Genomic DNA, 64,390 nt, shown 5'->3' with positions numbered 1-64,390 from the left:
TTCAAAATGAAATGGTTTCACTCCAAACAAAATCTCTTCACTCCAAACAACTCTTACACTTTCAGAAAGGCACCTTGGGTGTTTGGAAAGCCTATATAAACTCTAAACTCTAACAACATAAACACACAACTTTCATACAACTCTCATAAATTCTCTCACTGTTTTTCTGCACTTTTGCACTAAACTCTTAAATTTTCAATAGAGAATTTATTCTGAGTAATTGCTTCAAAAGTTTACACAAGTATATTGAGCATTATTACTAAGCATATAAAGAGAGTTGATTGGATTGCAAGTGATATAATATTTCATACTTGTAAAGGCAATCCAAAGTCATTGTTGTAATTCTTCATTCATTGCAAACAATCTTTCTTTCACAAGGGTGTGAATAGAAAGGGGATAGAGTGACTTGGAAAGTGTTTTTCCAAGGTATAAATATTAGTGAGTGTGTAAGGTACAGAGAGATTTCGGGGTGAGATATTGTAATTACAATTCTTAATATTTAGTGGGAAATCTCTTGTGTTGCAAGAGTACTGGACGTAGCCTTCGGTGGACAAGAAGGTGAACCAGTATAAAATACTTGTGTACTCTCCTTTCCCTTTCCTCTTTACTTTATACTTGTTTATTTTTCTGCAATATTATTCGCTGCACCTTAATTCTTACATTTTGCAGAAAAAGTTTCTAAAACTTTAAGTCAACTAATTCACCCCCCTCTTAGTTGCAATCCTGTTCTTACAAATAGGAACATAGGTTGGTCGAATATTGTCTTTGAGAACCTCATTACGAACAAAGTGGCAGTCCACTTCAATATGTTTGGTACATTCATGGAACACAAGATTTTTGGCGATGTGCAAGGCTATTTGACTATCACAATGAAGAGTCATGGGTTTTTCATGAAAGATACCGAGATTAGTTAGGATTCCTTTTCACCATATTAACTCACAAGTAGTATTTGTCATGGACCTATATTCAACCTCAGTAGAGGAACGAGATACAATGTGTTGTTTCTTTGTTTTCCATAAAATAGGAGAGTCCCCAAGTAGAACTAGCCAACCATTGACAGACTGTCGGGTTAAAGGCAACTTACCCAATCAGAGTCACACCAACCATGGAGCTGTAAATCACAGGAACTAGCTAGAAGTATTCCTTTTCCTAAATTCCCTTTCAAAAACCAAACTACTCGAAGTGTAGCTTCCCAATGTTTTGTTTTGGGTTGGTGCATAAATTGAGATAGAGTATGGATACTGTATGATAACTTAGGACGAGTGAAACATAAGTTTATTAGACGTCCAACCAAGTGTCAATACCTCTCGAGATTAGAGAATAGTTGATTCGCAGCACGATACAATCAATGATTTTGCTCTATTGGAGTGACAACATGTTTAGCACCAAGGAGATCAACTTTAGATATAATATCAAGAGCATATTTATGCTAACTGAGAAAGATCCTAGTAGAACTTCTAGTAACTTCAATACCCAAAAAATACTTCAACACACCAAGGTCTTTCATATGAAAACACGTGTTCATGTAAAACTTAAAACGTGTGATGGCATAATGAGTATTCCCAGCAATAATCAAGTCATCAATATATACTAGGACCACAAGTTGAACTCCTTGTTGTTGCAAAGTGAACAACGAATAGTCAAGAGATGATTGTTGAAATCCATAAGCTTTGAGGGTAGAAGAGAGCTTGGCAAACCATCAACATGGATCTTGTTTTAGCCCGTAAAGTGGTTTGTGAAGCTTGCACACCATATCTGGTTGTGATGCGGCAAAACCAGGGGGCATTTTTATAAAAACTTCTTCATGAAGATCTCTGTGTAGAAACGCATTGTGTAATATTCATTCTGATGTACCCAAATACTAGAGAACTCATTGAGACCATCCTATTGACAACATCATTGGCGACATAAGTAAGGGCGTCACTACTCGTTTAAAGCTAAATGATGCCTGTTTGAACATGGCCTTCATTTCTCAAATAGAACCTTCTAAGATTGATGATGCAATCGAGGATGAACACTAGATTCTTGCTATGCAAGAATAATTGAACCAATTTGAGAGAAATGAAGTTTGAGAACTTGTTCCTAACCAGATAATAGGCATGTTATATGAACTCGTTGGGTATTCCGTAATAAATTATATGAAAATGGAACTATTGTTAGAAATAAAGCTAGACTAGTAGCACAAGGATACAATCAGGAAGAAGGTATAGATATTGATGAGACCTTCTGATGTGACCCTACCTAGGGCATACAATGAAGAGGATCTAATTGGGCTTGGAGGGCCCATGACTCGGTCCAAGAGCAAGAAGGCTCATCAATCTCTCAATCAACTCATCAAAGGAGTACTTGAAGATGCAAGGCCCAACACGGAGATCAAGCCCATCAATTGCTCCATATTCATAGAAATTCCCCAAGTTGGCCACGGCCAAGGAGGGCTTGATTAAGGCATGCTTTAGCTGATTTAATAAAGTGAGGGATTAACACCCTCACTAGTATTTAAGAACTTGATAGTTACCTATTTTACTTTGGAACTTTTATTACTTTGTATCTAAAATAAATATGGCCGAAATTACCTTATTAAATGGCCATTAGGAACTTGTAATCCAGGTTTGAATTCCTTTCCTTATGGGAGGACTTGAAGATGGCATGCAACCAGCAAGGAATTAAAGGAAATCTTTCCTTATGAAGAGCATGAAGGGGGGCGTGTAATTCCAAGGGAAATCAGCCTCAAATCAAAGAATATCACCTCCTTAATTGAGCAACATCATTATGGAAACAATTCAAAAGGTTACCAAAGAGAGAGTGCACGTGTGGCTCAAAAGAAGGAAACAAATTGAAAGTTTCCATACTTGTTCCAATTTTCAAATCAAATCAGATTAGGAACAAGTATGCCAATTAGGAAAGAATTTTCAAATGCAAACTCCTCCTTTAAAGAAGACTACACGTGAGACATTGAAGATGAATCAAGGAGGGTGAACCTTGTGCTAAAAAAGGCTGGATACATCACACAAAACAAGCTGCCATATATGGAAAGAGCAATCTGAGTGCATCAAGGGTTTTTAACACATTTCACACGTTTTTTCTTTGTTTGAATCAAGGCTTGAATGCCAAATTAATATGCTTTCAATTAGAATCAATAGGGCAACCGAATTCCCTATATGTAATGGCAAGCAAAATGAAATGAGACAATTCAGGTTTTGTTGGAAATATTCCATAGCTAGTGAGTGCATTCCTCCTAGTGTTCTTGGTTCAACCAAGCTTGTTTTCTTATCAAGATACTCATCTTGTGGCGAAAATTCCTTAAGGCTTATCAAGAATCACTTCTTGTGGCGCCTCCATCCCTCTTGTCTTCTCCATCTTCTTGTTCCCAAACTCACGGCCAAACACTCACCAAAACCACCCAAAATCCCCTCATTTCCCACGGCCAAACACCCATAAAACACTCTCACATAACCCTAATCCTCACGGCCAAAATTCCCCAAACATATCCCAAACACATTCCACAACATCACAAGTACACCAATCATCAACCAAACAACCACCAAATCCATCAAACACAATCAAAACCCCACGGCCCAAAACACAACCAAACAACATTCAAAACATCCGCAACAAATTTAATTCCAAAAGTCCCAAAAAGTAATTACCATCAAGAATGATCCAAAACAAAAACGTAATCCCCCTATAGGATTACATCAACATCTATTTGGTGGAGTTCCCAAGCTTTTGCTGCTACGGTTAGGATAGTATGCATCGTGACAATTTTATCAACTGGTGCAAATATCTCAGTGTAATTGACCCCTTCCACTTGATGATTGCCAAGGACAACCAATCTGGTTTTAAAGCGTTCAATCGTCCCATCAAAGTGATACTTAATGTGATAGACCTATTTGCATCCGAGAGCTTTCTTGTCAGGTGGCAAGTGTTGCATGGTCCAGGTGGTATTCTGTTCTAGAGCTTGGATCTCGACCTTCATGGCTTCTCTCCATCGAATATCTTTCACTGCCTCATGAAAGTAAAATGGTTCTTTTTCTACAGTAATAGCTGCAAGAAAGTGTCTATGTGGCAGAGAAAATTTATCATAGCTTATATAATGTGTTATAGGATATGGTGTACCTGAAGAATGTGATAAAGTTGGTGAACAAGTGGGAGGACTCAATTTATGAATTGTGTTTGTAACATATCCTTGCAACTGAGTACATAGATGTTTGTCACGACAACCTCGTCCTAGTGGCACATTTGGCATGATAATAGTGCCTTCTATATTAGCTTCTTAAGTATGAGGCATTTTTGGTGAGTTTGGTGGAACATTTGGCATGACAATAGCATCTTCTACATTAGCTTCGTCAATATGAGGCATGTCTGGTGAGTTTGGTGTAAAAGATATATAATTATTATATTCTTGTGTTGTAAATTTTTTGGTTAATGAGTAATCATTTCCTTACTCCCATTTTATTTCTATGGTTGAATGGGAGAGATTAATTTTTGTCTTTTTATTTTTCGTTCTCCAAAATCTTTCTTCCCATAATCTTTCATTCAAGATATAGTTTTTGAGACACAAGCAGGTTCATAAACCTACTTTTGTTGCTAGAAAAAGATCTACCTACACACAATAGTGTTGAAGTCATTTACAACCCAAGTTTCTATTTTTTATTTTTTTTCATTTAGAATTTAGAGGCTTTGGATTTGACATTTATTGAAGGGTGGTAACTTTAAGGTTAAAAAGATTTTGTTGCATGATCCATTTTTAAGGTATGGATGAATTGTGGTTTTTCCTAGTCCAAGAAAATTGGAATGCTATCATTGATTTCTCTCATTAATGTTTAAAGAGTCAAAAGTTGTTTTTCCATCACAACAATTAAGTATTTATCTAACCGGTTGAGATTGACTACAAATAACAGTTGTAATGTTATATTTAATTAACAAAACATTAATATTTAAGTCTTCCTTAATCGTTTGGCCTATAATTTTTTTTATATTTTTCCTTCTTCCTCCAGGAATTGAATTGACATTCAATTGGTCTATTCTTCTTATGAGAGATTTGCATTACTTTTCTGGAAAGCACAATGTTTTGTTTGGTTGAGAAAATAAATTGAGAAGAAATAAATATATGAGAAAGATGTGTGATTTTTTATATTGTTTGCTATCAGTAAAGGAAAAAAGAAAGAGAAGAGGGAGTGAGAAGAGAGAAATGATATTATATTTTAAAAGAAATAGATATCTTTAAAATAAAAAGTATTTGTTGAAAATAAATGATTTTAAAATGTCATATTAGTCATTGTAAACAATTCAACCCTCTATACTCAACTTTATCTCCATGTTTGGTAAGAAGGAATTTCTCTGGGTCCTATATTCATTTTACCGGTCAACCTCTTCTCTCTTCTATCAAATTTCTCTTTCTTCATCTTCTTTCCATTCTTTCTCTCTAGAACTAAATGAAGACTTAAGGTACCATTTTATCATATTTTACTCAAAAGAGTTATTCAAACTTTCTTTCTAATCTTATTTTCTATAATATATTCATTCATCCAACACAATATTCTAACATCCTACATTGACTCTATTATCTTTTTTACTTTTAGTGTCTAATATTCACATATAACAACATTATATGTCTTATAATTGTGTGGTCCTTAAGTTTTAGTGAGACATTTATAATACTTAAAGCACTCCTCATCATTTGTATGATTATGATAGACCCAAAATACTTAAAACAAAGATTTGTGATATAATATAATCCACACCAAAATTTATTCACTTATTAATCTTATATCTTATATACTTTGTCTTATCTTACTGCAAATATTATACTCTCACATAAATATGTAATAAGAAAAAGAGAATAAAATATCTTCGTATAAAGAGATAAGTTATTTCCTACGGCTACTAAAATTGTGACATTGTCCTATTTAGCTATTTTATACAAAAATATTTCTAAAACTAAACAAAACAGTACACATGTCATATTTTCATATAAAAAACAAGTCAAAGAAAAAACAATAAAACAAGGGTTAGTTGAGAGAATAATATTTGGCTTGTATCACTTTCTGAATCAATCACAATAAACGCAATTCCCAATCACGAAACCCTAATTCCTCGAACTCCAACAATGGCAGGATCCATTGGAGTACTCCTTGTAGCACAAGTCATGCCCTACCTCGAACAACAACTCAACACTCGCTACCAACTCTTCCGAATCTGGGACTATCCTCAAACAACCCACCTTTTCGCCAACCACGCCGCCACAATCCGCGCGGTGGTGGGTGGCGCTAACGGCGGCGCCGACGCGGAGCTGATCGACGCTCTGCCGAAGCTGGAGATCGTTTCGACATTCAGCGTGGGAATGGATAAGATTGATTTGGAAAAGTGTAAGGAGAAAGGGATCAGAGTGTGTAATACTCCTGATGTGTTGACTGATGAGGTTGCTGATTTGAGTATTGGGTTGATTCTTGCGGTTTTGAGGAGGATTTGTGATTGTGATCGTTTTGTTAGGAGTGGGAATTGGAAACTGGGAGATTATAAATTAACCACTAAGGTATGTAATACTCAACATTCTGTTTTGCACAATTGTGTTGTTCCAATTGTAAATTTTTATATATAACCCAGTGTTTTAAATTGTGATGGTGGTCGTGATTGCGGTAACGTTTGCGGTTACTGTGATTGTGGTCATTGTCCATTGCAATGTGGATTGTGGCTGTTGCGGTGTGAATTGTTTTGTGATTAACAAAATATTTTTGAATTTGATGCGGTCTAATGCTGTTCAAATGTGACCCGATGCGCTAGAGTTGCGGCCCAATATGGCCGCATCATTGTGATTCGAAGTCACATCGCAATTATGGTGTGATGCGGATGTGGTGGTTATCGGAACCACAATATTACGGCCGCATTAGGTGATGTGGTCCACAATTTAAATCAAGAATCGGTGATTTCAATTGCAGTTGTGATCAAGGTTGTGTTTACCGCAATTGTGGTAAATTGAGGGAAAATGTGGTCAATGTCATCATAATTGCAGTGTCATTTTCAGTTGCGATGCCATTGCGGAGACATCTGAAACCACAATATTACGGTTACAATTGCAGTCGCAGAGTGTAATTTAATACATCGTTTATAACATATGTAAATATGTTTGACTTTGGTATGATAGATGTTAAAGTAGGGCTATGTTTCGTAAAACTACGTGTTAAGCTAGTTGAAGGCTTATATGCTTTTACTAGAAAACTGGGAGTCTAGGAGCTGATAAGTTAGCGGTGAGTTAGAATTGTTTGGTAAGATTAGTTGATAGGTGTAAAATGTCATAAGCCCCTATAGCTTGTGTCCCATAAGCTATCTCAAGTAGTTTATCAAATATGAACTTATAAGTTACTAATTGCTTAATGAAATAAGCCCACTTGTCAAACACCACAAGCTGGCTTATTTTCAGTCAAATAAGCTAGTTGGCTTGCTTATAAGCTACCTCGTGGTCTTGTCGAATGCGCTAGAATATTTCAATAATATGCTATATGTTGTAATCAATTATAATAGAATCTATTTTTGTTTGGGTAAATTTGTTTAAAAGTGATTTTAACCCAATATTTTTCGTTTGAATTGTGTAAAAGTATCACATTTTACATAGTAAATTACATAGAGTTATAAGGGAAATGGGAAGAGAGTTATGGGGGAAGCAAATAATCTACAACAACTGGTCGGTAAATACTCTGAAAAAGATAATCTAGCAACTAATCCTTTGAGCATTGCTAGATTAGGTTTTTCTCACACCTATATATCAATCAAGGTAGATTATTTCATTAACAGATTTTCAGAAACAAAAAAGAAAGTTGTTCATGATGACAATCTAGCTTAAGCACATATGCACTTAGTCTAGGGGCATGTTTGCAAGTTGTGTTTTGGAGGGGAAGGAATGAAGAGACCAGGCTTCAAAGTCATCTCACGAGTATATTTCCTGACTCCTAAACCTTTCCCTTCCCTCCATTACCTTCTAAGACTCAACTCGCAAACATACCCAAAGAATATATTTTCCAATTGTGATGGTGGAAATTATATGTAAAAGTTAGTTCCATATCATTATATTCCATACGCCAAAATGGAGAAAGAAGAAAGTTAGGGGTATTGGATGAAATGTAATGGAACTCATTCCACCAGCTTTCATTTCATTCCATTCCATCAAATTCAAACAATCTAAAAAATGGAATCTATTATCATTTTTTTCTAACTCTGCTCCCTTCTGTCAATCCAACCACTGTTTCAGCGTCTCTATATTTTGTAAGTACTCATCATATTAGTCCTTAATCAGTCAGATAGGTCCCTTGATTCAGGAGTATTTCTGATGGTGTTTATACTTATAGTTTCAGAGGTTTAACTTTAAATTTCTTAATATCAGGGACTGATAATATATCTGTCTTAGAAATGCTGGTTTTGTCATAATGCAAAAAAATTAATGATAGTAAAATGTGATTTTGGAAAAGATAAAAGAGACCAATTAGAGATTACATCACATTCTAGCCTCTCACCCATTTGCTCTGTTATTCTTTTTATTCATAAAGGTGATAGTCATTCACTTATGCAGGGTCCAAATCCATGGGTTCTTTTTAGTCTTGAGCAGTATATTTTGAAGACTGCCAAATGCATTTTTACTACTTAATAATCCTTATCATCCCTCTGCATATACAAGGAATCAATAATCCTTATCTTATTATCATCATCTCTGAAACTCTTGTTCTTCTTTTGTCAAGACAAAATCCCTCCTGTACTTATATTACTACAATTAATATGAACATAGCTATGTGCAACTATGATGCTTTTCTCTTCATCACCTCTCTTTGAAGAGATATAGATACTGTATACCTTACAATTTTATGACAATCACTCTATCAGAATGGTTCTGAAAAACAAAATATATAATTGAACACCAATGATCTATCATCATAAGGTGTATGATATGTTTTTTTTTATACTATCAAGGGTATCTCATCACCTTATGGGTAAGGAACTAATCCTTTTCGGAGTGTGTGATTGCCCCTCCCAACAACTGTCGCTCTCAGGAATCAAACTCATGACCTTTTGGTCAACCTGAGGATCTAGCGGGACCTTACACTACTAGACCAACGCCTTGTTGGTGTATGATTTGTTTAATGCTAGATGCATATTCTCTCTCTTAGTATCCCCTCCTTTATTTCAACAGAAAATTAAATTTTACATTGTTAATCTTTCTTCCAGTTCTCCGGGAAAACAGTTGGCATTATTGGGCTGGGAAGGATTGGCTCAGCAGTTGCAAAAAGAGCTGAAGGATTTAACTGTTCAATAAGTTACTACTCTAGAACTGAAAAACAAGATTCAAAATACAAGTACTACCCAAGTGTTGTTGAGCTAGCCTCCAACTGCCATATACTGGTTGTTGCTTGCCCGCTTACGGACGAAACACATCACATCATCAACCGGGAGGTCATCAACGCGCTCGGTCCAAAGGGTGTCCTGATCAACATTGGGCGTGGTAAGCATGTTGATGAACTGGAGTTGGTCTCTGCGCTGCTTGAAGGTCGATTGGGTGGTGCTGGTTTAGATGTGTTTGAAAACGAGCCTCATGTCCCAGAAGAGCTATTTGGGTTGGAAAATGTTGTCTTGTTGCCTCATGTTGGAAGCGGCACGGTAGAAACTCGAACCGCCATGGCTGACCTTGTCCTCGGAAACCTGGAGGCTCACTTCCTAGGGAAACCTTTGCTAACTCCTTGGATTTAGCTTATGCTGTCTTAGAACTATCAATGTAAGATTTATTTGCCTGTATTCAGTGACATTACCATTAATTAATAATTTTTTCAGATGTGGAAAATTGATGATTGTGTGACTTTGTTGATTTGTATATATTGGTTTCAATGTTGATGGTAAAGGCACTCTTCTGCCAAACTCTAGTAATTTTCTAATGGATTATTTTGTGATATATATATTATTTCATTATGTTATGCTCAAATTTTATTGCTTAGGCAGAGGGAGAAAGGTTTATGAGTTATTAATATTGTATCGTTCATCAAACCGGTCAGGGTACTGGTATATTGTTATAGTGGTTTAACCTGTGGTTTACTAATTAAACCGCATACCAAAATAAATAAAAAATCAATATTTTTTATTTTCATTAAAAAAATAATTTTAAATAAAAACAAGTCAGTATGACCGATACGGTTCAATTAAAAACCAAACAGTATGATTGGTTTTAGTCGGTTTTGATGGGTATGATTGAATGATCAGCATATTATTGTATCGTACTAGTATTGGAATCAGTTTACTGGTTCAAGTGGCCGATATGAAAGAGTTTTAACAAAACTGGTTTTATGTAACTGGTTTGCCAAATATAAAAATGTCTTTATTGTTTTTTTTAAATATATTATTTTTCCTCTATTACTTATATATAAAATAGCGTTTTGATAGTGGCGACATTTTATTAATTTTATATTAATATATTATTTTAATAACAGTTATAGAACTAAAATTTTGAAAATAAGATACTAAAATTAATTACGAGCAATAATAATAGATTAATTTTAGAAATAATAATGTAAGTTGAAAATATAAATTATTCATGAGAGATAATCGGATAAAATTAAAATTGGTACGCCAAAGTTCATTCAATATAATGAGGAATTTCATTTGTGTTTATATAGTAATTGTTTAATTAAATTGGTACGCTGAAGTTTTTTCAATACGTTTTTTTTTATCGATATTGATTGAATTAAACAATATCAAACACGAGATCCTATTGATTGAACTTAACAATATTCATAAACATTCTTAATAAAGTATTATTGTTAACAATGAACTAATAGTTTTCAAAAATTTAAAGGATAATATAAGATATTTCTGAAAACAATATTCGGACACATTCTAAAATCATGTATCATTACAATGTATATATCTCTAAGGGCTTTAACTTCTAAGGCTTTACAATGGCATCATTATGAAGAATGGAATCTTCTTTTCTAAAAAGAACCTTGTTCTATATTTTTATCTGATATTAAATAATATAAAAATATTAATTTATATTTTATAATTTATTTATTAAATATTATTTTGATTGGTCTAAGATATAAATTATGAAACCAATAAAAATAGAGGATCTTCATTCCATCCGGAAAGCCCAATTCCTTCATGAGTCAAAGGCAACAAAAAAAAAATATCATTCACAACAACACCAGCTTTTTTTTGAAGTCCATCTTAATTTATCTCTTACATAATATATGAACATATTTAACAAATCTTAAATTATCTCTTAAATAATCAATGAAATATTTGAATATCAAATAATATCTCTCATATTATAATAGTTTAAATTATCTGGAAACAAAACTCTTGTGACTTCATAATCACCTTATATTTTTAATATTTGTTAGTTTAATATCTGTATCATATCTTTCTTATCAAATTTACAATAATAGTTTTACCATAAGGGATAACTAAATCATATTCTTGATCTTATTATTCTTTACATTTTACTCACTCACCCACTCGTTACTCTATTACTCTCACCATGCTCTTTCTACCCATTCTTCTTTCAGTTTCTTGTTCGTGTTTCAATGCATCTACTTGGAAATTTCTATGTGCAAGAGTGTTTTAATATCTTAGAAAACCCATATTACATTAGTTTTTGATTAAAACCCATAATTATATCTTATGTTAGTTTAAATTATCTAAAAATATTCCCCATGATTTCTTAATCTCCTTATATTTTATTTTTTAATATGTGTTTCATCTAATTATGATTCAAATATTTTTTTTCTTATTCATATCTTATAAAACTCTTACAGTATATATAGAATTAAGTATCATATATTTTTCACAACAATAACATAGGGCATAACTAATCTATATTCTTAACTTCGATATTCTTTACACTATTTCTTACAAATCCCCTCATTACTCCATTACCCTCACCCTATTCATTCTTCTTTCAATTTCTTGGTCCTGTTTCAATTCATCCCCTTCAAAAATTCTGAATCTCAATGTGTAAGAAGTGTTTTAATAGCATTGCCCATGGTGCATGTACAATCCTCTTTACTATATTATTATTTGTGAGTGGTTACATAATAATGTATTATATCCCTCATAGTATATTTATTTACATATTCGGATTTCTTATCATTATTGCTATAATTCTTCTCCTTTTGCCATTGATTCTTGAATGTTATGAACAACAACATCAAGTTAGAGTACATGCACTTATAGATATAGAGCAACCTCCAATAATTAGAGTACACTTTGAAGGTGAATGGGCTCAAAGACAACCACATACATCAACACCACAACTTGAAGTTCCAATCTTACCAATAATATCTCACTTTAAAGTTGAAAATACATTGATAGGTGAATGTGTTATTTGCATGGAGGAGTTTAAGAATGGAGATAGTGTTCAACCTTTTGGAGTTTGTGTCCATGAATTTCATTCCTCTTGCATCCAACTTTGGTTGAACAATGGGAAAACTACATGTCCTATTTGCCACAAAAATTTGACAAGACAAGGAGGAAGATAGATTTTGAGGATAGGATGTTTTTTGTTGCACTTATGTAATCCAATACCGATTTTACCGAAAATTTATTTATTAAGTTCAGGAAAAACGATTTTTTCAGTTAATAATGGTTTGATATAAAATGTGTCTATTTGTGGATCAAATTCTAGATAATTATTATTTCGAACTATAACGCGGATCTTATTTTTTCAAATGTCATTTTTTTAGGAAGTTTCATTTTTTAGTTCATTTTTTGCTTTGTTTTCTAACTCAATTTGTTTAAACATCCATGTTATATCTATTACTATATTTGTGGGTTGTTATTATGACCAAACATTGGTGATAGTCTTCATTGTATGATTTTTAATAATGCTATTAATGTTTCACCTAATCATGTCATTGTTGGTTGCAATTTGGATTAATTGCCTATGTGGTTGTAGTTGCAGTTTTTCTAGTTTAATTATTGCTCAATTAATTTCTTGTTTTAACACCAATTAGCAAGTATAGCATTCAAATACATTGAGTGTTTTTTAACTAAATTACCCCATTGATTGTTTGAAAGTGAACACACAATAATGTACTCAAAGTTACACTAATAAAAACCCAACATATATCACTTGTAATGATTAGTGATTACCTTTCTAACATGAGTTTAGTGATCAAGTGGGTTCTCATGAGATTAATCTCCCACATAATGGCCTTCTTAGGCTGTTGCATAATGAAGCTAGAGTTGTTACTCTTGTAAGAATTATAGGTTGTTTCTAGGATTTAAAGACAACCTCTGGGTCACAAGATAGGCAAACTCACCTCTAGGTCATGGTTCAAAATTTCAATGTTTGTTGAGTACACTCAAATATGAAAAAAAGTTTCACATTGGATAGGATGTAATGAATAGTAGAGTTTATAAGTGATGACACATATAGAATCATAGACCAAGTTTTGGTTCAAGATATAATATCACACTTGTTAGTGGACTTTACTATTCTCATGGCCCTAGGGCAAAGAGACCCTCCTCGTCGATAGACCTCCTATGTTAGTCCTCGTAGTAGTAAGAGAATCGAAAATTAGGTTGGGAAATGGTGAATCAAAGGAGCTTAATTAAGTGTAGGTGTGATAGATTAGAGAAAGATTCTTAGATGTCTTCAATGAGTTGAAATTCCATATTAGATAAGATGAGATGAGTTGCAGTGTTTATATGCAATATGGCAAAACCTATTAAACACTACCATAAGATTTTGATTTAAGATGTGATATTTTACCTATATCTAATGACAGATAACAGTGTCTATGTTTTTAACAAAATAAATAATGGAACTACTAGCTAATTATTGGAATTAAGTTATGATATTTGTTTTAATCTGTAAACAAAGTGGGAGAAAAGATAGGTTTTATAGAATGTATTATGTTGGGTATGTACAAGACATTCATTATCTCATGTTTTGATGTTATAGCAATCACTGATTATGATTTCATGTTCGAATGATTTGCTTGAACTGTGCAGACAAATAGACATAATGCAAATCAATATCTTAACTCTCAAGGCTACTATGCAAAACAAATAAATGATGATTGAGTATTTGAGTGAATAATCACTCTTATCTCTACAAATCTCAAAAAATAATTCATCCAACTAAAAGTTTTCACATTATTTGTTAGAATAACATCATAGTAAATAAGAATAGGAAGAACACCTGAAAGTCATTGGTTGATCTTCAACCCTTTTCTTTAAGGAATCTTCCTCTTTGTTGATTCCATGCTATACTTGTCCTTTGATTTTGCAACTATTTACTGTTAATAAATATAGACATTTAAATTAAAAACCCCTAAACCATATATGCTTACATTTTACTAACTGAATTTTCATCCAAAATAATATCCAAGTTAGTCAAGTATTAAATTGTTAATGCAACACAGCGATTGGTCCAGTAGTAATGTAAGGTCAAAACCAAAATAATAAAAAATTCAATTTATGAGAGAAACAATTACTACACATCACGAAAAGAAGAGTTAATTCGTGAGAGGATTGGTAGTACAAAAAATTATTAATTCCTTCTATGGTACTTCTACAACAAAGGAAAATTCAATTGATCTTTAAAGGAATAAATCTGCAAAATCTAAATGGCTTACAAACTTAAGAGAAAATACCCATAATAATAATACACTTCAAAACATGAACATTACACATTTTTCCACAATTTTTTTTGCAATAGTACTAAATTATAACCACAATTTAAAACATTATACAGAACTATCACAAAGTTACAGTCATTAAAAACAAGCACAAAAATTTCACCATTTTCATACAAGCACAAAGATTTCACAGTTTTCATACAAAACCTTCAACTAAATTAGGTTTCTTCTCTTTATCATCGTCATCATCTTCAACAACGTCATCATCTTTGATCCCTAACCCTTTCAACTCATCAACACATGATTCTCCTCCTTCTCCTAACTTCACTCCTCTTCCTTCACCCACAACCACCACCTCATCCTCAACCTCCCCTCCGCCACCGCCACCGCCACCGACAACCTTGACTTCGTCACCGCCACTTTCACATCCTTTCTCTACGCCGCATGGTCCCGGCGGTGGTTTAATTTCCGGTTCGATTCCGATAAGAACGTCAGATGCGTCCTCTCCGGGCGACGGATTGTTGAGACAATCGGAATCGTCGTCGGAGAAGATGTGTTTGACGGCGGTTGCTGCTTTAAGAAAGGCTTGGTGGATTGATTCCGGTGGAAGAGCGCAATCTTCGAGACCTGCGTCTTCTAGACGGGGTGGAAGAATGCGATGTAGTAGGTCAGAACGTTGTTCTGTTGATTCCATCAGATTTTGATTTTGAAATTGATTTTGAAATTGTGAACCCTAATTCCTAAATTGCATTATCCACTTATGATTAGAAAAGAATGATTCTATTATGAGAGAGGTGAGAAATAGATTGAGGCGGTGATGTACGACACGTCACCTTTATATGTGGGCTTCAGCAAGTTGGGCCTTTCTTTCTACTGCATTACCAATTTTTTATTCAGGAATTAATTTTTTTCTGGATCTATTCTTCCAATAATTATCATTCACGAGAATCTCAGAATCTAACAAGACTTTACATTACTAAATCAACACTTTATTAATCTTCTCAACATAGTTTGAATTATTGTACCAATTTAATTCCTCACCTATCTTATAATAAATATAAATTATATTAAGTAACTACCATAGTATCACTAAAGTGATATATTATTATGACAATGACAAACTATAACAGTCAATATAGATTTAGCTGCACATATCATTTTTTTCTAAATAGATTTGGCGCACCACTTTTTTATTTAAAGCAACATTTTAATTTGACACTGATGTGTAATAATAATTTGTTTATTTAAAAGTAGTTTTTTTACTTTTTTTCTAGTCAATTGATAAAAAAGTAGTTTGTTATTTTTTTTTAAGGAAAATGATAATTTTTAATAAGGAAGTCTGTAGTTTTTGAAGTTATTTTCTGTGAAGTTAATTTAACTAGTATCATAGCTATAAGAGATCTTAATCAGTCATATATCAATTTACCTTTCAAGATTTTAAAATTTAACATTGATTTTTATGCGATATATTAATATTATTTCAACTAGTCAAAATAATAAATAATAATGACTTAATAAGGTAGTTATTATCTAATAATTAATTATCTAAATAATAAATAAATAATCAAAAGAAAAATGATATATTCTCATACTAATCATCCTACTCACAAAAAAGTGACATGCGTCACAAGATAATATTTCATTCAAATGATTGATTTACAAGTGACGTATATCATTTTTTTATAAATAAGAAATTTAGTAAAAGGATATAATGTTACTCTAATAAAAAACACAATTAGACAAATAATGAATAAATAAATAAAATATTACACCCATCTCTATAATATAACAAATTTTACTGTTAGTTTAGTTCCACTTCAATACAAGTAACTTCCCTTTACATTTACAATAAGCTAGGAATAGACTCTTAATTAATTTGATCTTTCCAAAATTCATTACTTATAAAATGTTACATACAATTTGAACAATTCAAATAAAATAAATTTGTTCATAAAATTAAAATTAAAAAAATATTAAACATTTGATTCTTATGATGGATACTACTTAAGAGTAACAATCACTCATGACAAAGACATTAACCTTAACCTAAACATGTGTTAGGAGGATTATTTAAAAGTATTTCTTTGCCTACCAAATTAGAATTTTGTTGTTTCTCCCAAATTAGAATTGAATCAATAGAATGTCTTAATTATCCTTTTACTTTATTTTATCATCTCAAATAATTGAAAAACACCATTTTAATTTCTATTTTGTTTTTTATTCTCTTTCATTTCATCACCATTAAATCCCCTTATATAATAACTTCAATTTATAGTTAATATTCTTTTTAGACGTGATGCATAATTTATTCTCACAAACATCCTATTATAAGATTAGAACTAATATTATGAATTTATCTATCTCATTATCAAATTGGAAGAATTTCCGCATGAGATTTAATCAATTAAACCATTTTGTTTTGTCACTAAGATCAAATGATATCGTATACTATTAATAATTATTTATAAATATATTATAGTTGTCTCATCTCCATATCAACACCTATTAAGTTTGTTTGAATTTTCATAGTGCTCAATTGTGTCGACTTTTTATCGGTAGGCGAAATGTAAATATTTTATTGTAAGTGAAACTCAAATCTAACTTTTTTTTTTTTTTTTTTTATGCATTTAATATATCACGCTAAATGTTTTTGCACTATTGATAGATCCTGGTTTATCATTCATATAAATTATAAATTTAGTTGATAAATATAAATGATGATTTGATTTTGACATTGTATATGATTATGTTATTAACTTCTAGAAAAATGAAACCACAAACACAAACAACACCATTATTACAAATCTCAATCTTTCTATTTCTATTTCTCAAATTTCCCTTTAATTCATTACTCTGAATCAATTTTCGTTTATCCCAATCGTAAGATCCCATACATCGCAGTGTGATGAATGATTTGAATTGATCAATTTGAAGAAATAGCATGGCGAATCAGGTTACTGTGAGAGACCTTGTTGAAGAAGCTAAGAAACGCATTATCATCCTCATCGTATGCGTTGTTGGTCTCTCATATCTCATGTCTTGTAAGTGTTTCACTTCATTTCTCTAAAAAAAATTCATTTTTTGTTTTGTTTTTAATCTTGTATAGTTATTTGACTCTATAATTGTCTGTTGTTGAATTGAAATTGTGAAGCATTCAGATTCATTTTGATGTGTGTTGTTGCTTTATGGATTAGTTATCTGTTTTAAGTTTAAAACCACTGTTACTAGGTTCATAGGAAAAGAAAGTTGTAATGATGATGATTTTCGTACTACCAAGAGTATCTGTCATCTTTTAGGTAAGGAACTAATCCCTTTTGATTTGTGTAATTACCTCTCCCAACAAGTGCCCCTCCTAGTAATTGAACCATTGACATTTTTGGTCGTTTTGGGATCTAGTGGGGCCTTACACCACTAGACCAATGTGAATAATTGTATAGTTTGCATATCAGATGTTGATGTTTTTTACACGCAGCGTGATTGTTATTAATGTGTGGCTATCTGTGCATCGAGTGGTAAGATAAAATGATGTAGCATTTATCATGTGAACTTACTATTGTGGTGGAGGTTTGTTGGACTCTGTCTTGTGGTTCAATAGTGGTTTGGAATATTATTTCCATATGTCTTCGGCTGTGTGTTAGAAATGTCCCACAGGATGGAGTTAGTAGTTGACGCCCTTCATGTTAGTTTCAATTCATATAAGCAGCCAGCTTTTTATGTCTGAGTGAGTTATTCTATCTATCAAAGATCCTTCTTTGTCTATGGCTAGGGTCAGTCCCATATGATCTGCTTTGACTTTCTCGAATAGTGTCGGCCTTAACCAACGACTCTCATGCAAGCCACACAATGTTCCTAGGGAGGACCTGATCCTTTCCTCGATCTTCCTATTTAGTTCCTCCTGTTCAAGCTGTTAATCTCACAATGGCCCTCCAACATTTCTTCCTATCGTGTCTGTCACTACAGTTGCACATCCCCAGATAAAAGATCACTGCCATTGTGATTTGGTCGTCACAACTCACTAGGGACACAAACATAAAGTACTATTCCATATCCTAAAAGTCATTGATCCTTAGCATCTCAGGTAAAAAAGGGTTGCCCAGTGCGCGAGGCTCCCACCTAGCGAGGTCTGAGGTGGGTAGATGTACACAACCTTACCATCACAAACAAAAGATTGTTTCCATGATTTGAACCCATGACTTCTAGGTTACAAGGCAAGCAACCTTATCATTGCGCTGAGGCTCGTTGTCTTCTTAGCTTCTCGGGTGCCCCATCTTAATTCAGCTTATATAAATTTTATAGCAAACTGGTAAGGAAAGTAAGTAAAATGCGGTTGAATCTGTCCAGGATTTGGCATTTTTTAATTGTTTTTTTAAGTAACCCCCTTGCAGATTCATTTTAATTCAAAAGCTTTTCCATTTTTCTCAAGTATGAATAGAGGCAAAGGCAAAACAACTAAAGTTCCTAAATGTTACAAAACTGTTTGATCTTTAATGGAACCAAACCAGCACTCCATTTTGGTTTAGTTTCATCACTTTGATAAGCTTGGTTTGGTTCCTTGAACACACTCTTACATTTGTGTTCATTTGGAAATGAGAAATTTTATTGATATAGACTCATGTCACCAAGCTAGTGTCAGATTCCTGAACATCTACAAAACTATGTACAGAAAGAGGTTGACAATTGTTAATTTATAGCTTCATTTCATTTTTAGGTCATGTTTTCTGGTTTAATTTCTTTTGCATTCATTTCAGTGACAAGCTCATCGGTTTGGGTCAACTTACCAGCTGCAGCTTCCTTAATTATCACTCTCCGCTATGTATCACTAGATTTTAAAATGAAGAGAAAAGCTGCTACATATAACAATAAGGCAAGCTCCACCAATGTTCAGTCTTCGAAGAAGCTTCCTGAAAACCCTAAAGTTGTTGCAAAGTTTGAATGGAGAGAAAAAGTGAATTCTCCTGTTGTTGAGGATGCAATTGATCACTTCACCAGACATCTAGTTTCTGAATGGGTGACAGACCTGTGGTACTCTCGCTTAACTCCTGACAAAGAGGGCCCCGAAGAGTTGGTTCAACTGATAAATGGTGTTGTTGGCGAAATTTCAGGACGCATGAGAAATATAAATTTGATTGATTTTTTGATAAGGTTCTTTGTTTCATTTTCTGTCTATGATTTGTCCTTATTTTGGACTTTTAAATGATAGATTGGGGAATTAATTTTTTTGGTTCAGGGATCTTATTAATCTCATCTGCACACATTTGGAGCTTTTTCGTGCTGCTCGCTCAAAGATTGAAAAACAACATAAAGGTTCATTAACAATTGAATGTCGAGATACAGAACTAAAACTTGTCTTGGCTGCTGAAAACAAATTGCATCCTGCTTTATTCTCTGCTGAAGCTGAGCATAAGGTTTTTCACTATTGTTTTCTATGCATGCTTTGAATAATTAAGGATTTTGTCTTCCATGGGCCGTGATTTTGTTATTTTAATTTTTAATTTTGGGTTGTAATGCTGTGTGTATTCTTAATTTGCAGGTTTTGCAACATCTGATGAGTGGTCTTATGTCTGTCACTTTCAAATCTGAAGATTTGCAGTGTTCTTTCCTTCGATATACTGTCAGGGAGCTTCTTGCATGTACTGTAATAAGGCCTATCCTAAACCTAGCCAATCCAAGGTAGCTGCTTTCTTCCATTTTGCTATATTTTTTTATGTGAGTTGTTCTCAAATTCCCTGTTTTCTGCTGTCAGATTTATCAATGAAAGAATTGAATCTGTAGTAGTTAATAAGACCAAGGTTAATAGGGGGGCTGCTGCAGCTCCAGAGGCATCCAACACTAAAGTAGATGAGTTGCAGATTCCACCCGACCATTTTTCCGAGTGTTTAGATCCTTCTACTGGTGTTGAACTTGTGCAGCTAAGAAATGGTCAATCAAAAAATGCAAAAAAGTCATCTGCAGGAAATAATGCCAATGACAATTTTACTAAAGATCCATTACTTGCAATTGATGCCCGATCTTCCCGTTCATGGACATCATTGCCTGCAAACTCCCATGCTAATGATGATCAAGATATTCAACGGCATCACTCAGGAGGAGAATGGGGAGATATCTTAGATGTCATCTCTCGCAGAAAGACCCAAGCCCTTGCTCCAGAACATTTTGAGAACATGTGGACAAAGGGGAAAAATTACAAGACAAAGGATGGTGGCAAACACTCAAATGAGCAAGTCCCACCGCATCCTGTCGTAGGAAAATCACTAATGGTAGATCATATGAAGGATACTGGACCCAAGGAAAAAGATAGAACTTCCAAGCTTAATCCCTCTATTGGAAGCCTCATCAATTCTGGACCCAGCAATCAGTTTACCGTTAAAAATGCAGCCTTCCGTGCGGACAAGGATGGATCGAGTTCTCCAGTTACCTTATATAAAGATGATGAGCAGAACGACATGCATACACAGATGGGTGAATCAGAGAACAGTACTTCTTGTACTTCTGAAGATGATGAAGCTAATACTGTCACTGGTCTTGATTCCCCTGTAACTAAGGTTTGGGATGGAAGAGCTAATAGAAAACAGTCTGTTGCGTATGTTCATCACCCACTTGAAAATTTTGATAATCATGGTACAAATAAGAGGAATAAGGGCCGCCCTCGCTATCCGAGACTACCCAGAACCCAATCTGGCAGTAGAAGGTCTAGGCCAAGTGGTCATGACATACATAAATGGCAGGAAGTTGAGAGAACAAGGTTTTTATCTGGAGATGGTCAAGACATACTTAGTTCTTCAAGATCACATGTAAATTCTGAGGACTCTAGTGATGATGATGATACTGAAAGTTCGGGTAGAATTTATAGTGGAGCAACAGCCTCCTCTTCTGCATCATCTATTTTTTCTAAATCAGATTCTCATAGTTTGGCTGTTAATCCCCTGAAAAGTTCTTCAGTATTAGATTCTTTTTTCAGGTTGAAATGTGAGGTACTTATGATGGTCCTCTTAGTTCATTTAATAAATAAATAATTAGCTCATATACTAATATGTTGATATATTATAAAACGTTAATTTAATGCTGCAGGTCTTAGGTGCAAATATCGTGAAGAGTGGTTCAAGAACATTTGCTGTTTACTCCATATCTGTAACAGATGTAAACAATAACACCTGGTCAATTAAAAGAAGGTGTTGAGGCTTCTGTTATATCTTTGATCGATGTTCTCAATAATATTGTTGATAATCTCTTCATGTTTTTCTTCTTTCTTTAGCTTACCTTACTCTTTATATTTTAAGGTTTCGTCATTTTGAGGAGCTACATCGACGCCTGAAAGAGTTCCCTGAGTATAATCTTCATTTGCCTCCAAAGCATTTTCTGTCAACAGGTTTAGATATAGCAGTCATTCAAGAGCGATGTGGGTTGCTGGATAGATATTTGAAGGTTGACTTGACTCACTTTTTTGGGTTAAAGATACATTTCTTTTGTTCAATACCAGTAATGAGGCATTTTAACACGGTTTTGGAGAACTTGTGGCTTCTCCTTTTCTAACATCTGTTCACATTATTGCTCAAGGCATAATTCTATGCTACCTACTTGTTTCGTTGGATAATTGGTAGATTTGCATTATTAACGAAATGGTTTCATTTGCTAATTAATCATTTTATTTCTTAATAACTCCTTAGTGAAGGAAAAAATTATTTGGTTTTAGTACCGTGGTAGAACCAGAATCAAAATTTTGTTAACCGCAGGATATATATTGGAAATGAGTGCGCCTCTATTTTAAGATTTCATTTGTAGTTTAGCATTGTTTTTCTCTGCTAACAATATGCATTGACTCCTCCAATATTTAATTGACTTGCGGTTTATTGGTCCTCAGCAACTTATGCAGATGCCAGCAGTTTCAGAATCAATTGAAGTATGGGACTTTCTGAGTGTTGACTCCCAGGTCTGCTTTCTTGCCAAACAGTTTCCTCCTCTCTTTTGCAGAAGTTTTTTAAAATCATTTGGCTTATCTCTTATCATTTTATTGCAGACATACATATTCTCGAATTCATTTTCTATCATGGAAAGATTATCAGGTGACTCATTGTTGATGGAAAATATTGGACATGCATAAATTTTTTCTTTCCCTCCTTTTGACTTCTTTTGCATTTCTGTGTTTATTGGGAACTTCTCTAGTTGGCCTGGATGCTAAGCCATCTGAGAAGACTAAAATCAGTTCCAAATTTTCTGCACCTGCAACTGACAGTTTTGCCTCTCAAAGAGATAACTATAGCTCTGAAAGTAAAGAGGCTGTTTTGAGAATGAGAAATAATGTTGTAGCTGATGGATTAAGGTCTAAACTAAATGGTATGCCTCTTTCTCTACCAAAAACGAATGCAGAGGAACCTAGAAAGTCATTGGACAATTCTGTTTGTAATACAGATAAAACATGGAAGAGTGCACCTGCTCCCAGTAACTTGGAGAAGACAGTGAAAGGAAGGGATAGTTTAGATGAGGTGTCTGGTTTATACCATGATACTTCTGATACTTTTCCAACAGAGGTGATGAAGACAAATCTAAATCTGTAGTTCTTGATTCATTTTTACTCAATATATGAACTATGTAACTTTTATTATTCCATTATGCCATTTAACAGAGAAATTTGATTATCAATAGGTTTCTTAGATTATTATATGCATGATGGCATCTTGGTTCTGATTACTATAGTTCTTCCATGCAGTGGGTGCCACCAAATTTGAGTATACCAATACTTGATCTGGTTGATGTTATCTTCAATCTTCAAGATGGTGGATGGATTAGGTAATTTGTAAGATACTTAGGTGGTATTATTTCATCTTAATCATAAATTGTCTGATTTTAAGTTCGACTGGTACTCAGATCTGCTTACAATGCATGCGTTCTGTACATTATAGGCGGCAGGCTTTTTGGGTTGCTAAACAAGTCTTACAATTAGGAATGGGCGATGCCTTTGATGATTGGTTAATAGAGAAAATCCAGCTTCTCCGTAAGGGGTCAGTGGTTGCTTCAGGGGTCGAGCGAGTTGAGCAAGTAATCTTCTCAATTTTGTTAAATTTGTGATCTTCTCAATTTTTTCTTTGATCAAATGATATTTATATTCCTTATATTATACAACGCTGATAATCTCTCCTGGAAATAATACAGTTATAATTAGAATGATGGAGCAGAATGATGTGTACAGCGATTAGATTAGTTATGATGTATACTGATCAGATATTGTGACTACGACTTTAATAGATACTCTGGCCTGATGGAATATTCCTAACCAAGCATCCAAATCGACAACCACCACCTTCTAGTCCATCTCAGAGCTCACCTCAAAGCCATCAATCTACAGTATCTTCCCCAAGGGTAGATGATGTACAGCAGCAGGAGGCAGATCGGCGTGCCAAGTTTGTCTATGAGCTAATGATTGGTGACTCTTGTTATACTGCTCTCTTTCATCTTCAAATTGAGACTATTAAATATCTTATACTTAATTCTAATGAAAACGAAGTTAGTTATACTTAACCCTCCAACCCCCTTCCATGTAGATCAAGCACCACCAGCAATTGTAGGTCTTGTTGGTAAGAAGGAGTATGAGCAGTGTGCTAGGGATCTATATTTTTTTCTTCAGGTAATTTCTATAGTTTTATCCAAAGAAGCTTTGTGTTCACCTATTAATTTTCTGGTGTTATTCCTAATTGTAACATTACCTCTTCATCAATTAATTTTTCCCATTATAAATCAAAATATTGATCTATTTTAAATATTGAGCCATGGATGATTACTTTTTTTGGGGTATAACAAAAGGTATTCACTTACCCTATAGGAACTAATCTCTTTTGGGATGCGTGACTGCCCATTCCAATAAGTGTCGCTCCTAGGAATCAATTCTTTGACTTTTTGGCTTATGTGGGGATCTAATATGGTCTTATATCACTAGACCAACGCTTTGTTGGTACGGTTGATTAAAATTTGCATCCTTCAAAATGCAAGAGTTTTATTGTGATGTAGCAATCTTATGTTTGGGTGACAAAAATGTATCATTGTTCCTTGAAATTTACCATTTTGTCTTGCAGTCATCTCTATGCTTGAAACAGCTAGCTTTTGACCTCCTTGAGCTGCTGCTATTGTCAGCATTTCCAGAACTAGATGATGTATTCAAACAAGTGCATGAAGAAAAGCACAAATTTGGTGAGTTTAGAACAAATTGAATAGTATAAATTTTTATCTGAGGCAAGGAGATTCAAAGGGGTGAATGTTATGTCTTCTAAATTGACATCTTTTGTGATTAAATTTTGCATCTTGATGGAACCATATTATACTTAGGTAGCTAGACATTTATATGATGGGAATGTTTTGTAAATGAACCTCCAAAAGATGTCAATAAAAATACCACTTGATTAAAAAAAATGAAAAATATATCACTTCTAACATATGAACTCAAATATCATCTTAGGTGTGACTTTGAAAAGTTTTACTTTGGAGACATTTGTTTTAAGTTATAAAATATTATCCCCAGGAATGAAGGATTGGGTATGATTTATTCCTATGTTTGTTACTAAGTTGTAAAAAAGAAGATTCTGGTGTAATAGACATTCTCAGGCAAATGTTTTACCCATGATAAGTGTTTTTTATTCCCATGAGCACCAACAAATATCAAATGCCTCCTCTGGCATCAAGAAAACATCGGTCTAGTAATGTAAGACCCTGCTAAATCCCCAGAATGACTGAAAGTTAAGGGTTCGATTTCTGGGAGCCGCTTTTATTGGCAGGGACCATCACACCCATAAAAGAATTATATTGTCATACATTAATTACTTAGATTATTTCTTTTTGAAATTGTAAATAAAAATAATAACTTAAATAGATATTATTCGGGTGATATTTTAGAGAATGCATTATATGTAACACCATTAACAATTACCTTAATAGATGTATTACCTCACAATTAAAAAGGAGAGATGAGGGAATTGTTAATTTAAAGACATAAATGGTATTTTATTGGATGAATAAAGGATAAGACAGAATTATAAAACAATTAGAAAAATCAATCCATTAAGCGGATTCAATTTTTTTTATATATATAACTAAAAGGATATTCCTATACTATAGGTAAGAAATTAATCAATTTCAAAGTGGATGGATACTCCTCCAAACAAGTTGACTTTTTGGTCTATATAAATATCGAGTGAAACTTACACCACTAGAATAAACACATTGTTGATAAATAGACTTAATTAGATGAATAAGAGAGAATAAGGATAGAAGGGATTCTTGATAGAAATTATAATTTGGAAGTTTTTGCATTCGACATTGACACAATGTTGATCTTCAAGAAAGTGGTAAAGTAATTAGGAAGTTGCTAAGATTCAAATAAAAAATAAAAGGAAATAACATTGAGTTTCATTATCAGAATTGTAGCTTAATATAAATTGTTGCACATTTTTCATGGAACTAACACAGTTGAATTAATGAAGCAGCATAAGCAGATCATGATGAAAATCAAATGCAAAAATGTAACCTTATGCACATAATTATTAGCCATACAGAGCAATATGAATTTTTTACAAGATCAGTATTCAGAACAAGAACATCATGTAAATCTAGCTACTTGCTACCTATGATGCATGTATACAAAAAAATGGCTATCATACCCAATATCCAGTATGAGTAGCCATTTGATACAAACGGGTAGTCACCTAATGCCAACTTGATTAGTAGGTCTAGAACCTCATATAACTTCGCTAAAACCTTATATAGAAAGAACATTAGAAAGATCAAATTTAGCTTACAGTTTAATTACTAGATGTTATATTTCTATACAAAATATTAGTCCTGTACTCATACCTTAAATGTTTGTTTGCGAGTTGAGTTTTAAAGGGGAATGAATAGAAAGGAAAGTCTTTCAAGTCATCTCAGTAGTGATATTTGATAATCCTCAAACTTTCACTTTCCGTCTAAAGTTCAACTCGCAAACAGACTCTAAGAAATTGTCAGGAACAACACTCACACTCTCATGCATCTGATACATGATTTGTATCAGATTATCAGCATTACATATCCTCTTCTGATTCACACATTGATAATGATTATTTATAAGCATAACTCATTGCAACAGAAAAACAAAAACTCTTGTATGCCTAAATTATAAGCAAAATATAAAATTGAAAAACTCATTGAACAAACAAGATGTCTTACAATCTTCATGTTAAATATAAATAAGCATATGGAGGCCATAAAACTCAACAATGTCTCATTCTGTCTACACCCAACAGAAAACTTTCTACCCTTATAATTCAGTACCCCCATCAAAAAAGATGTCAAAGCCTTATGCAGAGGCAGCTGCTCCCTTCTTCCTTGGTGCAGCTTCAGTACCTGATTAAAAACCATTAAAAGGATCATTTTAACATTAACATCGATACAAACATCAATAAAATTAAGAAGAAACAAAGTAAATAGCAGAAAGAGATGAAGGGAAAATGGGACACCAATTATGCGACTGAAAAATAAAAAACTCAAACATTAGTCAAATTAGTCTCTTTCAGGACAAACTTGAGATACCTATTAGGCTAGATCGGAAACTATTTTAACCAGCATATTAGATTACTATTCACCACATTATGATTTTTAACTTGTCATTGACAAAATTGCAAATCAAATTTCTCCAAAAAATGAAGGTGTGTTAACCAAAAACGATAAGAAGTTAATTAAATACCTTCTCTGAAGCCAGACTTGAACCTGCGAGGCACATGACGTAGGTACCTCATCCTACCAGTACCAGTGGTCTTTCTCCTGATTGCCTTCTCACTCCAGTTATCTGAAATAATTAAATGTACCAAAATAAATTAACTCCATAATTCTTACAACTACGTCAAACACTCCAATTGACACATCTCTCATTTTATTAGCATAAAGTGCATCAACATAATTCAGAATACAAAACATCTTTATATCTGCTCAAACTCGCATACCACATCGGTATATTGTACACAATTGTGAAAATTGCATTTTCTAAATCCAGAGTAGTCAAGTGCCAAATGGTAGTGTAACAGCAGCAAAAATGCTGCTCGAGATTTCCAATGATGTCATGTTCCATTGCCACATCCGTCATGGCAGCCATAATAGCTGACTCAGGGTAGAATAGCAAGAGGAAAAGCGGAAATTCTCCTCTTGGAACTAAACAAACTTTACAAAACGAGTATATTTTATACCTCAACCTAGTCAAAGTTTAAATCAAATAAAAGGTGTGTTGATATACAATCACATCAACATAACTACATGTTCAAGTCAATTGGGGTGTCTATGTTTAGGGTATAAACCAATTAAAAGGGCAGCTCAATACACGAGATCCACCCAGTGGGATATGAGGATGGCAGATGTATGTAACCTTCCGCAATCAAAGAGTCAGTTGAACCCATAATCTAATGGCCGCAATGAGGTAACCTTACCGTTGCACATAAGCTTACCCTCTTTAGCTGTACAACCCAGTTAAAAAAAATATTTTTCTATAATAACATTATTTTATGTTATATTACCCAACTGAGTAAGATAAAGACTCCATTGTTGTTGTTATATGTATAACTAGTCGGCTCATCTTGGTCACAACCAAGGTTTGGTTGTTGTTGTTGTGACCATTACTTGTATAACAACATTTTCACATATAAATCAACCACTCACAACAACAACAAAATTGATCATAAATTATACCAAAGAACATTATAATAAATAAATAGAACTCGGAAACAATATTAAAAAATAGAATTGTTTGGTACTGCTAAGGATATTTATCAACATGGTACTGTCTCTTCCAACAAGTATAACTCTTACGGATCAAACCCTTGACTTTTTGGTCATTCTAGAGATGTAATGAACCCTTATACCACTAAACCAACACATTGTTGGTATAAAAAAACAGAATTTGATTGCATGCTATAAAGTAGAAAAAGATGCATACACTTTCTGACACGTGCAGCAGGGTAAGCACAAGCAGAACAACGACTCTTCTGAAGATGAAAGCTGCGTCGACCACACCTCACACATAGTGTGTGTGTCTTGTTCCTTCTCTTACCGAAACTCCCTGTACCTTTTCCCTGTTTTCATTTCAATTCAATTCAATGAGTATATATAATATCAAAAATACTAACTTTATTGCTTGAATCAAAGAGGGGTTTTACCATTGAAGCTGAAACCCTAAGTGCAGCTGAGGAATTGAACAAGAAGAAGGGAATGACACAAAATTGGGATTTATATGTGAGGATTGAAACTCGATAGGGGATTAGGGTTTTCTCGCTATGCCCTATTTGGGCTTTCAGTGGGCCCGGAATATAATTTATGGTAAAAAGGAGGCCCAAAATTGATAATCAGAATATATGGAATTTAGCTAATTATAGAACTTATCTTATATCAAATTGTACTATTTAATAGAGTATAATATATATATAATGACAACATAAAGATTTATGCATAATCAGTGTGTTATTTAATCTTCACTTGAATATATATTTTTTTAAATCAATAATAATTGAAAATGATATAATAACAGTATAAAAAACTTTTATTCTTTTTTTCTATATTTAATATTAGTTGAAACTATCATAAGCCTATAAATTGAAGGTTATTATACAGAAATAAAATGATAAAGATTTATCTAAGAAGAACCTAAGTCTACCCATTTTATTTAATTGGCTCAAATGAAGGCATTTTGTTGACTCTAATAACTTTCACTTTTATAATATTTTTATAAATTTAAGGTTTCCTTAGTAAAGTACAGGGGTGAGTAGGACCCGGGTATCGCTCACCTGATATAGCGCGATCATGGTCAGACTCGAACATGGTTGAGTTTCATCGAATTTAGGACCGAGTTTGAGTTCAAAGATTAGACCCGACCAATATTTAGGGTCAAGTATGAACTAAATAGACTTGTCTCATGGTCACTTACATATCATATATTTGTATGTGTCTCAATTCAAATGTGTAAAAAATAATTTCACATTTTTTGTGGAAAATATCATTAATTTTCTATTTTTTTCATCATATATACATGATTAATATATATATATATATATATATATCATTACATGTGTCAAATTACATATTCATAATAATAAATAATATTGGTAATATTTTATCTAAAATGATATATTTAATCGGGTTTTGGGTCATGTTCGAGTTTAAAGGTTGACCGAGATGATATTTAAAATCAGATGAATAATGTTTATTTCTTAATTAAAATATAATTTAAATTATTATAACTTGTTTATTTAAAATGTTAAAATGTAAACTTACAATCAGTTTATGTGAAATAAATTATTAGAAAAAAGTCAGACTATTTACTACTTTAAAATGACTATTAGAATCTATACTATAAAGCCAAAACATAGTGTAACCACCACCATGGCATAATTTATATATTCTTATTTTGCCCTTCAAAATTTTAATTTAAAAAACTCATATAATCCTATATAACCACCTCAAATATATTAACTATAAGTTGTATATCTATACTACTTAATAAAGGAAAAACTTAACCTAACTTTCATGAAGTTATTTTGGGTTTTCATATTTCATATTTTATAACTTTTAATTTTATTGTATAAATTATACTTGTTAGGTATCACTCGTTACAATACACCTAGAATGAGGTTGAATAGGTGTCGCGGTTAGAATTACCGCTTTTCGCAAATCAACACTTAATGCTGAATCAACCCTACTTAATCGATTAAGGAAAGAAAGATAATCGATTATATGCACAATCTTAATCGATTAACAAAAAGAACAGTTTTAAACAGAAACAGTTTTAATCGATTAACAGAAACAGGATAATCGATTAACACAGCAATATTAATCGATTAAACAGAACCAGTAAGCAATTACAGAAACGATTAAATGCAGAACAGATAACCGATAACAGAACGAATACAGAGCTTACAAATTTGTATATCAGAATAGCTTGCAGTACAACAAATGAACAGAATGTATTAGTTGAATCAAATATACAAATTAATCGATTGAAAACAGAAGAGAGAGAGAGAGAGAGAACAAATCCTGCAACGCGAATTTTTATCCTGGTTCGTTTGATGTCCACTACAAACTACATCTAGGCCTCCCGGCTGACTTGGGAGATTTCCTTCACTATAATCGAATCAATGTAATTTACAAACACATTATCCAATTACAACACTTAGCAAATGACAAGAAATCAAAGAAACTATCCAATGGTTTGACTCCCTTCCTACCGATAAAGAAAACGTTTCTTTCGGCGTAGCCCCAGCCAAAGAATCTCTCGTTCTTTCCTTTTCTTACACTCTAAGCTATGAAGAAACACACAATCTCTACTGGTGATACGACACCAAGAGATTCCCTTTACAACAATTTATTCAAGAATTACAAGAGTAAAATTAAGCTATTCCTAAGCTCAAATACAACAAGAAGGCTTTACTCTAATGCACATCTAACACAAACTCATGTGAAATGACAAGTATTAGTTATGAAAACAGAAGTTACAGAATCATAAAACTTCATGAAAAACGCATCAAAATATGCATGAACATGTGAGGGAAAACATGAGAGATTATAACATGAAATGCACTCAATCCTAAAGCAAGGAATCTCTCATTTCTAAACTCACTAATGCACTTAACAAATAGATGCAACAATTAACACGTAGAATGCTCTAACTCTCTAATAAATGCAACATGCAACTTATGAGATTAATTCTGAAAACGCAGTTTATAAAGAATCAGTCCAGAACCCCAGATAATCGATTAAATACCTTCTTAATCGATTAACGGGACTAAAAATCATAACTGATTCTGTTTTTCAGTTTTTCAGTTTCAACAACTTAAAAATCAGTTAGGTTAATCGATTAACGTAAACCTTTAATCGATTAACTGCATTACAAAAACGTGTTCCAGTGGCAACCACTTTACACAGCAGTTGGGTTAATCGATTAAAGGTATGGTTAATCGATTAACACTAAATAAAATATGTATTTTCAAATAGAAAACATCAAATATGTTATGCACTTAGATAATACATGTTTGACACTTAGTTTTATGCCTAGAATGCATATATACATGTATTTATGTAATGCATGAACATATTATCAAATGAACATATCTCATGGATGAAATGATTTAAAAGATAAATGCATGTGAGACATGTATTAGGTGCCCTAAGCCTTCGACTCAACTTAAACTAGAATCTAGTCTAAGCCTAGTACCAAATAAAAGACTTAAGCACGTTGAATTGTTGGTTATCTTCAAGCACTTTTAGGCACACGTTGTCCTCATCAAAACCATGACGTTCAAGGAGAGCTTTCCAAAGTGTTCCTCTTGACATGCACACTTTCAATCTCCCCCTTTTTGATGATGACAAACTCTACATCAAGTTCATCAATTTTAAAGTAACAATTGCTTGATGAATAAGCTTGAAGATTGTGTTGGCAAGGTTGATGGAATGCGCACATTTATTATTTTATAACTTCTAATTTCATTTTTATAACTTCTAATTTCATCTTTATATATACTTATACTAATAAACATTTATCTCATATTTTATAAGTTCTAATTTTATTTTATAACTTCCAATTTTATCTTTACTAGCGTGTTGACAAGCACTACCGTACCTGTCAACCCGCTTTCCTATTGTTTGTAATGTGTATTCTACATATTAAGTTGTATTATATATTGTAATTTGCATTTGAATATATATTCGTTTGAGGTAATTGTTCAATCTTAAAGAAATGATGCATATACAATTGTGTTCATCAAGAATAGAGTCTTGATATCTTCACTTAATTTTGTTTTCTAGCGTGTTAACAGACACTACCGGGTCTGCCAACCCGATTTCATATCGTTTGTAATGTGTATTCTACATATAAAAGTGATTTTTTATCTAATTAATTAAAATCTATTGAGTAAATCTATTGCATTGGTCACAATGTATAGACATTAAATTAAAAAATAGGAATGCATGAAATATATTGCATTGGTCACAATGTATAGACATTAAATTAAAAAATAGGAATGCATGAAATATATTGCATTGGTCACAATGTATAGACATTAAATTAAAAAATAGGAATGCATGAAATATATTGCATTGGTCACAATGTATGCAACTGAGTAAAGAGTAGGTGAATATTTGAGATTTAAACATCCAGACTACACGTTACAAACAATATGAAAGCGGGTTCACAGACATAGTAGCACCTGTCAATACGCTAGAAAATAAAATTAAGTGAAGATATATAGACTCTATTCTTTATGAACACAATTGTATCTATATCATTTCTTTAAGATTGAACAATTACCTTAAACGAATATATATTCAACTGCAAATTACAATATATAATACAACTTAATATGTAGAATACACATTACAAACAATAGGAAAGCGGGTTGACAGGACTGTGCTGTCAACACGCCAGTAAGAATAAGACGGATCATGAATATTACATTGTTTGAATTTGAAAATAGTTTTTAGAAAAATTATGAATGGTGTAATAATTATATATAAATCTTTTTGGTACTATTAAAATAATGAATGAATAATTGATTTGTGAAATAAAATATAAAAAGGGTAATATTAGTTGTTCCCGCCATGAGATTCCATTGATAAGTGAAAGAAAGTAGAAGAAGAAGAAGAGTAAGAGAAAATGGATGCAAGTGAGGGAAATCCAAAATTCTCAGCATTCCCTTTCAAACCCTATTCCATTCAATTCGATTTCATGAATGCACTCTATCATTCTCTCAACCATGGCGGCGTTTCCATGTTGGAAAGCCCTACTGGTATTTTTTCATTTTCTTCATTCTATGTTCATCATTATTCTGCTCATTTTTACTTCTATTATAACTTATAAGAGCTAAACATTTATAATAACATTTAATATTTATGCACATGTCTTTCACACTGTCATTTAGGGGGTGAGCATGAGTCACGGAAATTAATTAAGACTTGTCCGTTAACGGATCCTAAATTTTGGTCGAGTCCTATTTTTTTACCCCGCATCTAAACCTGAAACTAAGTCGACCTTAAATCTCGACCGAGTCAGCCTTTGAACCAGAATCTACTATACCTGATGATTAAATATAATGCATAACCACTTTAGATAAAGTGTTTCCAATATTACTTATTGTGATGATATATATATATATATATATATATATATGGTGAAAAATTAGAAAATGAACAGTACTTTCGACCAAAGAGTTATCATTTCTCTCTATGCAATTGAATAGAGACGCATAAACATGATGAGTGAGTGACCATATGACATGTCAGACAGGTCATGCTTGTCCTTTACCCGGTCCTAAATATTGACCGAGTCTAATTTTTGAACCCGAACTCGGCTCTAGACCCGATGAAATCGACCATATTCGGTCCCGATCATAATTGTTCTAAACCGGGTGAGTTGTTAGGATGTGGTCCTGCTCACCCATAATGTTAGTGTATATCATTGATCTTTTATATGTTAATTATCACTGACTCTTAAAATAATATAAATTAATAGTGGATGATACAATGTGAGTGTGAAAAACTTTATAATGCTGGTATGTAAATCTTAAACTCTTTACAATAATGTGGCATTGCGAGATTGATGGATATTTGATTAGTGTAAAAATACCTTTATACAATAAACACTCGTTGTCCATAATAACTATTTCACATCTACTATGTACTAAACTACTGATCATCATGGTGTAAAAAGCTTTATATTTGTGAATCAAAAATAAACTTTTATTACTTTGATATGATTCTGTTGGAACAGGTACTGGGAAAACTATGAGTGTTATCTGTAGTGCTCTGCAGTGGGTGGTTGATCGACGACGTCAACAGGAAGCAGGGTTTGTTTGGGGTAAGGATCAGGTGAATGATGGCGGGCTTGGTTCTGATGATGAACCTGATTGGATGAGAAACTTCGATGTCAACAAAGATGACCAAGTCAAAGAGGAAAAAATAAAAAATAAGAAGGATAAGTTTGGGTACAATAGTAAGAAGAAGAACAACAAGAATAGTTGTAAAGAGTCTCTTACTGCAAAGGGGTGTGAGAGTTTGGAAAAGAAAATTGAGACAGTGGATGTTAGTGATAAGGAGTTTTTACTGGAAGAGTATGAGAGTGAAGATGAGGATGATCCGTGCTGCGTGTCGTCGAAGAGGAGGGCTACTAAGAGTATCCTTACGTCGTCAAGTGAAGATGATTCTGATGAGGAGGAGGTGGAGGAGAAGAAATTCAAGGTTTACTTCTGTAGTCGAACACATTCGCAGCTTTCACAGTTCATAAAGGAGTTAAGGAAGACAGTTTTTGCAAGTGAGATGGATGTTGTGAGTTTAGGCTCCAGGAAAAATCTTTGCATTAATGAAGGTTTGGAGTTTACTTAAGTTGAAAGATTCTTTTTTCGTCCTTTGAGTTCCTTCTGTTTCTCTGATGAAGCTGAAGTAGCTATTAACAAATGTCTATAGTTTAAACATGGTTTCATTGCATGTTTTGCAGAAGTAATAGCACTTGGAAACTCCACACGTGTAAATGAGCGATGCTTGGAACTTCAGCAGAAAAAGAAAAATAAAGCTTCAAAAATTAAGGTATCTGGAATTTGGATTTAAAGCTATGCCTCTGTTACTATTCTTTGAAAAATGTCATGTAGAGTGTTAATCATGAGAATACTATACCACCTTTTCTACATTCTAGTGGATAATATCTCTGATACAACTCCATGTGATTGACTCCTTATTTCTTACGAGACAGGTGAATTTGCATGTGTCTTCCTTATAAAGGAATATAAGTTTGTGCTGAAGTTCTTGTTAATAATTATATTGCTTGTTTTAATTTTTTGTGCTGGGAGGATATATACTAATGAACCTTCAGTAAATGGCGCTTCGGCAATTTTAAAACTGGTCTTTTTGCATGGCTGGCGAACTTTAAAAAATAGTGATGAAACCATAGGTATTACAAACTTCTATGCTTATTGTCTAATTGTGTTACTAAGTATCCCACTCACTTCTCACTCCTAGTGTTAGTAAAACACTTCTACAATTAAATGAATAAGATTGTCAAGAGTGTAGACATTAATGTCTCTTAAACAATGGTGGTTCTGACTTGCAGAACTTAAAAGTAGGTGCTGGGGTACACAGAAAAAAGGCCTCTTCCGGTTGCCCAATGCTCAGAAAACGTAGCTTACAACGAGAATTCAGGAATGAGGCATCTCAAAGGGGGCCCTTGGATATTGAAGATCTTGCTAGCCTTGGAAGAACTTTGGGAACCTGTCCATACTACGGCTCTAGAAGCATGGTTTTGAAAGCTGATCTTGTTGTCCTGCCATATCAATCTCTTCTGTCAAAATCATCTCGTGAAGCACTAGGTCTGAATTTGAAATCAAATATTGTTATAATAGACGAAGCACATAATTTAGCTGATTCACTCATCAGCATGTATGACTCCAAAATTACTTTATCACAGGTATGTTTGTCATTTCTATACCTTGATTGAAGTATTATTACTGTCTTATAAAATCTAGTATAGACTTGCAATTTGCATAGGCCATCTTGCTTACCATTTCCTTTTGGGAACTCCAATACCCAACCTCCCAAATCATCTTAGCTAAGGTTTCTCTTTTGTGGGATTAGTTTAAATTTTGAAACGCCTTTCATGTAAAGGGACATTAATGATTTGGAGACAGCACATGGGCAATTCGTTTAGCTTAAGTGGTAGACGTCACAAATTATCTTCTGATTTTGACACCCATATTTGGATATTTAATTTTCATTTTTTCATTTAGATAGTTGCTCTCTATTTCTACAGCTAGAAAATGCTCATTGCCATTTGGAGCGGTACTTCATGAGATTCCGGAATCTTTTGGGACCTGCTAATCGGAGATACATTCAAACTCTGATGGTCCTCACACAAGCTTTCCTCCGAGTGCTGCACAGTGAGAAAGATGGAAATCTCGTAGGTTCTTGCCATTATATTGAACAGGCTTCTGAAGAAACTAGAGCCTCTGACTTCACGATGGCCATCAATGATTTTATTTTCGAGCTAAATGTAGACAATATCAACTTATTCAAATTGTTAAAGTATATAAAGGAAAGTAATGTCATGCACAAGGTGAGTCTTGCTATCAAATATATACATTTTCTTCTAACAAAGTGTCATGTGATGTGGAATGAATTTTCTGTCATTTAATGTCAAAATATATCTAATTTTACAGGTTAATGGTTATGGAGAAAAGCTGTCTACCACGGAGAAGATGTCGGCACACAATAAAACAAGGGAAAATGGTGAGGAGGGAAGCTGTCAGTCCGCTTTCCAGGCATTAGCTAACATGTTGCAATCACTGACAAACAATGATAGTGATGGAAGGATAATCATTTCCAGGTCTAGACCAACGAGCTTAACGAAACACCAGGGATACATTAAATATGTTATGCTCAGTGGGGAGAAGCTTTTCTCCGAGGTTTGCCAGATACTGTTGCATTAATTACAAAGGACTTCACACCTTAAGTTTCCTTTCCTAACAGATAATGAATAAGAAAATAACACTGTAACTTTATGTAGATTGTAGATCAAGCACATGCTGTTCTATTAGTAGGGGGGACACTTCAACCTATAGAAGAAACAAGGGAGCGACTCTTTCCATGGCTACTGCCGAACCAGTTACATTTCTTCTCATGTGGTCATATTGTCCCTCCAGACAGCATTATGCCAATTGCAGTTTCCCGTGGTCCTTCTGGCCGCTCTTTTGATTTTAGCTACAGCTCCAGGAGCTCACCAGACATGGTGTGTATATCATTGTTCTCATCTATCATTCTTATGCATAGTTTCACTGAAGTATTACCTGTGGGAAATGACTGATTATGCTGCATCTTGTGCTTTACAGATGCGAGAGCTGGGCCTTTTGCTATGTAATTTGGTGAATGTGGTTCCGGAAGGAATTGTAGTCTTCTTCCCTTCTTTTGATTACGAAGGTAAAGTATATGAAAACTGGAAGTCTTCTGGCATCCTTGAAAGGATTACAAAGAAGAAGCGTGTCTTTAGAGAGCCTAGAAACAATATGGACGTTGAATCTGTTCTCAAGGAATATAAAGATGTCATTTGTACATTGTCGAGCACGAATCCAGGAGTAAATCAAGCGTCACATACTGGTGCAATTCTCCTTGCTGTTGTTGGTGCGAAGTTATCGGAAGGGATCAACTTAAGTGATGGGATGGGTCGATGCATAATCATGGTTGGACTACCATATGCTAGCCCATCTGACATTGAGTTGTTGGAGCGGATAAAGCATATTGAAGGTTTTCGAAATTCAAAGTCCACTGAAAATCCTAGATTGTCTACGTGTAATGACATATACCATGGAGATGTACGAGGTGGTTTTGACATCTTAAGAAGTTGCAGCAATAGAGGAAAAGAGTACTATGAGAATCTCTGCATGAAAGCTGTAAATCAATCAATAGGTGCGTACTGACCGTAACCCGTAAAGGGTATATAAAGATGTGACTCTGTTGTTTTCTCACACGATCTTTATAATTGCAAAGTTGGATAAGGTAATTTGCATCTATATCTCTTATTGTTTTCTCATTTTTTGATGAATTGGTGTTATTGTTTTAGGTAGAGCAATCCGTCACATTAATGACTATGCAGCAATCTTGTTGGTTGACACAAGGTATGCAAGTGATTCATCAAAAAGGTCATTTTCCCACCCAGTCACTAAGCTCCCACAATGGATAAAAGATTGTCTTGTTTCTTCTACCAATAACTATGGTGAAGTTCATAGATTGGTGCACCAATTTTTCAAATCCAAAAAGACTTGCTGATAAAAGTCATTGCAGCAGATGTTTGTTACAAAGATATGATTTCTGTTGTTATATTCAACTTTTAGAAAAAATGAAAAAATTGCTTTGGCCCATGCAGGTCTCGAACCTGCGACCTTCGCGTTATTAGCACGACGCTCTAACCAACTGAGCTAATGGGCCATTTGAGATTTTGTTTGGATACTTATTATAAAAAATGTAAATTGGGATCATTATGATAAAAGGAAAATCATCTCCTTCCATACCGAAAATACTATGGAAAATTATAAAGAAAATTGTCAAAATTCAGAAGCCAGGATAATAAATAAACATATTTGGAAATTGCATATTATGATTGTGATTGGGTAATCAATAAAAAAATATGAAGTTATTTATTGATGATTTAGCTAATTTGTTAATCAAGTCGTTTAAAACATTTTCATATTTCCTTTGATTTTTGGAACATTACTATCATTTGGGGTCAAATATTATTTAAATATTGTGTTTTAACATCATCTTTCAATATACATTTATTTCTATCTCAAATTTTTATATATATTAATGTTTAAGAAACAATTTCCATAATAAAAGACTGGTAAGATACAAAGTTGGACCGGACTAGTAAATCAAAACACTAGTTTGTGCGGTCATTTATCAGTTTCTTCAGCAGAGTGGATGTGATAATATAACAACAACCTGATCTTTATCTCATTAGTTAGAGTTGACTATATGTATTGAACAATGTTATAATGTTCTATCATAAATTATTTTATTGAAAAAAACTATGTGATTATAGATATATACATATATATATATATTTATATATATTTTCTGCCCCATGATGATGATCCTACTGCCCCAGATAAAAACTTTTGACAGTCTTTGCCAGCAATGTGAGTATGTGTATGTAGTAGAACAGGTTATTTTGATTTTGAGCATCACTTGTGGTTTATAGCCTCATAGCCATTTACTACCCCAATTTATGACCCATTAATGTATCATCATAAACACTGAACACCCTATTTAATGATGACAGAATTTATGTCCTTCAATATGCAGATTAATTTAGTTATTATCTGAGCATCACTTGTGACAGAATGCTATTCAAGGCCAAGTAATATGGTGTCAGATATTTAAAAACAAGTAATATATGACTGTTCCTTGACATAATTCATCAACAACTACACATATTTCATTTTAATGTCAATTTTGAAAACCAACGAGTTAGTCTAGTTGTATAAAGGTTATTAGATTCCTAGAATGACCAAAAGATCAATGATTCGATTCTTAGGAACGACATTTGTTAGGATAGGATCCACACACCCTGAAAGAAATTAGTTCATTACTCATAGGATGAGGGGATGCCCTTGATAGTACAAAAAAAATATCTAATGGGATTCCTCATGAATGAGATATGCAGTTTTAGCAATTCATGTCAGTTGCCATAGAGTTCAGTAGATCTCCTTACAAAGCAAATAGTTTTACAAGAAACTAAGAATTGCTGAGTATAGTTGCTTTATCCCAATGCATGAAACACATATCCGATTATGCATAAGGAGGGTAAATATACGCAACTTTAGTTTGTAAGTAGGTTGATTGTTTTTTCGGATTTGTACTTGTGACTTTCAGGTCACAACTCACAAGAAAGCACCCTTACCTCTGAGAAATTAAAATGCAAGTATTCAAGTAATGCAAGTGACACTTGTATACACATCACCCATATAAGTTTTTACCATCTGATTTTTTTGCGTATTTCAACTATGATTCAGACACATCATATGTGTAGGATATGTCATTCTTAGATGTGTGCATCAAGCATTAAGCATTACTGTTAAAACAGTGGCAACTGTCTGATAGTGACCTAAGTGCATGAAATGAAATGCTCTCATCTCTGGCAACTTAACTACAAAAGGGGGACCATGCATCTCTTCCTTACAAAAGCTCGATTCCTGAATGTGATACTTGTTGGGAGGGACAGTCACGCACTCCGAAAAAGATTAGTTCCTTACCCAAAAAGGTGAGGGGATACCCTTAGTAGTACCAAAAAACTTATCATTGTTTGGAATGATAGCATGTGTAATATTAATTATTTTGTGATCCCATGCTGAATTTTCTTTTGAAAGCATTGACTGAATCAGCATTGGAGGTGCATTAATAAGTGTAATGCCAAATGGACTAAAATTGTAGCCATGGCAAACAATTTCTTGTTTTGGTGAAAACAATACATTAACATTAGTTATAAACTAGGCACCAAAGTCCTCAAATCATTTCTTCAAGTATCATTAACCCATATCAGCATACAAAATCTATATAAGGTCTAGGACACCAAAAATGCTTTAGTACTCTCAGATATTTATTATGATAGGGTAGCCACCTTTGAGCTTTAAGGTTTGGGAGAGGGTTTGAAAGGGAAGCGGAACATGGGATGTCGTAGACTAAAGGAAGGGTAAGAGTAAATACAACTCCTCGTAGTATTGTTTCAAAAACCGAACCGGAAATTTAACTGATGAGACCTCCGAGTTATGGTTCAATTGGTTCAATCAACTATGTTATTTGTTTGAACAATGGATGAAATGAAAGTTACTTGAACCGAAAAAAATATGACCAATTCACGGTTCAATCAGCCGGTCCGATTCAGTTCTGTTATAAAAGTACTGCTTTGAGTACATTTCTTTTGTCTTTTGGTAATGTTAAGAAACTAGTTACCATCTGCAGGTGTTTCTTTTTGTGAATCTGAATCAAGACAAAATCAAATATTACACAAGAACTACATAAGATCAAACTATGCAAACTCTTGAAGACAAAGCTTCTTGCAGAAAGCCTAGGCCATCATTCATTGAAGAACCACAAATGATGCTAAGAGGAACCATTCACAAGACCAAAGTTTTCATTCACAAAAGGCTGAAAACTTTCAGGTCTTTCTTCTTTGGAGGGTACCAAAGACTTCCAAGATCTCTTTCCTTCAATCCATTCCATTGTAGAAGTGGCAATGCAAGAACTTATACAAATGGCCAATTATACAACGACTTTTACGATCACTTGCAGTCTGATCTGAGCATAGCAAAGACGTTCGGTAACAATGACATGTCCAAATCAAAAGAGCCAGCAGTGGAAGATGCGGCATGTAGTGGAAGCTTCATGAGTTTTCCCAAACAAAGTTCACAAAAGAACATTCACGATGACAAAGCGGAAGAGAAGAAGAACAAGGTCGGGCCATCGAAACTAGGAAACGGGGAGGATTTAAGTTCAAAAAACATGAAAAAGGAAACTCATGTTCTAGCACAAAAGATGAAGGACCTGGATATGATAGATGCTGAGGGTGATCTTGAGCATGTACTAGACATAGAAGAGGCACTCCACTACTATTCTTGCCTTAAAAGCCCGGTCTATTTAGATATTGTCGACAAGTTTTTTGTGGATATGCACTCAGAGTTCTCTGCTCCACAGCCCTCGGTCAAGATCAAACCCTCGACGAAAAGACTTCACTCAGTTCAGCATGGAGGTAGATAAGATAATCACAATGCAAAGACTGCCCTAGTGTAAATAAAATCTGTTTTATTTCACTATTTTGTGCCTCTTATTTTCCTTTGTCCAGTGTGCTGTATGATTGAGTTCATTTGGTTTGATTCCTACTATTTAGAGCTTTTTTCTTATTTTATTACTTTCTGGTTATTGCTTGAATCGAATCCATATTGTTCATTCATCGATAATGATCTCTTACAATACAAGAATCTCCAACTCTTGTCGGCCAAACTTTCCATCTTGCACTTTTAAATCTTCAGTTTTTTCCTCAAAAAGTGCTATAAATTTTTTAACTACTTCAGACTTATAGTTGGCAATTAAAATGTAATGCATACAAACATAAGAGGGGTTGGGAATTGTGAGAAAGTAATAGTATCCCTTCTTAGCAAAACCATCATGCGATCTTTGAACACTTGCGCCGAATCTGGCCCATAGGAAATGTCAAGACACGAAGATCTGATAGTTTCATCATTGCCAGGGCGAAATCTCTATGGAACAAAGTAGGATCATATGCATACGCTTTAATCCATTTTTTGGTCGCTTTCCCTTTCGTTAGCTGCTGATCAGCATAGAGGACTCCTCTACCTTGCAACAGGCTATGGTAGTATACCGTCCCAAAATCCAGTCGAGTTTGCTCAAAGTCCATATCCACTCCTGGCTCTTCAACCAGGGATGAAGGTGAGCCATGGGAACTGTGTCCTAATGCTGAAGAGGACAATGCATTAGTGTGATTGCATGTTGATCTTAGTAGCTTCAGAAATTCAGTATCTAGAGAAGGGTCAGGTTCATTAGTTCCAGTGAAGTTATAGAGACGGTCTTGGAAGAATTTGCAGTGGATTACCCCAATGCTGTGGGAACCTGAAAGGAGAAAAGGAACAGACTAAATCATCAATTCATAATGGAAAAATTGCAGAAGGACCAAATAGCAGAAACCAAAGACATATCAGAACACTTTGTACACCGAAAAAATAAACATATATTATGCACATTTTAACCTATTCTATATATGTTTCAGGTTAAATTCACAAAGGCAAACAAATAATTTAGGAACTGAAATTCACAATTTCTTGTGCCGAGTGTTGAACTTAGAGGGAAGAGTCGTCATGTATCAGCTGCCTCAGTAGCATCAAATTTGAACACAATATAAGACCAAAGGCTTTGTTTCACACGAGTATAAAGAGTAAGGTGAAAGAATAAGTAGAAATTAACCTAGGAGAGTGACCATCTCTCTTTCATTGAACCCCCTTGTTTTGAAGGATGCAATGGTTTCTGATAAATCACCGTACGGTGAAGGAAGCTCGAAGGTTGCAATGTCAGAGAACGAGTTGGAACCATCTCTCCTGCCTGTGTTTAACGGATAAAATGGACCACCAGCCTGAAATAACGGTTCTAAATCATGTTTTGAAGCAATCAATCACGTGCACCCGACAAGTCGCACAAAGGCGCAATCACAGAATTTTAGACTGGAGAAAATATATTACCAGAGCTACACAGTCTCTTGCTGCCAGTACAAGAATATCAGCACACGAAACAACCCCGGGGCATGCTTCTTCAAGCTTGGACTTGATGGTCTCAATTACATCAAAACCTTTGAGACTTTGATTTGGAGGTGACTCTTTCTCTGAATCAATGTAATCATCAGCATCTAACAAAACTGAAGCATCACATCCCTGAACCAAACCAATTAAAATCAACACAACTCAGTTAAAACCAATTATACTAACCGCGCAATTCATAGAAAAAAGTGAAATCAGAAATATGCAACAACTAGTGAACAACAAACTTGTTAAATTGTATTTGAGAAGAAGGTTTTAAAATTCAGTCGGTAACTGCAATTATGATCATAATATTACAGTTTTGATAGTCTTTGTAATTGTAGTAAGGACGATTCTACTCTCTTGCAATTATGTGCTATTTCACTATCTGCAACTGCAATTTAAGATCATGACCAAGTCTAACTCAAATTTCTCCTAGAAACTGTTGAAGAGAAATTAGCGGGGCCATTTGTTAAGCTTTTATCACAGAAATTATATTATTATTTTGATAAAAAAAATCACTTCTCACAATTCTGCACATTTGTTTGAGTTTTTATAGACTAACAGAAGCTGAAAAAAAAGTGAAATTCAGTTTTTCTTAAGAAGCTTTTATTTTTAGCTTCTCAAAAAATAAATTTGTAGAATCACTTGTTATTTAAGCCTAAATTAATAGGCCCTAGTTACATTTGAATCCAAACATGCCTGAGAACTAGAAAAAAACAAAAGCTTAAGCACAGAATAAGAAATGGAAACCATAAATCAAGAACATTTAGGAAACAAAAACTCATATGATATCAGTAAATGTTAACCCAAAAAGGGAATTCAACAACAAGCACATTGAGAAATCATTTGAAACTTGAACACCAATAACAATTCAACAAAACCCAGATCAAAGTTTTTACAAGACATCACAGAAGAGTGATCAAAACCACAGAAACAAGCACAGTTAAATCAAGAACAAAGGGCAACAACAACAAAAAAACTTTTTTTTAATACAATAACAGAAAAATCATAGAAAATGAACCTGTATGAAGCAATCATGAAAAGCAAGACGAATGATAGCAGGAACCAAACTAGGTCTAGAGCGATGAAGCTGACGAATCGCAGCGCGAACAATGTGCTCAGCACGAGGGCAAGAATCGCGGTAGAAATCGTATTCAAGTGAATTAGTCTCAAAAGTAAAAGAACGATAATGATGGTGATGATGATGACGATGATAAAAACGGTGACTTTTGTGAGAGAATAACAAAGGGTAGTTGTGAAATGAATCTTCTAAGGTAACAATAGAAGAAGATGAGTAAAATTGAGAAGAGATATTGGTATTGTTGTTGTTATTGTGAAAAATGTGAAGGTGATTATCAAAAGAGAGTAAGAGACACAACACAAAAAGGTGAAAGTGGTAACTGAAAATGGGTATGTGAATTTGATCCATTTTCAATGTCAAAGTTCTCATCTTTCACTCAAATCAATGGAAGAAGAAGAAGAAGAAGAAGAAAATGGCGGGAAAAGAAGTTTGTAACTGAAACTGTCATTGTGATTCTGAATTTTGTGATTTTGTTTTGTCAGCTATTAATTTGAGAGAACTAGTGAATTGTTAAATACAAATTCATATAATTTAAGTATTTATTGGGTGAATATTTTATTATTTTTTAATAAAGATTAATTATAAAGAAACTATAAAAAATAATACTATATCTTAAATCATTTAGGTTTCTAAATTCATTTATCATCATTATACTTTGATACAAGAGTCTTTTTATCAATAAAAAGATCAACAAGATTTTTTATATGTTATGCATTTTACTATATAGGGAAGATGATGACTTTTGCTTGCTACTCTATTGTATTTGATTGGTTTTAGTTTTTCTAACTCTTGTGAGTGTAAATTTTGGAATGGATGAATAAGATTTATAGAGGTGATACAAAAGGAGTCGAAAAGGTGAAAAAAAGTAAGTTAGATGAGAAAACTTCAAAGGTTATTAAGAAAGAAGGTAGAGTCACAAAAATGACTATCAAAATTGAAGCATAAATTGTGAATCGAGGCAAAAGTAGTCAATTATGAGAAGGATAAATACCGATAAAAAGAAGGATATAACTTTGAATTAAATTGAAATATTTTGGTTGAATGTAAGGAAACATGGAATGCTTGGTTGGAACTTTCTGTGAGGCATGTAGAACTACATGCTCAACATGCCTTTTTGTAGTCTAGGGTATGTTTTGGTTCTTCATGTTTAGCTTTATTTATTTTGCTTTCTAATTCTGAACCACAATTTAAACCCTAAATTTTCAAAATCCCAAGCAACAATAATGGAAAGTTAACATGGACAAACATTCAAAAGATAGAAGAGTAAATTAAAGTTTTTTTAATTAGATGACTAGATTGAAACCTAAATATAAGATAAACCCACAAAAGTTCTTGGGAGTGTTTACAAATGGTGTAAGATTTAGTTATCCATTTTGCATTAAATACATCCTCAATTTATTTGCTATTATTTGCATTGCCTTGTTTGAGTATATAAATAAATAATATAATGATGCATTTCAATATCCTATATAAAGATTCTCAACTTTCTTTGAAAACCCATTATGGAGAATTGTGATGGATCATCCATGATTATAATAATATATAGCAGCATACATAAAATTTCATAAATGGAAAACATTTGAACTTTCACCAAAATCTAATTCTCAAGCAGAGTCTCATTTAAATCAGTGACCAGCAGATGAGACCATAACATTATGCTGCTTCAAGCGTTCCTCGAAACGCGCTAAACGAGTTTGTAACTGCATGATTCCAGCAGCCTTCTGAGATAGAATGTCATTTAGTTTTGTTAAATAATCATCAAGCTGATTCCCTGGTTGATCTGCTTCAACCAAGAGGTTCATTTCCTGCACATGTAGAGCATGTAAAAATCTGAATCTATATATCTAGAGAAAAAGAAAAGAAGAAGAAAGTGAGTTTCATGTCTGTAGTTCTACCAACTAAACTAACTGTTGGGAAGGAAAGCAACTTTATGAGAAATCTGGTTTTCGGTGACCTGCAATTTTATGTGTTGCCATCTACACAACTAGAGACATCTGATCCAACTAGTTTCAAAGGTTTTATGCATGACACAGTTGCATACTTGATACGTCCCAAACATTTATAAGAACAAATGACATGAGAGAGGAATATTAGATCCAATTTAAATACCTCTCTGACAATATTCATGGTGTCCTCTACTTGTTTCCGGTGAGCATTTACGAGGTCTTCTTCTTCCTGAAATTATTATATATGCTTTTACAGTATGTTTTCTATGTATCAAGAAAAACATTCTCTTGGTAGTCACGGTGTCTTACCTGTAAGAGGGCATTTAAATCATCGTCTAAACGTGTGGTTACAGGTTCAACTTTTGGGGGCTCCTTCCATTTGATCTGACCATTGGGTTTCTTCAACTTGTCATCTGCCGCACCATATAGCTCTATCTTTCCATTTTTATTTAATGATGGTTTCGGATGTTCATAATACTCTTCAGGGGGACTAAATTCATCCCCGTCATTTTCTTCAACCCAAGTATCAGCAGTTCGATCCCCATAAGCAGATGCAGCAACCGAAGATAATGGTAGGGTAGTTGATTCTCTAAGGTTGAAATTTGAAGATGGAGCATCTTTCTTAGAATTGTTCCCTTTTGAAAGGCTTTTAACCCTGCATTTTCATTAAGTTTGTAACAGGCACAGCAAGACCATAAATTTTCAGTTTCCTACACTTTCGATGGTTGTGTACAGCATGGGTGGTTTAAAGGAGTGGGAATAATTAACAACAAAATAATTCATTGTTCTTTTCTGGTAGAAAACTCATTGTTACCTGTCAGCATATCTTAATGTATTGAGAGTATGTTCACATGAACCAGAGCTTGGTGATATGCATGATATCATAACAGTGCGGGAATTGCCCACAAATGAATCCCTCAAAACTTCGGTCAGTTTACTGCCTCTGAATGGGATGTGTCCCTGGTCATTATCGAGAGCTCTTATGCATTCCTTAAGGGCCAGCAAGCTCTTATTGATCTCAGCACCTTCTATTCTGCATCATATAATTCAGAATGCCCGGCCAAACAAATTAATTAAAAGAGCTAAGGGAAAATCTACAATATTGTTAATAGAGAAATATACGTCATTCATAATATCCCATTTCGACTCCTTGCAATATACCTTGTCTGTTTGTCATTGTCTGTGGTATCTGCTCCACGTTCACTTCCAGCAAGATCTATGAAGGAGAGCTTGCCAACGAGACGGGGAGGCTTGGATACATTGCCATCAGCTGGCCTCTTGACAGCAAGCTGAAGTATTGCATGTGACCGTGAAGATTCCTCATTGGCACCCGTGGTGCCAGTACTTCTTGTGGCATTACCTTGCTCAATTAGTTCCTTGATGGTCTCTACATCCGATACTCGGTACTCTTGCAAACCGACAATGCAAACTTGCTGCTTACCATCCTCCCTCATGCATAGTTTTCTGAAGAAGTACGACATTACAGCTCAAGAATAGAGAGCACATGTGCAAACAAGAAGGATGAAATGACTTACTTTCGTTCGTTAAGGAGATCAAAAAGCTTCCCACCATATATTTCAAAGAAACTCACAAACAACTGAAAACCCTGGTTCCTGTAAGTTTGATGCATCAGTCTCAAGATGTCCCTTGATGCTTTAAGAGGCAGTGGCTTCATTGTGTATGTTTTTCCACTTCCTACATAAGCAGAAAATGGGATTTAGAACTTCGCCAAGTATATAGCTTGAATAAACACACCAGTTATAATGCAAGTCAAGAAAGTCATTTTGGCATGAAATAAAGTAACATGTACAGAAGAATTAAGATTCACCTTCATAGAATTCAACCTTATTTCTTTGACATAAAAATGTGTGGACATGATGAAAAACATGTGGAAGTATCTTAGAACATTACCCACATTTTAAAATACAAACCATCAATGACTCAAGAAGAAGCCAATCTACGGCGGTAATTTAAACAAGTGAATAAAAAAATATAAGAATCAGATACTATCATGGACAACATGATTTTCTTTCAAGAATGAAAATAAAAACTGGAAAATTCAAGAGCGGCACATGATAAGTTCATTTTCAAATAGGCATAATCTGACTTGTCCTGATGCAAGTTATAATCAGATTTGAAAGGCCACTATAACCTGTTTGTCCATATGCAAAGCAAGTTGCCTTAGTGCGCTCAAAGATGATTGGAACTATAGGCTCCACTGTTTCACGATACACCTAAGAAAATGTAGAACAATATAAACAAAGGTTACAACAATGGGGCTATATATTGCTAATTCATTCTTTTCAATTGAATATTAACTGCAATGTAGCTACCTCATCATTCGTAACTTCTTCATTCAAGACAGCATCAAAAACAAATTCATGCTTCTCAACATACTGAGTTAGGTCAACCTGTAAGGCATTTAGATTTTAAAATCATCAAATATAGAACATTTATTAGAATATCAAACCAAAAAGTTGTCATACGCACTTGAAAGAAAATAGTGAGCAAATATTAATAACTGATAAGTTTTGGATATGTAGCAGATGTGCTAAAAATACTAGTCTTTATGACTTATTATCTTCATTTATGCTATTTCTAGAGTGCTTCTTCAATTATTAAAATATAAAGATATAAGGAATAATGGTGAAGACAATTACAGTATTACACTCTTACACTCCGAACATTTAAGAGCACTGCTTGTCCTTTTAAATTTTAGCCCTAAACAAATTATCTGTGCTGTTTTCAAGTCATGCATATCAGAACAAGAGAACGATTCTGAAATCAAATATCTTTGCAGCTTCATTCACAACTGCTTGATGTTACATTTCACATAGTTAGGGACAATTATACAAAATTTTAACCAGAAATTTCAATAATTACACTTACCTTAAGTTTAGTTTCATGCACTGTTAAATAATTGGAAACTGTATCTACAATATCTTGCTCACGCTTTGTTGCTTCCTTCTTATTAAGGGGTCTTTTGCGAACCTGCATTAAAAAGTAAGATGCCAAAGTCAGAACGAGTCAAAATTCAAGTGTTAACAAATTTCAATTCTCATTTCCAGATGCTACAATATTGAGAAAAAATTATATGCATACAATGCGGCAGATTATGCTAATGCGGTTTTTGAGCGAAGGGTTAAAGTTTACTGCAATCAGTCAGCAAAATATTTTTAAGTGGAAATTGAGTCCAAATGCTTGAATTAAAAATAAACACCAATAGTATACTGACTACTGAGATATAAGTAACAAGAACATACCACGACTTTAATCTTGGCTACAGCACTAGATTTCTCTTTGTCTGCAGAAATATTATCCGAGGTGTTTTCAGGTGCAAGCGCTCTGCCAGTTTGTTTGCTATAAATGTAAGGTTCAGAATCATCCAAGCTTCTACTGAGGGTGGCATCAAATACATTGGAGACTGGCATCTACCAGGATAGGTAAATTACAAACAAATATATAAGCTACATTTTGCATGTCCGTCAACTTAGAAAGTGAAAATGAAAGATCAAGCATTCCATTTCAAATACGCAAAGCAATAGATACGCATAACCGAATATGATTAAGAGTGTGTTTGAGAATATGTTCGCAGACCTGATTTTTGATTAACTAGGTTTTACATGCTTGATTTGGATTAAAAAGGAATATGAAGTAACTGATTTATGTTTGGATACCTTATAATGAAAAGTGATTTTGATAAAATGAATATTATTTGGATAGTACCAATCAAAATGACTTTTAGATGCATAATCAATTTTCTAAGGGGATTATAATGATAGTATTAGTTAAAAATAAAAACCGAGTCTTGATAATTGTAGAAGTGAAAAATCTTTTCTACTTCAAACCCAGTTACACCTAACTGACAAAAAACAAATTGCAAAACATGTTCCTAAAAGATTCAAAACTCAGTTTGGAGCCCTCCAAACAGTTTTCCAAACTCACAATAAATACTGTTTTTTTCTAGATATGTAGTAAAAGTGTAAGTAACCTCGGGAAGAAGCTCGGTATCAAATGAATGGAGATCCAAGAGGCCAGGGCTGAAATCACTGGGCGAATCTTCTTCACCGTATTTCTTCATCGGCGTAGATTGCTCCATGTAATACTCATTTCCTCCACTGAAGCTCCTCTGTACATTCTTATACATTCTACCTCCCCCACCATACAAGTTATAGTCCTGAAAATCCTCCCATCAAAACACAAAACACAACATACTCCAATCAAACTCAAAATCAGATTACTCACAATTCAAAAATCAATCCTCAATACAATATCCTTACCAGATCATCGCCACAATATTCAGATTACATATTATATATACAACAACCAAACCTTCATCTCACTAGGTAGGGTCGGATAGATGAATCAAACGACACCATAATGCTCTATCATAAATCATGTTCATTAACAAAACATTAAGAATTACATATCATAACATCCTATTCGTTTGCGAGGTTAAAGCTGGTTACAGGTTTACTCTCCTCAGACCCCACTAGAGACACTGCATCCCTACTATATATGTATACAATAATGTACATAAAAAATATAAACACAATCTCTATTATATACTATATACAGAGTGCACTGTCAGAATAAATATTTACGAAAATAGAGACTACATTTTATATATAGATATGTAAGTACCGGAAACAATCTTTTCACTTAGGAAAATAAAGTTGTTTACATCACTAGATAGGAGACACATGCACTATCGTCCTTTTATATATATATAAATAAATATAAACTACTTTTTTTAAATTGACTCTGCCACTACAATCGAGACCGCAATTATTTGTTTTGGTAGTCTCTGCAACTGCATCTTGACCACATCAATCAAACTTGTCTCAATATTTATCAAAAAAGTAACCGCAACCGTGACCACAATAATTTAACTACAATTATCAAATGAGACTACAAAGGACTAAAAAATAGAATAATAAATTGAAATTGAAAATGAAGTTTGAATATAATAAAGAAATAATTAACCTGAAGAGGAGGAATAGGATTGGAAGAAGAGTGAAACCAGTTGTTATTGGACGAAGCGTCGAAGAATTTATCAGAGTAGTTGTTGTTGTTGTTGTTATGGTGTAACCCCGCCGCAGAAGATCGCTGCCCTTGTTTCTTCATCTTTTTTTCTTCACTTCACTGTGCACAACCAAAATTGAATCCAAGCCTTTTTTTTAAACACAAGAGAATAATAACGATGCTTTTGCACGTGCCTATCACGAGAGAATAAAACGACGACGTAGATTGGAGAGGTTTTCTCGAAACGACGACGTTGGTGGAGAGGTTTTTTCAAAACGGCGACGTAGTGAGTGTTTTTTTTCTTCTGTTGTGTCTCGGTGGGGTCCACGTTCAATTTATCATTGCGCGCTACTTCAAATTCAAATGTTGTGAAACCTTCTTTATGGGTTTACATGGTTAATGAAAAAAATATTAATTGTTCTTTAAATGTTTAACTATGTTTTTAGTCATATGTGTTTTAGCAATGATGTAAAAACTGTACCGTACTGGTCGGTTCGACCAGAAAATTGGCAAATCGGATCCCTAACTGATATGGTATATATGTTGAATCGGCCAAATATCAAAATCGGTCAAAACTGGTGAACCGGCTGGTATTTGATTAAACCGGCTGGTATTTGATTAAACTGGCCGGTTTATACACACATTTTTTATAAAAAAAAACTTAAAAATTCATTAGAAGTAACTCATCTTTCCAACATTTCTTCAACACTTCAATGTACATGCTTCCAATGCATACTTAGATTAGACTTTTTGGTTCTTAACATTCGTGTGTAATCTCAATGACATTTGTGTAATCTTGGAGTATAGGATTTTGTGCAAAAATATAATCTCGATATGAGACAACTTTGACTCCTTAATGTTAAATGTTAAAACTCCAAAATTATTTGTTTTGTAGAGTGAGTTATGAACTTGTCTCATTTATTTATATTTTGTGATTGTTAAGTGATACTTTTGGATTGATATATGTTTTGTAATTTATACTTTGAATTTGTTAAAGACTTAAAGTTATTTGTTTATGTGAATTTTGAATAGATTATAAATATGAATTATAAATTTGAGTATCTACTTCTTTGAATTTTTTTGTTATAGGTTTATATATATATATATAAATAGGTATGTCCAATTTAACCAACATGCAGTTTAATTACTGAACTACCAATTGAACCACTGTACCACTATACTTATTTTTCAAACACCGTTTGATTTTACTTATTTTTGTTAACGATTAAGGTTAAATTTAAAATTCAAATACGTTATCTATATCTATACTTCTATACAACTTCTAAAGCAAAAACATAAAATAACTAACTATTCATGGTGTAATTTATAATTCCCTATTTTACCCTCACTATTTTCTATTTTCTACCAAAAAACTATATGCACAATGTTCCCTTCATTCACATTATTATTTAGTTTTCAAAAATTATCATATTTATTACTTTTTAATCACATTTTTTGAGAACCTTTTAAAACCTCCCGTTTGAATTAATTTTAAAAAAACTGCATGTTAGTTATTTTTTCAAAAACTACCACATTCAAAGAAATTGTTGCATATAAATTATTATATTTGATATTTATAGCATATAAATATAAATTATACATTATAAACAATAGGAAAATGGGTTGACAGGCACGAGAGTGCATGTTAACATACTAGTTATATATAAAGCCAAAACTTGAAATAACTTCCCTCATGGTGTAATTTTTATTTCCTATATTGCCCTTAATATTATTTAATTTTTACAAAAAACTTTATAAATCCTAAGAACTACCACCAATACATTAATTAACCACATATCTCACATTAAATCAAACATTATCGTAAACATAAAAAATATAATATAAAGTACACCGAACACAAAAATACATTTTAATTCAAAAAATGAAATATATAAAAATTGAATATGTAGTACCACACAATATTCGCCGGCAGATATGAAGTGCCTGTACACTAAGACTAGAACATTAGTCATCTAACTTGGGCTCAATCATTAAAAAAAGGATATTGTAAAAAATAATGTGAGGAATTAAAAACAACTTTCAACAACCTTAATGAAAAATTATATACATAAATTGTTACATTTTAACTCTAAACAAAATATTAACTTAGATATGTTTATCATAAGTTTATAATGTCTAGCCTTGCTATGAATGAATTACAAAAAATATGTAACTTAATGTGTGTGATCGGTGAAAAATACTTATTATTCCGAAATATAATATAATAATATTTATCCATCATTCATTTTTAATCATAATTTATTATTCCAAAATATAATATAAATAAATTGTATATAATGTATAAATACTTACCGTACAAATGTTACACTCAATATGTAATATCCTCTCCTAAAGGAGAAATAAAAATTAGGTACAATAATGAGATAAATATGTATGGAAGTGTAAAAGTTTTTATATTTTTACTGCATAATCCATCATTCATATTTACTCACTGCTGTCTCTTAAATAAAAATAGTATAATAAATGATAAACGATATATTAATTATGTATAACTTTTATACCAATATTGTATAAATATTATACTCTGTAATAATATTAGATACAATTATACTATGTGATAACACTTATCTCACCTTCCCACATGCTTCAAAAAATAAAAATCATGAACTCAAATTGATATTTACACAACCAAATTTTTTTTTGCTCCAATTTTAATTTCCACGAATATTACCCAAACCAATGTAGCCTAAGTGAAGGGAACCTTATAGAAATAATATTGTCTAAAAATTGAATCACCTCACTAGAATTTGGATAAGCCAATTTTCTCATTTTAATTAGCCCTATATTCTAAAATATTAATCAATAAACTCTTAGATCTACCTAGTAATATAAAACACATTATCCCATAAAAAATTAAAAGATAAAAAATTTAATTCCTGAAAATAACATTTATTATTATAACCTCTAAAATGAATTAGTTACCTACCATAACCGTAATTACGAGGATATGGAATAGTATAAAGAAATTGTAAAATATTAAATCCTAAAAATCAAACTCATAATGGATTGGGCTAGAAATATTAAAGCCCATTATTTTTTTTTCAGTTAATCACATTCCTTTATATAACTAGAACCCTAAAACCCTTTCTTCTCAATCTTCATCTTTATTCCCAAAGAAACCATTGAAAGATGGAAGAGAATAAGTACAAAAATGGTGATGCTCTTGATTATATAATGAATTTGAGTAGTGTTCCATCAAAGCTTCCTGAAAAACTTGAACTTCTCAGAACCCGTGTTCTCTGCAACAACGATGCTCCTCAACATGTATCTCTCTATATTCTACTTGTTTTTGTTTAATAATTGCTTTCTAATTTTCAGTACCCAGTTTCTCAAAGTTTATAACCTTTCAATTGTGAAAGCATGAGCATTTAAGTTCATATTAAGATTCACTCATTAGTTTTTGCCACTGGGTGTTTGTAATTTTAAGAAAAATATGAAGATTTTTTTTGTAGGTATGCATCTTTTGATTCGACTGGGTTCCTCTGTTTCTACCTATGGTCCTGCTTGTTATTTTTGATTTTTGAGTAAAATGAATTTCAAGATATTAATTGATTTTATAAAAAGTGATTTAGTAATATTCTATGGTGGTGTTTTTGGTTGAATATTTTTTACGCACATCGCAATTTTTTGTACTTGGCTAGACTTATTAAGAAAAATGAATTTTTTACCTCGACTATTTACAAAGCTGAAACAAACAGTTTCATGGGTGATTTCTTATTAAAAATCTCCTTTTTGTGAGCCAAAAAGCTGAAACAAAGAGGCTCTTAAATATTGGTGGGTTTTGTTTTGTGGCTGTGATATTTGGGTTTTATTCGTTACTCATTTTGCACATGTTTAATTTTGCAGACAGACACTATACAATATTCCGGTGCTTATGCAGCATTAGGAGTTGATAATAGTCTGCGATTGGATAATTTTTGTGAAAACTTTAAAGTTGAGGTGAATAAGCTCACTGAAGAGACCATAGAGTTCGATATGATTGGTATTGATCCAGCACTTGCCAATGCGTTTCGACGAATTCTTATAGCTGATGTGAGATATTTTAAGTTTCCTCCATGCTTTGTGTTCACGATATCTTGTGTTTGCTTTTTAATATTTTGGTTGCATTTATTTTCACCCCATTTAGCAAGTTTCGATGCTTTACTGAAATCACAAATACTTGTTTTTTATCTCAGTTTTCATTTTCGTAGTGGAATATTAGGTTCGTAAAAGTACGAAAATATCTTAAATTGATTGCAATTTGACAACGTTGTGAAAAGTCCCGGGAGAATGGAGGTATGTAGAGCCGTTTCTGCATACCTGCGGCCTAACATTACTCCGACTTTGTATATTATTTTATACTTGTTTTATTTTCATCTTTATGTGTTGCCCTCTGTATTTTAACTTTGAGTTGATATTAATGGTACTAGTGGATAATTAAAAGTTGATGTGGTTTTTACAAAATTAGGTTCCAACAATGGCTATTGAAAGAGTTTACATTGCAAACAATACCTCACTTATACAAGATGAAGTTCTTGCCCATAGATTGGGCCTAGTTCCAATCAATGCTGATCCCAGGCTTTTTGAATATCCAGGTCTAATATCTGCACCAATTTATAAATAAATTTTAGTTCTAGTTACTAGTACGTGGCTTTTCTTGCTTGATAAAAGGGAATTCTATATTTGTTGTTTGATGGACACCCTTTACACAACAAAGTTGAATGTTATTTGTGTCTTTTTTTATGAACAGAAAATGCGGGAGATGAGAAGAATGAAAAAAACACCATTGTTTTCAAACTACATGTTCGATGTCCCAATAAAGTTGGTCAACCCCGTATTACTGGTAAATGGATTGATTCTAATTTTTTTTTTAGCTATTTTAACTTGACTCCAACCCTCATGGCTGCCATTATTGTCTTCTTATATTGAAATATAAATACAGTGAAATCAGGTGAACTAAAATGGTTACCTAATGGGAGTGAGCTTCTTGGTGAAAATAAAAAACCAAATGCTGGTTCACAAACATCCTTTAGTTGCAGCCAAGACTCAATTCCTCAATTTTCCGACAATCCACCCCGTCCACAATATTCGGATATTATATTAGCTAAACTTGGAGCTGGACAGGTAACCCTCCTTTTTATGTTGCTTTTCTTGAGGGGTATATTGGTTATATCGAAACTGATATAGGTATATAAGCCATAGCTTTTCATCGTGCGTGTGCATCTGGGATGCCAAGTAGGAAAGGGATTGTTTCACATATTATGTGTCATCCATTGTGAGTCTTAATTTGGATATAGTATCGAAAGTAGCAAAATGATGAGCACTTCTTCGTTCCTCAAGTTTCCTTATCCATCTCACTACCATCTTTTCATGGTTAGGAATATCTGCTTGTCTTGTTACTTGTGAGACCAAAAGATCCGATCTCATAAGACTAACAATTACTTATCTCTCGTGTACTAAATTCACAATTAACCGTCATCATGCTAGATGAGTTATTCTCCTTTATAATGGTAAATTGGAGGTCTTGTTATCATTGTTGGTGTTGGTTGTTGCATCACTGTGTTGTTCTAAAAGCTTATAGTTCTAGGCATCCACTTAAATTGTTATTCTAAATGCTTATAGTTCTATCTAACTTCCCTTTTCTCTGAACATCATAGATTGGAGAATCATAACAATGTTTAGTGCTTAATCATTAATGGCTTATTTGTTAGTACTTAAGATAAGATTCATTGACCTCTGTTTATATATCAGTCCTATATTTTATCATTGAAGTCTCTTGAGGTATCTGGTTTTGCAAATTTGTTATTACACGTTTTCATAGAAGACTGGAAGCAATACTTGTTACCAAACGTTGTAGCTATAAACACATGCTTTTGTAGGAAATCGAACTTGAAGTTCATGCCGTTAAAGGAATTGGTAAGACACATGCGAAATGGTCCCCAGTTGCCACAGCTTGGTATCGGATGCTTCCGGAGGTAAGGGATATTGTATATGTTGTCTACTGCTCACACTCGCATACTGCCAGAAGCTTACAACTTTGTATTCTTTTCTAGGTTGTACTCTTGAAAGACGTTGAGGATGAGCTGGCTGAAGAACTAAAAAATAAATGTCCACAAAACGTGTTTGATATTGAAGATTTTGGATACGGTAATTTAGTTTGCGTCCGTCCGTGCTCTTGGCATCACATTTTTATATCTTCCAATTGTACGCCATGATGGTTAGGGATAATCGAGTCCCACAATTGCAATTGCTTTTTAAGCAATGCTGGCATTGCGATTTACATAACATGTTATTTTCAATGATTATTTACATGTTTGTGCTCAAGTTCTTATGTCATTGGTACTTAATTTGCTGATTTGGTTATTCATAGGTAAAAGAAGGGCCACTGTTAAAAACCCGCGAGATTGCACTCTATGTCGGGAATGCATCAGAGGAGGGAAGGACTGGGAAGATCGTGTAGCATTACGCCGTGTTAAAGATCATTTCATTTGTAAGTCAAATGTAGTATTTAAATTCATTTGATTATAGCTTCAAAGTTGGAGGGTGAGTCTCATCGCAATACTGAGGTTGTTTCAAATCTTGGAAACAATCTCTCTGCTTGCGAGGGTAAGGCCGCATACATATATCCTCCCTAGAACCCTGTAGGTCAGAGTCTCCGACACGAAGCTGCCTTTTTTAGAATTTCTAAGTTGCTCAAACACACAAAAAACACAGCATCTTTCGGATATTCCAGTTTCATGGTAGCCAACTTCTTATAGTAGGTCAGTTGAAAAGTATTAATTTCTTAAGAAAATTCTTGGTTCTTTACTGACATTACTGATCCCAAAAATGTCAGTAAAAATTATTGTCTGCTATATAATATAGTAGAGTACAAAGTGTAATATCTATGCACCGTCAGTCTAAAGATTTATACAAAATCAATACATCATCTACTATTCATTTGTATTACTTTTTTGAAGAATCGATATGATAAAACATGAATGGCGAAATGCGAATAATACATTAACAATGTATGAAACTCATACACTATCGGTGCATAATTTCCCCCCCTCAATATAGTACTTCCAACTAAATTCTATATAAGAATGTCTGCTTAATAGTTCTAAAAATATATTACATCCTTTTACTTTTCACTTGTGTTTCTTCTAGTTACTATTGAATCAACTGGAGCTTTACCACCTGAAGCACTATTTACTGAAGCTGTGAAGATTCTTGAAGAAAAGTGTGAACGTGTGATTACTGAGCTTTCTTGATGTTTCTTTTTCTCATGGCATAAATTGGATGAAATGGAAAAGTTATGTACATGTTCTGTTATTGTTTAAACTTTATTTTCTAAGCTCAATTTTGTCTTATGATGTGAAAGTTATTTCCTTTTGAAGTGATACATGTTCTGTTTTATTTGTAGTTTCAAAAACTTAGGAGGTTGATATAAATGGGGTAATGCATGGAACTTTAGCATTACCCCATTGAGATTAAATTTTTGTAGAAGAGAGTAAGAGACACCATTTTTTCTTGGCCTATTATATTTAAGGTGATATTAGATAAAATTGATTTCTGCTTGCAACACACATCACAAATTGCAATTTGTGCTTTACATTTAGTAGGTGCAATAACATTTCTTGTTAGATATGAGTAAGTTTTGATTGCTGTTCTTTAAGATAAAATATGTAGCAGAATTTTCCATAAACTATAGATTTGGATGGTCTCTCATGTGATGAGATAGTATGTAAGAATTTAATTGGGAGTTGGGTTATGAAGGAGAAGGAAAAATCGATAATGAAAGACCTTTTTCAAATTAAAAAGGTTATATAACGATTTAGAAATGAGGATTATAAGGTACCTAATGTGTCTATGCTCCAATCCTTACTTTTGTCATTTTCATTTGAGGACATTGTTTTAATGGTTTATTTGTAAATTGGATTTTGGAGGGGGAAAATCAAAAAAAAAAATGACTTCGGAGTTTTGAAATATACTTGTGAAAAACTTTATACTGTCAGTAAATCATTCAACATTGATTTATTAACCATCAGTGACTGTCAAATAAAAGTAATACAAATTAATGGTGGATGATTTGCTGACAATATAAAAAACTTTAGTTTGTATTAAATTCTAGAAATAAGTGTAAGCATATGGACCCCAAAGATGTTAGAAACAAAGCTTATACTTTTTCAACTGTGCATTATAGCCTACTAACTATAGAATTTGACTCTTGAAGTAACAATGAAGTTATTTGTCTTATAATTTTTTCATTTTCCAGAATAAGATTGTATCTTGAATCATTTTTATATTACCTAAAATCATAAGAATCATTGCAACAAAAATATAAATAACCAAGTCTCTCATATAACGGTTAAGAGAAAGATTTCAACAACAACAAAAAAGTAAGAAAAATTAAGGAACTCAAAATAGTCTTTATTTTAACATCCTGTTATTGGATATGAAAATTCATACTTAAACTATTATTTGATTTGATGTTCATGATGCGAAACTACATTGTTTCTTATTCATCTTTTATATCATTCATTGAACAAATATTGATATCTAAATCTTTTTTAATTATTTTGTTTATAGTTTTTCTTGCTACAACCTTTAGTCAATAAATCTAGTAAAATTCACAATTTCATTTTTGCTTCACATCTATGCTTTTTGTTTCTTTGCTAAAGAATGGTGATTATTTAAAAACCACTTACTAGTGCAGTATATGATGGCATTTAGCTTCTAATTTTATTGAGTTTGTTATGTTTTGTTTTCTGTGATCAAATAAAAAAATGCAATTTAATTAAAAAATTCTTAAAACATAAAATAACATTTTTATAATACTTAGCACAAAAATAATTAGTTAGAATGTGTGAATATAATCATTTCGCTAGAGATAATTCCTATTCATTTAGCTTTTGATGTAATTGATTGATTGGTATCAGGATATAGGTGGTTGTTCCAAGTAATTTTAAAAACATATTTTGGCTACCATGATGAGCTAGTCTTAGGTGAGATTTATAATTACAACACAAAATATTAGTTGAAAAAATCTTTTATCCGACAAGTGTACTGAACGTAATTTGGTGGAATAGAAGGCGAACCAGTATAAAAATTATTGTGTATAGTTTTTGACCATCATGGTGAGCTTGTCTGAGGGTGAGATTTGTAATTACAACTCAAAATATTAGTGGAAAAATCTCTTATGCGAAAAGAATACAATGTAATATTATGTGGACAAAGGTGAATCAATATAAAAATCATTGTGCACTTTCTCCATTCTCCTTGCTATCTTATTTCTCAGTTATGTCATTGCAACAAACTCTATTTTTTATAGCCGAAAAATTCATTGTTATCTATATAACTAATTCACCCATTCTTAATTATCATCTTATACTTACACATTATTTGATTGGGTTCGAGTCTTGTGGATGGAAAAATGCCCGTTGGGAGAGTTAGCCCCACTTACTTGTGGATGTGTTCGGCTCGGATAGGATTGCCTCCAGTACGAGAATACCTGTGGGAAACAAAAAAAAAATATTATTTGATTGGAAAAAGGTACGAGTAGAGATAGGCCACCCAACATCAATGTATTCAAGTTAAGCCTAACTATGATTATCCTATTCCCCTATTTATCCAAGAGGATGAGGGTGAAAACATGTCACGACAAATTTTGTCTTAAATAGGTTGAATTTATATAGCATATACGAACTTGAGTATAGTCTGTTTAAAAAAGGATTCTAAGTCTATATCTGACACGTTTAAAGACCTCATATATTATATGGTCTTGAAATATAACATCATATCTACATTTAAATAGACTAATAAACCTACTTGTAACTAGACATATCTAACTTTAACAATTAAATTATATTTTTGTATATATTTTATATTAAAATTATATGTATAATAACATTTAGATAATCTAAAGTCTGATTTATTAAGCTAAATATGTTTTTTATAAAGATAGAGTTAAATCTATTCACGAAAAATGTCTAATCTAACCTAACATATAATCTATAATAAATCAAGTAATAAACCTCTAATAAGCTTTCTGAAACCGATGAGATCACATGTCCTTATTCATGTTCTACTTTTTATACCAAACCAATAAAAAAATTTATTTAAAAAAAAAATTATAAAAACATAAATTAGTCTTTCAATATTATTTTACTTTGAATTAATATTTCATGTCCATGCTCACATTCTCAATTTCTGGATAAATATCTCTCATTAGGATAAGTATCAAATGCAGGAATGAATGATGAATAAAACTTTGTATCATATCTTCAGAAGAATACGATAAGGGAAATGAGTACTAAGTGGAAGAAGAACTTGAAACCCGTCACAATCTCATTTCGTCGCAAATTTTCAACATAATCCGTAGCAAAAATGTCACTCTCAGGTTCAGGATTAATCACCTTCAATTCCATACCCTCAATTCACCCACCACTACATTCAAAGTCTTCATCTTTTATTCCTTCTTCTTCCATTGATTCCTCTCCAGAATTGAGTCCTAACATTGATACTAAGAACAATGAAAGTGTTAAGTTTAACTATAGCAGAGCATCACCTTCTGTTAGATACCCCAATTTGAAAATATCACAGCATTACCCTGAAACTAGGATTCAGAGTAAGACCCAGTTCATAGTTTCTTCTCCTGTGGAAGAAAGTCATGATTTTTATGCTAAAGTTGAAGATTCTGTGGAGACCCAGAAACCAGATTTTGATGAAGTGAATGATGAGAAAACCCATGAAACATTGGGGAGTAAGGTAAGTAAGAAAAGGGTTAAGAGAATGAATAGGTTAGCACTGAAAAGGGATAAGTATTGGAGGGATAGAGTGAAATATTTTACTGATAGGATTCTGGGTTTGAAGTCTGGGGAGTATGTTGCTGATGTGTTGGATGATACTTCGGTTCCGATGACGCCAACTGATTTTTGCTTTTTGGTTAAATGGGTGGGGCAGACGAGTTGGCAGCGCGCCCTCGAAGCCTACGAGTGGTTGAATTTGAAGCATTGGTATTCGCCTAAAGGAAGGATGCTTGCAACTATCATTGCTGTGTTGGGGAAAGCTAATCAAGAAGAGCTCGCTGTTGAGGTTTTCACTCGGGGTGAGTCGAGCATCGAGGATACTGTCCAAGTTTACAATGCCATGATGGGTGTTTATGCGAGGAGCGGGCAGTTCGATAAGGTAAAGCAGATGCTTGATTTATTGCGCGAGAGAGGGTGCGAGCCGGATCTGGTGAGTCTCAATACTTTGATTAATGCTAGGATGAAATCGGGTGCTATGGTGCCTAATTTAGCTATGCAACTTTTGAATGAAGTGAGAAGTTCGCGCGTTAGACCGGATATAATAACTTATAATACTCTTATTAGTGCCTGCTCTAGAGAGTCGAATTTGGAGGAAGCAATTATGATTTTTAATGATATGGTAAGCAACAATTGTCTACCTGATCTATGGACCTACAATGCTATGATTTCGGTATATGGTAGATGTGGACATTCAAAGAAAGCTGAAGAATTATTTAGAGAATTGGAGTCTAAAGGATTTTTTCCGGATGCAGTTACGTATAATTCTTTACTGTATGCTTTTTCAAAGGAAGGGAATACAGAAAAAGTGAAGGATATTTGTGAAGAAATGGTTAAAATGGGGTTTGGAAGGGATGAGATGACATACAACACTATCATACACATGTATGGAAAACAAGGCCGGCACGACCAGGCATTGCAGCTTTACAGAGACATGAAATCGTCTGGCCGGAGTCCTGATGCAGTTACATATACTGTTTTAATAGATTCACTTGGGAAAGCAAATAAGATCGTGGAAGCTTCGAATGTGATGTCAGAAATGTTGGATGCAGGAGTTAAGCCCACTTTGCGGACATATAGTGCTTTAATTTGTGCTTATGCGAAGGCTGGAAAGCGAGTAGAGGCTGAAGATACATTTAATTGCATGCTTAGGTCAGGGATCAAAGCTGATCGTGTAGCATACTCACTTATGTTAGATTTCTTTATGAGATTCAATGAGATAAAAAAGGCTATGAAGGTTTATAAGGAAATGATTAATGATGGCTTCAAACCAGATAATGGCGTATACGAGGTCATGCTACAAGTGTTTGTGAGGGAAAACAAGTTGGACGATGTAGAAAGAATTGTCAGAGATATGGAAGAACTGAATGGTATGAATCCACAAGTTATTTCATCGATTCTTGTTAAGGGGGGATGTTATGATCATGCTGCTAAAATGTTGAAAGTTGCCATCAGCAATGGCTATGAATTGGATCAAGAGAACTTTTTATCGATTTTGAGTTCTTATAGTTCATCTGGTAGATATTCAGAAGCATGTGAACTTCTTGAATTTTTGAGAGGACACGTTCCAGATAATCAAATGCTCACAGAAGCACTCATCGTTATACTTTGCAAGGCTAAAAAGTTAGATTCAGCCTTGGAGGAATACAGAAGTAAAGGAGAACTTGGTTCATTTAAAAGCCGAACTATGTACGAATCTCTTATTCAGGAATGCATGCATAATGAGCTCTTTGATGCAGCTTCTCAGGTTTTCTCCGACATGAGATTCAGTGGCGCTGAGCCATCTGAAGGTATCTACCTTGTTATGGTGTCTGTCTACTGTAAAATGGGATTACCCGAAACTGCGCACCATTTGCTGAATTATGTGGATAAAAAAGGCAGTATATTGGATAACGTATCTGTTTATATTGAAATTATTGAAACATATGGAAAATTAAAGATATGGCAAAAGGCAGAAAGTTTAGTGGGGAATCTTAGACAAACATATTCAAAAGTTGATAGAAGGATCTGGAATGCTTTAATACATGCTTATGCATTCAGTGGTTGTTATGAGCGAGCTAGAGCAATTTTTAACACCATGATGAGAGATGGTCCTTCCCCA

The 64,390-nt window shown here is 33.4% G+C and overlaps 10 protein-coding genes and 1 non-coding gene across 18 annotated transcripts in view; 6 read left to right on the top strand and 5 right to left on the bottom strand.

Annotated features, from left to right (window-relative positions):
- On the top strand, positions 6,057 to 9,876 carry LOC109347825 (hydroxyphenylpyruvate reductase-like). The gene is made up of 2 exons (XM_019587902.1): positions 6,057 to 6,535; positions 9,214 to 9,876. The coding sequence occupies exons 1-2, from the start codon at positions 6,110 to 6,112 to the stop codon at positions 9,730 to 9,732; spliced, it is 945 nt and encodes a 314-aa protein (XP_019443447.1). The 5' UTR covers positions 6,057 to 6,109; the 3' UTR covers positions 9,733 to 9,876.
- Positions 14,655 to 15,419, bottom strand: LOC109347824. The gene has a single exon (XM_019587901.1). It carries the CDS (start codon positions 15,310 to 15,312, stop codon positions 14,815 to 14,817), a length of 498 nt encoding a protein of 165 aa, XP_019443446.1. The 5' UTR covers positions 15,313 to 15,419; the 3' UTR covers positions 14,655 to 14,814.
- On the top strand, positions 17,385 to 24,969 carry LOC109347822. 7 transcript variants are annotated; one of them, XM_019587898.1, is made up of 17 exons: positions 17,387 to 17,659; positions 19,367 to 19,760; positions 19,846 to 20,023; positions 20,149 to 20,288; positions 20,362 to 21,589; positions 21,687 to 21,787; positions 21,896 to 22,040; positions 22,477 to 22,545; positions 22,633 to 22,678; positions 22,779 to 22,843; positions 22,889 to 22,949; positions 23,025 to 23,143; positions 23,323 to 23,402; positions 23,516 to 23,651; positions 23,859 to 24,036; positions 24,155 to 24,237; positions 24,683 to 24,966. In XM_019587898.1, the coding sequence occupies exons 1-17, from the start codon at positions 17,560 to 17,562 to the stop codon at positions 24,815 to 24,817; spliced, it is 3,258 nt and encodes a 1,085-aa protein (XP_019443443.1). In that variant the 5' UTR covers positions 17,387 to 17,559; the 3' UTR covers positions 24,818 to 24,966. The 7 variants fall into 7 exon arrangements, 6 of the variants coding, with proteins under 6 accessions (XP_019443443.1, XP_019443441.1, XP_019443442.1 ...); XM_019587896.1 differs by having other exon boundaries at positions 22,889 to 23,143; positions 24,683 to 24,969; XM_019587897.1 differs by having other exon boundaries at positions 22,779 to 22,949.
- On the bottom strand, positions 26,755 to 28,916 carry LOC109347821 (60S ribosomal protein L37-3-like). Its single transcript, XM_019587894.1, has 4 exons — positions 28,781 to 28,916; positions 28,561 to 28,696; positions 27,322 to 27,423; positions 26,755 to 26,981 (listed from the first exon to the last, which is right to left on the bottom strand). The coding sequence occupies exons 1-4, from the start codon at positions 28,781 to 28,783 to the stop codon at positions 26,935 to 26,937; spliced, it is 288 nt and encodes a 95-aa protein (XP_019443439.1). The 5' UTR covers positions 28,784 to 28,916; the 3' UTR covers positions 26,755 to 26,934.
- Positions 33,236 to 38,568, top strand: LOC109347820 (ATP-dependent DNA helicase DDX11). The gene is made up of 9 exons (XM_019587893.1): positions 33,236 to 33,397; positions 34,378 to 34,971; positions 35,101 to 35,189; positions 35,710 to 36,063; positions 36,406 to 36,708; positions 36,812 to 37,057; positions 37,159 to 37,380; positions 37,481 to 38,054; positions 38,209 to 38,568. Exons 1-9 carry the CDS (start codon positions 33,265 to 33,267, stop codon positions 38,412 to 38,414), a joined length of 2,721 nt encoding a protein of 906 aa, XP_019443438.1. The 5' UTR covers positions 33,236 to 33,264; the 3' UTR covers positions 38,415 to 38,568.
- Positions 38,500 to 38,573, bottom strand: TRNAI-AAU. The gene has a single exon. It is a non-coding gene; the product is annotated as a tRNA-Ile (tRNA).
- Positions 40,587 to 42,072, top strand: LOC109347819. Of its 2 annotated transcripts, none has more exons than XM_019587891.1 (2): positions 40,587 to 40,779; positions 41,108 to 42,072. In XM_019587891.1, the coding sequence occupies exon 2, from the start codon at positions 41,175 to 41,177 to the stop codon at positions 41,898 to 41,900; it is 726 nt and encodes a 241-aa protein (XP_019443436.1). In that variant the 5' UTR covers positions 40,587 to 40,779; positions 41,108 to 41,174; the 3' UTR covers positions 41,901 to 42,072. The 2 variants fall into 2 exon arrangements, with proteins under 2 accessions (XP_019443436.1, XP_019443435.1); XM_019587890.1 differs by having other exon boundaries at positions 40,587 to 40,836; positions 41,106 to 42,072.
- On the bottom strand, positions 42,153 to 44,977 carry LOC109347818 (putative Peroxidase 48). The gene is made up of 4 exons (XM_019587889.1): positions 44,472 to 44,977; positions 43,394 to 43,582; positions 43,122 to 43,287; positions 42,153 to 42,770 (listed from the first exon to the last, which is right to left on the bottom strand). The coding sequence occupies exons 1-4, from the start codon at positions 44,898 to 44,900 to the stop codon at positions 42,307 to 42,309; spliced, it is 1,248 nt and encodes a 415-aa protein (XP_019443434.1). The 5' UTR covers positions 44,901 to 44,977; the 3' UTR covers positions 42,153 to 42,306.
- On the bottom strand, positions 45,998 to 51,633 carry LOC109347814 (kinesin-like protein KIN-13B). The gene is made up of 12 exons (XM_019587886.1): positions 51,464 to 51,633; positions 50,469 to 50,654; positions 49,741 to 49,908; positions 49,367 to 49,468; positions 48,811 to 48,888; positions 48,630 to 48,711; positions 48,013 to 48,172; positions 47,639 to 47,941; positions 47,292 to 47,510; positions 46,787 to 47,132; positions 46,641 to 46,706; positions 45,998 to 46,336 (listed from the first exon to the last, which is right to left on the bottom strand). Exons 1-12 carry the CDS (start codon positions 51,602 to 51,604, stop codon positions 46,157 to 46,159), a joined length of 2,031 nt encoding a protein of 676 aa, XP_019443431.1. The 5' UTR covers positions 51,605 to 51,633; the 3' UTR covers positions 45,998 to 46,156.
- On the top strand, positions 54,614 to 58,902 carry LOC109347815 (DNA-directed RNA polymerases I and III subunit RPAC1). Its single transcript, XM_019587887.1, has 9 exons — positions 54,614 to 54,787; positions 55,370 to 55,555; positions 55,971 to 56,097; positions 56,253 to 56,345; positions 56,445 to 56,626; positions 57,382 to 57,477; positions 57,556 to 57,649; positions 57,873 to 57,992; positions 58,652 to 58,902. Exons 1-9 carry the CDS (start codon positions 54,653 to 54,655, stop codon positions 58,753 to 58,755), a joined length of 1,137 nt encoding a protein of 378 aa, XP_019443432.1. The 5' UTR covers positions 54,614 to 54,652; the 3' UTR covers positions 58,756 to 58,902.
- The window catches only part of LOC109347813 (pentatricopeptide repeat-containing protein At3g18110, chloroplastic), a 6,537-nt gene continuing 3,823 nt past the window's right edge, over positions 61,677 to 64,390 (top strand). Inside the window, exon 1 of the mRNA XM_019587885.1 lies at positions 61,677 to 64,390. This exon is cut by the window's right edge and continues 1,058 nt beyond it. Within this exon, the coding sequence (XP_019443430.1) occupies positions 61,871 to 64,390 (2,520 nt within the window). The 5' untranslated portion in view covers positions 61,677 to 61,870.

Source organism: Lupinus angustifolius, chromosome LG05 (assembly GCF_001865875.1).
Source record: "Lupinus angustifolius cultivar Tanjil chromosome LG05, LupAngTanjil_v1.0, whole genome shotgun sequence".
NCBI classification, from domain to species: domain Eukaryota; kingdom Viridiplantae; phylum Streptophyta; class Magnoliopsida; order Fabales; family Fabaceae; genus Lupinus; species Lupinus angustifolius.
This window is presented reverse-complemented; position numbering and strand designations above follow the sequence as displayed.

What these genes read in the sequence shown, in the direction of transcription:
- LOC109347825 (XM_019587902.1), top strand. Translation starts at nt 6,110, where the DNA reads ATGGCAGGATCCATTGGAGTACTCCTTGTAGCACAAGTCATGCCCTAC. An exon ending in ATTATAAATTAACCACTAAG is followed by an intron (nt 6,536 to 9,213) that starts GTATGTAATACT and finishes TCTTTCTTCCAG; the next exon opens with TTCTCCGGGAAAACAGTTGG.
- LOC109347824 (XM_019587901.1), bottom strand. Translation starts at nt 15,312, where the DNA reads ATGGAATCAACAGAACAACGTTCTGACCTACTACATCGCATTCTTCCA.
- LOC109347822 (XM_019587895.1), top strand. Translation starts at nt 17,560, where the DNA reads ATGGCGAATCAGGTTACTGTGAGAGACCTTGTTGAAGAAGCTAAGAAA. An exon ending in GGGTCGAGCGAGTTGAGCAA is followed by an intron (nt 23,652 to 23,858) that starts GTAATCTTCTCA and finishes CGACTTTAATAG; the next exon opens with ATACTCTGGCCTGATGGAAT. An exon ending in TGTCTATGAGCTAATGATTG is followed by an intron (nt 24,037 to 24,154) that starts GTGACTCTTGTT and finishes CCTTCCATGTAG; the next exon opens with ATCAAGCACCACCAGCAATT.
- LOC109347821 (XM_019587894.1), bottom strand. An exon ending in TGCTGCACGTGTCAGAAAGT is followed by an intron (nt 27,424 to 28,560) that starts GTATGCATCTTT and finishes TAATTATTTCAG; the next exon opens with ATAACTGGAGTGAGAAGGCA. An exon ending in CAAGTCTGGCTTCAGAGAAG is followed by an intron (nt 26,982 to 27,321) that starts GTATTTAATTAA and finishes GTTTTTAATCAG; the next exon opens with GTACTGAAGCTGCACCAAGG.
- LOC109347820 (XM_019587893.1), top strand. Translation starts at nt 33,265, where the DNA reads ATGGATGCAAGTGAGGGAAATCCAAAATTCTCAGCATTCCCTTTCAAA. An exon ending in GGGAGAAGCTTTTCTCCGAG is followed by an intron (nt 37,058 to 37,158) that starts GTTTGCCAGATA and finishes AACTTTATGTAG; the next exon opens with ATTGTAGATCAAGCACATGC. An exon ending in CCAGGAGCTCACCAGACATG is followed by an intron (nt 37,381 to 37,480) that starts GTGTGTATATCA and finishes TGTGCTTTACAG; the next exon opens with ATGCGAGAGCTGGGCCTTTT.
- LOC109347819 (XM_019587891.1), top strand. Translation starts at nt 41,175, where the DNA reads ATGCAAACTCTTGAAGACAAAGCTTCTTGCAGAAAGCCTAGGCCATCA.
- LOC109347818 (XM_019587889.1), bottom strand. Translation starts at nt 44,900, where the DNA reads ATGAGAACTTTGACATTGAAAATGGATCAAATTCACATACCCATTTTC. An exon ending in CAAGAGACTGTGTAGCTCTG is followed by an intron (nt 43,288 to 43,393) that starts GTAATATATTTT and finishes CCGTTATTTCAG; the next exon opens with GCTGGTGGTCCATTTTATCC. An exon ending in AGAGATGGTCACTCTCCTAG is followed by an intron (nt 42,771 to 43,121) that starts GTTAATTTCTAC and finishes TTCTCCTTTCAG; the next exon opens with GTTCCCACAGCATTGGGGTA.
- LOC109347814 (XM_019587886.1), bottom strand. Translation starts at nt 51,604, where the DNA reads ATGAAGAAACAAGGGCAGCGATCTTCTGCGGCGGGGTTACACCATAAC. An exon ending in ATCCTATTCCTCCTCTTCAG is followed by an intron (nt 50,655 to 51,463) that starts GTTAATTATTTC and finishes GAGGATTTTCAG; the next exon opens with GACTATAACTTGTATGGTGG. An exon ending in TGCATGAAACTAAACTTAAG is followed by an intron (nt 48,889 to 49,366) that starts GTAAGTGTAATT and finishes AATGCCTTACAG; the next exon opens with GTTGACCTAACTCAGTATGT.
- LOC109347815 (XM_019587887.1), top strand. Translation starts at nt 54,653, where the DNA reads ATGGAAGAGAATAAGTACAAAAATGGTGATGCTCTTGATTATATAATG. An exon ending in ACAACGATGCTCCTCAACAT is followed by an intron (nt 54,788 to 55,369) that starts GTATCTCTCTAT and finishes TTAATTTTGCAG; the next exon opens with ACAGACACTATACAATATTC. An exon ending in GACGAATTCTTATAGCTGAT is followed by an intron (nt 55,556 to 55,970) that starts GTGAGATATTTT and finishes TTACAAAATTAG; the next exon opens with GTTCCAACAATGGCTATTGA.